The sequence below is a fragment of the Coregonus clupeaformis genome, chromosome 18, assembly GCF_020615455.1.
Source record: "Coregonus clupeaformis isolate EN_2021a chromosome 18, ASM2061545v1, whole genome shotgun sequence".
In the NCBI taxonomy this organism is placed as follows: domain Eukaryota; kingdom Metazoa; phylum Chordata; class Actinopteri; order Salmoniformes; family Salmonidae; genus Coregonus; species Coregonus clupeaformis.
Window position 1 is genome coordinate 11892334 of NC_059209.1, and position 72089 is coordinate 11964422.

The 72089-nt window shown below is 44.0% G+C and overlaps 1 protein-coding gene and 1 pseudogene across 1 annotated transcript; both read left to right on the forward strand.

The window, feature by feature from the left end:
- The first annotated feature begins 1022 nt into the window (after positions 1-1022).
- Positions 1023-32865, forward strand: ak5l (adenylate kinase 5, like). Its single transcript, XM_041904160.2, has 8 exons — positions 1023-1172; positions 2695-2850; positions 5762-5948; positions 22988-23167; positions 23268-23440; positions 23959-24072; positions 29551-29742; positions 32198-32865. Exons 2-8 carry the CDS (start codon positions 2791-2793, stop codon positions 32300-32302), a joined length of 1011 nt encoding a protein of 336 aa, XP_041760094.2. The 5' UTR covers positions 1023-1172; positions 2695-2790; the 3' UTR covers positions 32303-32865.
- Positions 32866-43607: 10742 nt separating this feature from the next.
- Positions 43608-44449, forward strand: LOC121587172 (annotated as a pseudogene).
- The last annotated feature ends 27640 nt before the right edge of the window (positions 44450-72089 follow it).

The window sequence follows — 72089 nt, forward strand, 5'->3', positions numbered from 1 at the left end:
TATAGCATTTCCTTCACATGACCCATCAATTTAGACAAGTGTGTCGGGTAAGCGTCATCTAATAACGATAAAATATTTTTACAATATTTTTATCTGGACACTTTGTGTTTTTGATATTGCTACTATGCAAGTATGCAAGTACTATCACTCTACCATTTACACCTTCAGTATCCTGTGCATGTGACAAATAAACTTAGATTGTATTTGATATAACATGTGTTTACCATATGGCCTCATGTGAATCCTTAAAGAGATGGGTGGGACTAAGTCTTAAGAGGGTGTGAACGATGCTGAATGGGGGTAGACAAAGAAGAGCTCTCCAGTATGTTCCAAAACATTAAAGTGCCATTTGCTCAAAAGTGTGGTTACAAGTTTATCAACTTTCAAAGCAGAATTATTTTCCCATTATTCCTCAACTGCAGTGTATGATATACCAGTCTTTACTTTTATCCGATGTAAAAAAAAAACATTTCTAATTTTGCTACATAAGACCGAATCGAGGCAGGCGGTCACATTTATTAAAAATAAAAAACAGATACTTTATTTACATAAATATTCAGAAATTTTTCTATGAGACTCAAAATTGAGCTCAGGTGCATCCTGTTTCCATTGATAATCTTTGAGATGTTTCTACGACGTGATAGGAGTCCACTTGGGGACATTTGGGACCTTCAATGCTGCAGAAATGTTTTGGTACCCTTCCCCAGATCTGTGCCTCGACACAATCCTTTCTCTGAGCTCTACGGACAATTCCTTTGACCTCATGGCTTGTTTTTTTGCTCTGAAATGCAATGTCAACTGTGGGACTTTATATAGACAATCACTTTACAGACACAGCTCGACCTATTCATGACTGAGCTTGTGAACAATATAGCCAGAATCTGACAATACAGTACGTTCATTACATTCTCTCTCTAGTCGGAAAGTGTCTATGCCATGATCAGGATAGCGCAGAGCCGGCGGATTTGACAACACTTCCGGTAGCCACTCATCCAAAAACTAGGCATCACATGTTCATGGAATCCAATCGGCTGCTATAGCATTAGCTAGCCTAGCATGCTGATGACAACTAGCAGTCATTAACAACTAGCAGTATTTCAATGTTCTTGATTTGTCAGTTGGGATAATGGGATAATTCGGAGTACACTGCCATCTCTCATCCCTGGTTTGAGGTACGTTTTCCATTCCATATCTCATGCCGGCTCCGAGCTGTCCTGATCGTGGTATAGCCGTGTTCTGACTAAAAATACAATTTTATGAACGTATAGTCGGATTCTGGCTAATGATCAATACTGTAAGGAGACTTTTAAATATGTTATGAACATCTGATATCACCTAATATGATTTCCTCATAGCACTGCAACGTATTGGCAATATCAGACTTTTGTTTAAAGTTATTTTGTTTTTCGGACAATGTTTTTTTCCGACATAATTATCTGACTGTTTATTCACGGGAGTGTTACAACAGAGTTTATGTATGTTATATTAACAAATGTAATGCATCTGTGGATGGTTATGGATTGCAAATCAAGATCTTTTTTGGAAACTCAATTTAAACAAAGGCGTATGTAGTTTAGGTCTACCTTTACATTGTAGATCTATCAATTCATTCTATAAAATAAATGCAATAATAAGCACTAGTTCTGAATAAGCACAGTAGTTCTGAATAAGCACTATCTGAATAAGACTGATGATCAAAAGTTTGGTTATTCCACTTATCAACAGAGAATAGAATTACACTTGGTCTTATTGCACTGTCCTTCTTGTGAGGTGAGAAACTTGAATAGAGGTGTGCAGAGCAAGTTACACCACTCTAGCTTGTATAGCTATTGAGTGTTACACATCCCTGGTCTCCGCTACTCACATAGTTGCTACGAAACCAATAACTAGCCTACGGATATTGTTGCACTCACTTTGTCTAGGGGTCCTATGCCTAGTTACATGGTCTGTAACCTGAATGAATGTGTGCATTTATGTGAGAAATCAGTATTTGAGGACCATATATATATATATATATATGCCATTTAGCAGACGCTTTTATCCAAAGCGACTTACAGTCATGCGTGCATACATCTTTGTGTATGGGTGGACCCGGGGATCGAACCCACTACCTTGGCGTTACAAGCGCCGTGCTCTACCAGCTGAGCTACAGAGGACCACGATGTTGGACACACGTGTGCCCAGGGAGACAGCAACATTGCCTTAGGTCCAGGGCCAGCTCTGTCTTGACTCCTTTGTGATGGCGAACCCAACCAGATTGTTATGTTCAGATGGTGACGGAAATAAATATATACAAAAAGGACACCTACAAACAGGCATGCCTAAAACTAAAGATTCAAAATCAAACAAAAGGCCTCTTGACCACCAAACCAACCAGCAGCCTCACAGCTTGCAAGCTAGGACACTGACTGACAATCACCTTAATTGGCAGCACCTGATGTGCTTATCAACCAGGCTCAGCACTTGGACAATGTTGCTACTGCCCCCTGGGGGAATGGAGTATGGAAGTGGTAGTGAGTTGTAGTGTGCTGTCTAAACTACCTAACCTATTCCCTAACATAATTGTTGCCTGTTTTTTCATGTGTACTTACTTGACATTTGATTTGTTTGTGTGATTTAGAATATACAAAAACATATATTTACAAAATACATTCTTACCGACACTTTTGTTACATCTGTCAATCATTGCTACAGTGCCCTGGAGCCGGCGCGGCATCCAGTGGACAGCGTGCAAGCCTGCGAGGAGAGGACAGGATAATACAGGCTCCAGTCTGGACAGGAATATAAAGAATGAACACCAATGACGCCAAAGAATACCTTTCGAAACATCAGATCCAACAACTATGTGAGGTATGGTAGACTTGCTGGTTTTGATAGAGATAAGGCATTTCGGTTCATTACAGGTCATGCAAAAATCCTTGTGAATGTATTTATATTTGACCAATGAATTAGTGAGTCTGAAAAGCTATCAAAATATTGATAATAATCAGGGGGTCTGTCTTTGTGTTCTGCTCTGTGAATAAAACATGTTCTAGTAGCATATTCTAGATACTCTGGTACACTTCTGGTAAACTAAAAGTTCATTACAAATAAGAGATACCACGTCATCATAAACTTGGAAGAATTGTGATTAATATAACAATAAGAAGTGCTGATAGCTGTTAAAACAAATTTACAAGTCATTTGTGTCTCAGGCTGTTAGGTATAGCTAATAATCCAAAGATGGATGGATAGATAGATAGATAGATTGATTGAGAGTGTGAGAGAGAGAGGGGGGAGAGAGAGACTGCGAGAGGGGAGAGTACATTGTGCACATTACCTTCTTGAATAAACATCAAATGAAACATCTCTACCCATAACAAGCTTCACGATAGACCTGATTCATAGTAGAATTTTAAGCAAATTGTAAATTGCTCATTCATGTTCTAACCACAAAAACTCATTCAACATGGTTTGCCTAATCAGCTCTTTTGTTTAAGATTGATACATTTGATTTGAGAGCGCGGACGTTTTAGCATGTACATGCTAGACTGACTGTCACCAAGACAACTAGAGTCCTGTTACTGCATCTGATGCATCATACACATTCATAGCAGGCAATGGAGACCTTGAGAGAGAGAGAAGAGAAAGGGAGAGAGAGAAACATCACAATGGCAAACACAGAGCAAATAAAACCAGCAGTAGGCTGAACGAGCAGTGATTAGTAATAGTGTTTGTCTGTGTACATTCTAACCTACTGTATTCCTCAATTTTTGTTTTAAACATATGCTGAATTTACACCACTATCTAGAAACAGTACTTTTAAAGGAATATAATAAAGTTGTCCCTCAGTTCTCCATGGCGGCAAAAAGGAAATATCTGCAACATACAGTACCAGTCAAAGGTTTGGACACACCTACTCATTCCAGGGTTTTTCTTTATTTTTACTATTTTCTACATTGTAACTATGAAATAACACATATGGAATCATGTAGTAACCAAAAACGTGTTAAACAAATCAAAATATATTTTATATTTGAGATTCTTCAAATAGCCACCCTTTGCCTTGATGACAGCTTTGCACACTTTTGGTATTCTCTCAACCGGCTTCACCTGGAATGCTTTTCCAACAGTCTTGAAGGAGTTCCCACATATGCTGAGCACTTGTTGGCTGCTTTTCCTTCACTCTGCCGTCCGACTCATCCCAAACCATCTCAATTCTGGAGGCCAGGTCATCTGATGCAGTGACTCCATCACTCTCCGTCTTGGTAAAATAGCCCTTATACAGCCTGGAGGTGTGTTGGGTCATTGTTAGTCCCACTAAGCCCAAACCAGATGGGATGGCGTATCGCTGCAGAATGCTGTGGTAGCCATGCTGGCTAAGTGTGCCTTGAATTCTAAATAAATCACAGACAGTGTCAACAGCAAAGCACCCCCACACCATAACACCTCCTCCTCCATGCTTTACAGTGGGAACTACACATGCGGAGATCATCCGTTCACCCACACCGCGTCTCATAAAGCCACGGCGGTTGGAACCAAAAATCTCAAATTTGGAGACCAGACCAAAGGACAAATTTCCACCGGTCTAATGTCCATTGCTCGTGTTTCTTGGCTCAAGCAAGTCTCTTCTTCTTATTGGTGTCCTTTAGTAGTGGTTTCTTTGCAGCAATTCGACCATGAAGGCCTGATTCACACAGTCCCCTCTGCACAGTTGATGTTGAGATATATCTGTGACTTGAACTCTGTGAAGCATTTATTTGGGCTGCAATTTCTGTGAGTAATGATGTAATGATGGACTGTTGTTTCTCTTTGCTTATTTGAGCTGTTCTTGACATAATATGGACTTGGTATCTTACCAAACAGGGCTATCTTCTGTATAACCCCCCTACCCTGTCACAACACAACTGATTGGCTCAAACGCATTAAGAAGGAAATAAATTCCAGGTGACGATCTCATGAAGCTGGTTGAGAGACTGCCAAGTGTGCAAAGCTGTCATCAAGGCAAAGGGTGGCTATTTGTTTAACAGTTTTGTGGTTACTACATGATTCCATTTGTGTTATTTCATAGTTTTAATGTCTTCACTATTATTCTATAGTAAAAGTACAAATAAAGAAAAACCCTTGAATGAGTAGGTGTGCCCAAACTTTTGACTGGTAGTGTATGTCTACAGATCACCTTGAAATCCGAAGCCTGGATCTGTGCCAATGAATGAGATTTGAAAATGAGATTCTGAATAATTGAATCATGACATTCTGTTTCTTTCCACTACGTAGCACACTGCAGCTGTGTTTTTTTCGCACCGATAATTTATTCACGTTTATCCCAGAGATATGCTACCCTTGATGATTGACATGTAAATATCCAGTCACACAACGCTCTAAATGAATTTGCATCACAAACAGAGAAGTTCTGAGGAGGGAAAGGGGATATATTTATTTTTATTCAAGTCCATCTCTCTGAGAGGCCTTAAACGAATAGGGCAAGCATATTGAATCAATTTGCAATTATCATTTCTTTCCAGCTTCATTATGTCTTCAGAATGAATTGTTTTAGTGTTTTACATGTCTAGATGGGTTTTAGACAGATACAAATCTACAGGGATACATTTTTCATTGGGATTATTTGGTTGTTGAACTGTTTCTACTGGCTCACCTTATCAATCTGTTGTTGTTGTGTAAATGGCAGGAACCTTTGAATTCACAAAAACAATAAAAAAGTTATTGTCATATTCCTTGAACTGTATCTCCTGTTGAATTGGCTTTTTTCTCTCCCTAATAGAGTATGCTGACTGGACTGATGTACCATCGCCCTGAGGACCCCGTAGGCTTCCTGGAGAACTGCCTGCAGAAGGTGCGCGAGCTTGGAGGGCCTGAATGTGTGTCCTGGGACACCTTTATGTCCCCTGAGCGAAAGCCACTACCCCCAATAAGCATGGGACATGGGAAGAAAGCTAGCTGCAAATTGGGTAGGTTGACCTGATTGATAACAAAATAAATGTAATTTCTATCCCATAGTAATTGATTTCCATTCTCTGAATCTGAGCGGTACAATTACCTCAATTCCCTAGTTGTTATTCTTAGAGTAAATACTAGGGCTGTCAAACAATTAAAAAGTATAGTTAATCGTATGGTTTTCTGTGTGATTAACTGGATATTTTTGTTGTTTTTAAAATTGTTAAAATTTAACCCACATTTTTTTTTAAACTCACATTGGGGCCAAGGTATAATGGGTCCATACTTGCGAACTTAAGCAACCATATCAATTTAAAACAGGTTTTTCGGCACGAAATGGATATCAGCCAATTAAAATAGTCGATTTACTTGCATGTGACAGAAAGCTAAATTGTAGCTGACAGAAAGCTAAATTGTAGCTGGTGCCATCAGATAACATGGCACATGTTAGCCCTATGCTAACCTCAACAGGTGGCACTGATTTTATCCTGGCATAAAGTCTTCATCAGCCTATCAAATATCTTAGACTTCATATCCACCAACCAATGGCATTTTTTAAAATAGGTGAACCTTGGCTTACTAGAGGGATATTTTAAACCTACAAATACAAGGTTTACTTTTGTTCCGTTGGTCTGTAACAAAATGTTGTGTGCCAATATTGCATTGATTCATCAAACATTTTAATGTTTTGGCACAAAATCCCACATTTTTGTTTATCTGTTTCACACACATCCATATGCTTTTATGAAGAAGAGAAAAATGAGGTCCTTACAACATTTATCATATATAAAAACAAAAATAAAAACCTAATTTTTTTGTCAAATAGCAGTCATGTAGGCTATAGTTATCATAATTGCTTCTAGGTGGCACACACTGCTAAAGCGGTTGACTGAAAATCAGTAGTGCACTTGAACTGTGGGTTCGAGCCACCCTCATGTTAAGCTTTTTTTGTTGTTGAGGAAAGAACTGTTCACTACCGGTCCTTGATGCTCGATTCAAAACACGTGTCGAAGTGGATGATTATAATAATGCATAGCTTATAAAACGTTGTAGGCATACATGTAAGTGTAGCCTACATAACAATAAACTAATGACAGCCAAGTGTCTTCCTACATTGACTGTCGATTTAAAATACTTATTTAAAAGAACTGTGATACTGCAATCTGTAGGATGATAATTACAATCATACTGTACACTTTGCAATGCTCGTCCTTCTTGAGTCAAATAATGCATATGTGACAAAAAAAAGCTTATTCTAAAATTGCATATAAAATGTTGTAGGCCTCCATTTAGGTGTACACGTCCATGTAATATAGCCTATGCAATATGATTATTGGGCAATAGCAGTGTGTTATGTGAAAGGCACAAGAAAGAGGTAGCTCGTTATAAAATTAATTCATAATCTTCATTTTCAAGCTGTTGGCTGTAGGAGTACCATTTCAACACACTAACAGAAGTAAATCTACATTTCAAAGGGGGGGGGGGTCTCATGTGAGATTCGAACCCTTGCCACAATATGCGACAATTACGTGGACTAGGCACTTTACACAGAGAGCAATTTGACCAGTCAGTCAAATACACATGATAGTTGATTTGATGATCAGAACATGCTGTAAGTACAGAAATCGTTTGCTCAGTGGGACATAATATCCAACTAGTCAGTGACAACCGTGTGGAGATTGGAATTTGTGACAGCAACTATGTGAATCTTATTACAGTTATGTGAGCTTATTAATAGTTTGTAGCTCAAACCATTTGGACTCTACAGCCATTTCTGTAAAAAGACCCGGCCCGGGCCCCTTCGGGATCCGCACCTGTCTCACAAACACAGCTATAGCGCCGCCCCGATAATCACTAATGGTTGCTACCAACGGATGCAGAAGAAATAGAATAATCCAATGGTACAATCCACTGAACAAAACTATAAACGCAACACATAAAGTGTTGGTCCCATGTTTCAATAGCCAAAATAAAATATCCCAGAAATTTGTCATATGCACAAAAAGCTTATTTCTCTCAAATTTTGTGCACACATTTGTTTACATCCCTGTTAATGAGCATTTCTCATTTGCCAAGATAATCAAATCACATTTATTTATAAAGCCTTTTTACATCAGCAGATGTCACAAAGTGCTTATACAGAAACCCAGCCTAAAACCCCAAACAGCAAGCAATGCAGATGTAGAAGCATGGTGACTAGGAAAAACTCCCTAGAAAGGCAGGAACCTAGGAAGAAACCTAGTGAGGTACCAGGATCTGAGGGGTGACCAGTCCTATACAGTGTATACCATCTACACTCGCCAGTTTTAGCCTCAGCCAGCACCATCTTCAGATTAGCCTTTACGTCAGTAGCACTGCCCCCTGGTAAACAATGTAATGTATGATTGCTGGATGATTCTTTTTAAGTCTAATATTGCAGGTAATAGAGTCGCCAATGACTAGGGTTTTCAATTTGTCAGAGCTAATGGTGCGAGACTTCGGCGGCTCAGACCCCGTAACTGGTGGAGAAGAGACCTGAGAAGGCTCGTGATCTGACTCCGACTCGTTGCTTAGTGGGGAAAACCAGTTAAGCGACTGCAATAAGAAGGCATAATGTTACTTAGCTTTTTTTTCAACCGGAGGAGGACCTGCAGATCTATGTACAGATAAAGTGTCCAGGGTGAAAAAGTTGAATAAAAAAAAAGTGTGAGGACAAAATTAAGACCTTGGTAAACTTGTTAAATACAGAGTTTGATTAAATAGTTATTAAGAGTAAAAAGCGAAAATGTTTGGCAGGTAGCCAAGTAGCAACAAACAGTACAGCAGTACGGAGACAATGCGGTGTGGCATATCAAGAAGCTGATTACACAGCATGATCATTACAGAGGTGCACCTTGTGCTGGGGACAATAAAAGACCACCCTAATATGTGCAGTTTTGTTACACAACACAATGCCACAAGTTCTGAGGGCGTGTGCAATTGCCATGCTGACTGCAGGAATGTCCACCAGAGCTTTTGCAAGAGAATTGAATGTTCATTTCTCTACCATAAGCTGCCTCTAATGTCCAATTTGGCAGTACGTCCAACCGGCTTCACAACCGCAGGCCACATGTAACCACGCCAGACCAGGACCTCTACATCCGGCTTTTTCACCTGCGGGATTGTCTGAGACCAGCCACCCGGACAGCTGATGAAACTGTGGGTTTGCACAACCAAATAATTTCTGCATAAACTGTCAGAAACCGTCTCAGGGAAGCTCATCTGAGTGCTCGTCATCCTCACCAGGGTCTTGACCTGACTGCAGTTTGATGGCGACTGGCACGCTGGAGAAGTGTGCTCTTCACGGATTAATCCCGGTTTCAACTGTACCGGGCAGATGGCAGACTTGCGGTCAATGTTGTGAACAGAGTTCCCCATGGTGGCGGTGGGGTTATGGTATGGGCAGGCATAAGCTATGGACAACGAACACAATTGCATTTTATCGATGGCAATTTTAATGCACAGAGATACCGTGACGAGATCCTGAGGCCCATTGTTGTGCCATTCATCTGCCGCCATCACCTCATGTTTGGGCATGATAATGCAGAGCCCCATGTCGCAAGGATCTGTACACAATTCCTGGAAGCTGAAAATGTTCCTCCATGGCCTGCAAACTCACCAGACATGTCACCCATTGAGCATGTTTGGGATGCTCTGGATCGACGTGTACGACAGCATGTTTCAGTTTCCGCCAATCAGCAACTTCGCACAGCCATAGAAGAGTGGGACAACATTTTACAGGTCACAATCAACAGCCTGATCAACTCTATGCGAAGAAGATGTGTCACGCTGCATGAGGCAAAAGATGGTCACACCAGATTCTGACTGGCTTTCTGATCCACACCCCTACCTTTTTTTAAGGTATCTGTGACCAACAGATGCATATCTGTATTCCCAGACATGTGAAATCTATAGATTAGGGCCTAATTAATTTATTTCAATTGACATTTCCTTATATGAACTGTAACTCAGAAAAATATTTTAAATTGTTGCATCTTGCATTTATATTATTGTTATGTGTAGATCTAGCCTAGGCTATTTATCCATGTTGTTCAACATGAACTCACAAGCTGTTACTACTAGAATTGAGATCATTTGCTTAAATCTTTTGACCTGAGAACTAATAAAAAAAACAGTAGCTAAATGGAATGCATGTCCTGTTCAGATTAAAATCATTGTGAGAAATTAGATTTGAATCAAAAGAGGCATTCAGCCATGGCATTGTAAACATTCTCGTTTGCGTTAGCATAACTCATTTATGCTGTTATCTAAAGAAACGGCTGGGAATGTGTTTATGGTTGAACTTTCTGTAAGATTTCCTTCGAAATTGTTGCTCAAAGCTGCATGGATGTTTAAGCACCAAGAGAGACAGACACCTATACAGCAGCTGCTAGCTGCCAAGACCGAGAGTAGGGACATCAAAGGTTCAGGCTGCTGCACAGGTACTATGGAAGCTCTAGTCTAGAGCACACAGTTATCATTATTGTAAAAAAAAAACTGTGAGTGTGCTTCCTTTACTAAATAAAAATATTGAATTATTTGGTCATATTTAATTATTTTATATTACGCAAATTTCTCCTATGTGGACAGTATGTGTTACTACGTTACACAAGCTCGAATTTTCACCGCATAAAATTGAGTGGAATTACACATCCTTTTTGCTTCAGATTGGTGATGTTAATATACACATTTACAGTCATCACAAATACATTAAATCGATTGCTTTAAACAGATTCATATATTTGGTTTGGTACCTTTTGATTTTGTTATACGCGCCTGTCCATCACAGGACTTAGAACGCTGTTATCATTTTTTAACTCAAATGGCACAGCACACATACACTTTAAACTTTAGCCCCCTGTTCTATTGATAATAACTTGATATCATTGGAAGTGATTCACAAAAATTGTCGTTACACTTCAATCAAAATGTGACACCTCAAAATGTAGCTACGGTGCCTTCAGAAAGTATTCACACCCCTTGAATTTTTCCACATTTTGTTGTGTTACAGCCTGAATTTAAAATGGATTGAATGTAAAAAAAAATGTCACTGGCCTACACACAATACCCCATAATGTCAAAGTGGAATTATGTTTTTCAAATTTTTTACTAATGAATAAGAAATGAAAAGCTGAAATGTCTTGAGTCAATAAGAATTCAACCCCTTTGTTATACCAAGCCTAAATAAGTTCAGGAGTAAAAATGTGCTAAACAAGTCACATAATAAGTTGCATGGACTCTCTGTGCAATAATAGTGTTTAACAATTTTGTTATGACTACCTCTGAACCCCACACACACAATTATCCTCTGTCATGCTTGAATTTAACACAGATTCAACCACAAAGATCAGGGAAATGTTCCAATGCCTTGCGAAGAAGGGCACCTATTAAAAAATTAAGCAGACATTGAATATCCCTTTGAGCATGGTGAAGTTATTAATTAGACTTTGGAGGGTGTATCAATACACCCAGTCACTAAAAAGATACAGGCGTCCTTCCCTATTCAGTTGCTGGGAAGAGAGGATAACACTCAGGGATTTCACCATGAGGCCAATGGTGACTTCAAAACAGTTACAGAGTTTAATGGCTGTGATAGGAGAAAACTGAGGATGGATCAACAACATTGTAGTTACTCCACAATACTAACCTAAGTGTGAAAAGAAGGAAGCCTGTACAGAATACAAATATTCCAATACATGTATCCTGTTTGCGATAAGGCACTAAAGTAAAACTGCACAAAATGTGCCAAAGAAATGAACTTTATGTCCTGAATACAAAGTGTTATGTTTGGGCAAATCCTACACAACACATCACTGTGTCACGGTTTACTAAGCCAGAACCAAGAAGCAGACCAGGACAAGGTAAGTGGTGTCAAAGGTGAGTGTTTATTTAACTGATCCACGAGTGCTGCTGAATAATCCAGGGAACAGAGCGGGCGGCGTGGATGAGTTGTTGAGGGTGCAGTAGTTGGTCCAATGATGGCTCGGCAGTCGCCGACCATCAGGCAGAGGTTGGGTGAAGGTTCCGGACGAGTGACTGCAGGGAGAACAAAACGGAGGTAAGCATACAACAAGCAAACAAGGTGCAAAACAACAAAACTAATGCTCTAAGCTCTAAGACTGATCCGCTGATAAACATACTGTTCATGGCTAACGATCCGGCAGGGAATGGATGTTAGGCCAGAGCCTAAGAAGGGTGATGATCAGGACCAGGTGTGCAGATTGCTGATGGGATGCAGGTGCGGAAATCAAGAGAGCTCCCGCCTAGCAACGTTGCCCGGCAACCAGGCAGGGAGCGTTCCAGAGCCCTCGGGAAACTGGAGATCACGAGCAGAAAAACTAGTACACAGACAGGACCCGACTCAGACTGCCGGGATCGTTACAGTACCCCCCCTCCGACGAACGCCACCGGGCGGACTCCCGGAGCGCCAGGATGGAGGCGGTAGAAGTCACGAATGAGGTCAGCATCTAGGATCTGTCGCCGCGGAATCCAACTCCTCTCTTCAGGACCATACCCCTCCCAGTCCACGAGATACTGGAAACCCCGGCCCCGCCGTCTGGAATCCATGATGCGTCGCACCGTGTAGGCAGGACCACCTCCGATCATCCGAGGAGGAGGAGGAGGAGGCGGAGGAGGCAACAGAGGACTGAGGAAAACAGGCTTGAGGCAGGAGACATGAAAGGTGGGATGGACTCTGAGCGTCCTCGGTAGTTTGAGTCGAACTGCCACCGGATTGATCACCTTCTCCACCACAAACGGACCAATGAACTTCGGTAACAACTTCCTAGACTCAGTCCGTAAAGGAAGATCCCGTGTGGCCAACCAGACCCTATCTCCGATGGTATAGGTGGGAGCGGGGATCCGGCGACGATTCGCCTGGAGCTGATACCGGTCCGAAACTCTAAGGAGTGCCTTTCTGGCCCGATGCCAGGTCCGGTGGCAACGACGAATATGGGCCTGAACAGAAGGCACTGAGAGCTCCTTCTCCTGAGAAGGGAACAAGGGAGGTTGGTAGCCATACAGGCACTGGAAGGGAGACATCCCAGTGGCAGATGTAGGGAGAGTATTGTGGGCATACTCAACCCAAGGCAACTGAGAGACCCAGGAGGTGGGGTTGGAAGAGACCAGGCAGCGTAGCGTGGATTCCATCTTCTGGTTGGCTCTCTCCGCCTGACCATTAGATTGGGGGTGAAAACCAGATGTGAGACTGACTGTAGCTCCAATGGCCAAACAGAAGGACTTCCAGACAGCAGAGGTAAACTGAGGGCCACGGTCGGAAACGATATCACTGGGCAACCCGTGGACCCTGAAAACCTCCCTAACCAGGATCTCGGACGTCTCCGAGGCAGAGGGAAGCTTGGCAATTGGCACAAAGTGGGCGAACTTGCTGAATCTGTCCACGATAGTCAGAACGACCGTGTTCCCCTCAGAAGCGGGCAACCCAGTGACAAAGTCCAGGGCCAGATGCGACCATGGTCGCCGGGGAATAGGAAGGGGGTGAAGTAGTCCAGAGCTGGGCCGATTGGTACTCTTATTCTGCGCACACACTGGACAGGCAGCAACATAACCCCGAGTATCCTCGGCCATGGCAGGCCACCAAAACGTCTGCGAAGAAACGCCATCGTCCGAGCCACGCCAGGGTGACAAGCCATCTTGCTGGCGTGGGACCATTTGAGGACAGCAGGACGAACCGACTCAGGCACAAACAACCGACCGGGTGGACCGTTACCGGGACCGGGCTGCGTCCGAAGGGCCGCCATCACCTCCTCCTCAATCTTCCACCTAACAGCTCCCACGACGCAGTTCCGGGGGAGAATTGTCTCGGTCTTGGACCCACTCTCCTCCGTCTTGGAGAACATCCGGGACAAGGCATCCGCCTTGCCGTTCTTAGATCCAGGTCGGAACGTCAGGGAAAAATTGAATCGTCCGAAAAACAACGCCCACCTGGCCTGACGGGAGTTGAGACGTCTAGCCGATTGCACGTAAGCAAGATTCTTGTGGTCAGTCCAGACAATAAACGGTTGCTCCGCCCCCTCCAACCAGTGGCGCCACTCCTCCAAGGCAAGTTTCACCGCGAGAAGCTCCCGGTTACCCACATCGTAATTCCTCTCCGCAGGCGAAAGGCGACGAGAGTAGTAGGCGCAGGGATGGAGTTTACTGTCCGTGGAGCATCGCTGCGACAGGATGGCGCCAACTCCCACATCATACGCGTCCACTTCAACGACGAACTGACGGGCCGTGTCCGGTTGAGAGAGAATCGGTGCGTTGGTGAATCGCCTCTTCAAATCCAGAAACGCTCGATCCGCCTCCGGATTCCACTTGAAGGTCCTGATACTGGAAGTCAAGGCAGTTAACGGAGCGGCCACACGGCTGTAATCCCGGATGAATCTGCGGTAGAAATTCGCAAACCCCAAAAAATCTCTGGAGCTGCAATCTCGTACCGGGCTGGGCCCATTCCAGAACCGCTCTAACCTTCTCCTGGTCCATCCTAATCTCTCCCCTGGAGATGATGTACCCGAGAAAGGATGTCGTGTGGGCGTGAAACTCGCACTTCTCGGCCTTCACGAACAGGCGATTCTCCAACAATCGCTGCAGAACCTGCCGGACATGCTGGACGTGGGTCGGAAGGTTCCTTCGAGAAGATCAGAATGTCATCCAGGTAAACAAACACAAAGAGACCGATCATATCTCTCAGGACGTCGTTCACCATACTCTGGAATACCGCTGGAGCATTGGTCAGTCCAAACGGCATCACCTGATACTCGAAGTGACCCATCGGTGTATTGAAACCCGTCAACCACTCGTCCCCCTCTCTGATCCGGACCATGTGATACGCATTGCGTAGGTCTAGCTTGGTGAACACCGTAGCACCCTGTAAGGAGTCGAAGGCAGAACTCATCAAGGGCAGGGGATACTTGTTCTTGACCGTGATGTCATTCAACCCCCGATAATCAATACACGGTCGAAGAGAGCCATCCTTCTTACCCACAAAGAAGAATCCTGCCCCCAGGGGTGATGACGAGGGACGAACGAGACCAGCAGCTAGGGCCTCCTTGATGTAGGTCTCCAAAGCCTCACGTTCAGGTCGGGAGATACTGTATAACCTTCCCTTGGGGTAGACAGCTCCAGGGAACAGGTTGATGGCACAATCATATGGTCGGTGGGGAGGGGAGTGACAGAGCCTTCTGCTTACTGAACACTTCCCCCAAATCGTGATATGTCTCGGGAACCAGGGACAAATCTGGGGGTTTAGCCTCAATCACCTGACTGGGAACCGAATGGGGACAGGCAGTCTTGAGACAGTTAGCATGACAATCAAGGCTCCAACTCGTTACCTTGCCCGTCACCCAATCGAACGTGGGATTGTGTTCCTTCAGCCAGGGGTATCCAAGGACCAGAGGAACATGGGAAGACGGCAGAATGAAGAATGAAATCATCTCCGAATGATTCCCCGACAACAGCATCTTAACCGGTTCAGTCCTCATCGTGATACGTGCCAGACTACTGCCGTCCAGAGTGGTAGCTTCAATGGCTTCCGGCAATTGCTCCTTGGAAAGCCCCAGCTGTTCCACCAACTTCGGCATCAAGAAAGCTTCCATCGGCACCTGAATCGATAAAAGCGTTAATCGCTAAGCTCTGATTCCTGTTCATAAGGGTAGCCGGGAAACGGGTCTGACAGAGGTATTGAGAGGTCGAAACTGGCTCGCTAAAAGTCCTCCCAACTTTAGCGAGCCGCGCAGTTTGACGACCGCCGGGAACCAGTGGCGAGGTAATGTCCCGAACCACCACAGTAGAGGCAACAGTTAGTCCTACGTCTGTGTTGGCGCTCCTCCTTGGTTAACCCGTGCCGCCCCACTTGCATGGGTTCAGAATCGGGAGACCGGACCTCTCCACTAATCCTGTGTGGTGGACGATGATCGACGTATTCTGGTCCAATCCCCGACCCGACTGGAACCTGAGAAGCTGATCGGTTGGACGGGACCCATTGCTTCTCCCCTCCTTCGCTCTCGGACTCGATTATCCACCCGAATAGACAAGGCTACCAAGCTGTCCAGGTCACTAGGCTCCGGATAGGAGATCAACTCATCCTTGAGCTGCTCCGACAGACCCTGGTAAAAGGCCGCTTGCAGAGACTCCTCATTCCACCCACTCTCCACAGCCAACGTCTTGAACTCGATCACGAAGTCGGCCACGCTGCGAGTTCCTTGGCGAAGCGAAAACAGGCGCCTAGCTGCGTCCCTCCCTCGGACGGAATGGTCGAAGAGCTTCCTCATCTCGGCCGTGAACCCCTGGTATGAAGCCATGCAGGGATCCTGTCGTTCCCAAACGGCTGAAGCCCACTCCAGCGCTCGACCACGCAGCAACTCAATCACAAAGGCTATCCTAGCTTTGTCTGTGGCATAAGAGTAGGGCTGTAGATCGAACACTAATCCACACTGCATAAGGAAGGAACGGCATCTTCCCAGCTCCCCCTCATATTTATCCGAGCGCCGGAACCTTGGGCTCACGGAAGGACGCAGCTCCAGAAGCGGCAGGCGAGATGGGTGAAACCGGTAGTGGATCCTCCACCGGAAACTTGCGCTGGTTCTGGACCTCCGTCAGACCGGTAGAAAGGTTCCGAACTGACAACGCGATCTCCTGTAGTACCGTGCTATGATGGCCCAACATCTTCTCCTGATGGGTAATGGCATGGCGAACAGAGTCCAGGTCCGCTGGGTTCATTACTGGCCGGATCGTTCTGTCACGGTTTACTAAGCCAGAACCCAGAAGCAGACCAGGACAAGGTAAGTGGTGTCAAAGGTGAGTGTTTATTTAACTGATCCACGAGTGCTGCTGAATAATCCAGGGAACAGAGCGGGCGGCGTGGATGAGTTGTTGAGGGTGCAGTAGTTGGTCCAATGATGGCTCGGCAGTCGCCGACCATCAGGCAGAGGTTGGGTGAAGGTTCCGGACGAGTGACTGCAGGGAGAACAAAACGGAGGTAAGCATACAACAAGCAAACAAGGTGCAAAACAACAAAACTAATGCTCTAAGCTCTAAGACTGATCCGCTGATAAACATACTGTTCATGGCTAACGATCCGGCAGGGAATGGATGTTAGGCCAGAGCCTAAGAAGGGTGATGATCAGGACCAGGTGTGCAGATTGCTGATGGGATGCAGGTGCGGAAATCAAGAGAGCTCCCGCCTAGCAACGTTGCCCGGCAACCAGGCAGGGAGCGTTCCAGAGCCCTCGGGAAACTGGAGATCACGAGCAGAAAAACTAGTACACAGACAGGACCCGACTCAGACTGCCGGGATCGTTACACACTGAGTATGTTTACATGCACAGTAATAATTTGATGTTAAACTGATTATGGCAGTAGGCCGAGTATGGCATTAGTCATGTAAACACCTTACTCTGCTTATCTTAAGCACTTTGAAATGCATCCTCTGTAAGAAATGTGCTATATAAATAAAGTTTGATTGATTGATAGGTGCATCCCCCTTGTGATTAAATGCTGGAAAATTTCAGCAAAGGATTCTATTGTGTAAAAACAGAATTTAGGTTGCCATTAAGCAAAACGTTTTTTGCACAGTAATCTATGTAAATGACATTTACAACAGTTTTAAGGCCCAAATCATGTAGCCATCACTTGCCTTCAGAAAGTATTCCTACCCCTTGACTTATTCCACATTGTTGTTACAGACTGAATTCAAAGTGGATTGATTATTTAAAAAAGAATAATGGGCAAATATTTTACAATCCAGGTGTGCAAAGCTCTTAGAGACTTACCCAAAAAGACGAATAGCTGTAATCGCTGACAAAGGTGCTTCTACGAAGTATTGATCAGGGGTGTGACTACTTATGTAAATTAGATATTTCTGTATTTCCTTTTCAATAAATTTGCAAAAATTTCTAAAAACATGTTTTCACTTTGTCATTATGGGGTATTGTGTGTAGGCCAGTGACGTAAAATCTATTTAATCCATTTTGAATTCAGGCTGTAACACAACAACATTTGGAATAGGTCAAGGGGTATGAATACTTTCTGTAGGCACTGTAATTGTATGTATGGGGTAAAGAGATTAGGTAGTTATTCAAAAATCACGTTAAACACTATGATTGCACACAGAGTGAGTCCATGCAACATATTATGTGACTTGTTAAGCAAATGTTTACTCCTGAACTTATTTATGCTTGCCATAACAAGGGGTTGAATACTTATTGACTCAAGACATTTCAGCTTTTCATTTTGAATTGATTTGTGAAAATGTTTAAAAACGTAATTCCACTTTGACATTATGGGATATTGTGTGTAGGCCAGTGACATAAAATCTAAATGTAATACATTTTAAATTAATGCTGTTAAACCATTATGTGGAAAAAGTCAAGGGGTGTGAATACTTTCTGAAGGAACTTTATCAATCAAATCTAGCGGTTCATTAAATCTCCTTATTGACAAAGATGTAACTGTTTTTTAATCTCAGTCAAAACATTTATCCTATCACCTTGTTTGGCATTGTAGCCTGGAGTCTGACTTGCAGAATGAAAAAAAAAGAGTTTTAATAGTAGTGAGCTAGCTTTTAATTTATTTTATTGTTTTTTTCACTGCCTGAAGATGCAAAAATGACTGTTAACATGAGTTTAGCTAACCGTTTAAGCTTGTATTTAGGAATGTATATATGATGCCCGGGGTGAAACTCTGTGGATTTGGAAACTAGAAGTGCTCCTGAGTAAAATGGACCCTCTTTTACTGCGACACAATGTACAGAAAATTGTGTACGGTGCAATATGTACGCCCAATATTACCAAAAAGGGTGCCGCTGTAAATTACATGCATCTTATAAAGGCTTCATAAAGCCTTCATAAAGCCTTCATAAACACTACATAAATGTGTTAAATATAATCTATAACCGTATGTCATGCTTTATAAAGGGTTCATAAATGTGGCATGACTGCCCACTTGTGGTGCCACTGGACAGTGAAAAACAAGTAAGTTAACCTTTATTTATTGTAATTTAAATTAGTTTGTAGTAGTTAAGTGTTGAGTTAGATTACATACTGTAGCTACCTCAATCGTTATTTCAAAATGTTGCTAGCCATAGGCTCAGCTAAATAAAAATCCAGCCATGTCTCAGTCACATCATGAGATTTGTAAATGAAAGAGGAATATAATAATATAAATCAAATGGAGTTTGCCATCTCCCCATTGAGAGTATTTCTGGCACAGCACAGAAATGTCCTTATCCAGATAGTGAGACAAAGGCATTTCCTAACAGACCTGCTAACTTTATTTGTTGTAACTTTTAAGGTTGGAACCAACATGCAGTACCTCCAGCAGGCAGAGAGGCATGAACCATTCATTCTGCCAGCTCAGGAACAAGCTACACTATTCACAGCCATGTGTAATATTCAATGTAATTGCATTGCTGGACTTCTTGAAACGTAACATATTTGTATTGTTTTAAAAATGTACAAATAAAAGGAAATGTATGGTTTAAATGTTTATTTGATACAAAGCCTTTATGTATGTGTTATAGATGACCAAAGGGATCTGACTTTAAAGTAAGTACAGCGTCATGCGATATAGTGTCTTTATGGATGTGTTATGAATGACCAAAGGTGTCTCACTTCAAACTAAGTATTACAGGACACTACATAAAGTGTCAATACATAATTGATTAATGTTCTGCTGATTTATGAAGGTGTTGGGTGTGAGGTATTTAAATGATCTGATGGACCTGCAAAGCTTGTGTGTGTGTGTGTGTGTGTGTGTGTGTGTGGTCCAACCTGAGACTACCGCACCAGTTATTCCTCTTCTGTTCCAATGCTGGAGACCAGGGCTTGATTACAACCTGTTACAATGATGCCAACATTCTGTGGCTGATCTTTCAGCGGGGGAGTGGGTGAATGTGTCAAAGACCTGACTGGGGCCAGCACCGTACAGTATGGCTCGTTATATTGTTGTGTGTGGGTATGTGTTCTGAGGAACTTGGTTCCAGAAGAAAGCCACTTTCCATTTCCTATATTGGGGGCTTTCATCAAGGTAAGTGTTTCTTGGTGTAACATCGTCCCCTGGCTATTGCTCACACAACGCATACAGCATAAGCCTGGGATATCAACTATTCAAAGTTGGCCTTAGTGGGAGTGACCATAACAAAAACATTCCCCCTGGTCGTCACTAGTTAACACAGTCACAAAGTCATAATTATGGCTACAACACTGCCCATTTCCAAAAATTATCTTCTTAAAATGTGTTTTTAAACCTATCCCTAACTAATGAAGGCCAAGTTTGATGTGTTGGTCCACCAGATCTTCCATGCATTTGGGTGAAAGTGTCTAGGAGCGAGATTAGGTGTAATGTGACTAACATGATTTCGCCTTAGAGCGTATGCCATCCTTCAGCACAACATGTCACCCTTCATAAAGCACTAATTTACACTACCAGTCAAAAGTTTGGACACACCTACTCATTCAAAAAAATTTTTTTAAATTTTTACTATTTTCTATATTGTAGAATAATAGTGAAGACATCAAAACTATGAAATAACACATATGGAATCATGTACTAACAAATAAGTGTTAAACAAATCAAAATATTTTATATTTGAGATTCTTCAAATAGCCACCCTTTGCCTTGATGACAGCTTTGCACACTCCTGGCATTCTCTCAATGTCACGGTTTCGGCCGAGGCTGCTCCCTCTCCTTGTTCGGGCAGGCTTCGGCGGTCGTCGTCTCCGGAGTACTAGCTGCCACCGTTCTATGTTTCTATGTTTGATTGGTTTTGTCTGTTTGTTACACCTGTTCATTGTTAAGTGTTCATTATGCGTCCTATTTAGTTCTCTTGTGTTTGGTCAGGTGTTGTGTGTAATTGTTCGATGTCACGTGTAGTAGTTGGTTCGCTGTTCTGTGCTCTCTGTATTTCGTTTTGTTTGAGAGAGTCCTGCACGTTGTGCGCATTTACTTTGGTTCTTACCAGTGTGCGTATGTTTCGCCTGTGGCCTGTTGCCGTGTTTGGCTTGTATTTTCGGACTTCACTAAAGACATCTGTTTCGAATCTCTGTGTGTCCTGCGTGTGATTCCACGTTACCTCTACACTCAACCCTGACACTCAACCAGCTTCAAATAACAGGTGTGTCTTCTTAAAAGTTAATTTGTGGAATTTTGAGCCAATCAGTTGTGTTGTGACAAGGTAAGGGGGTATACAGAAGATGGCCCTACTTGGTAAAAGACCAAGTCCATATTATGGCAAGAACAGCTCAAATAAGCAAAGAGATACGACAGTCCATCATTGCTTTAAGACATGAAGGTCAGTCAAATAGGAAAATTCCAAGAACTATGAAAGTTTCTTCAAGTGCAGTCGCAAAAAACATCAAGCGCTATGATGAAACTGGCTCTCATGAGGACCACCACAGGAATGGAAGACCCAGAGTTACCTTTGCTGCAGAGGATAAGTTCATTAGAGTTACCAGCCTCAGAAATTGCAGCCCAAATAAATGCTTCACAGAGTTCAAGTCACAGACACATCTCAATATACACTGTTCAGAGGGGACTGTGTGAATCAGGCCTTCATGGTCGAATTGCTGCAAAGAAACCACTAATAAAGGACACCAATAAGAAGAAGAGACCTGCTTGGGCCAAGAAACACGAGCGATGGACATTAGACCAGAGGAAATTTGTATTTTGGTCTGGAGTCCAAATTTGAGATTTTTGGTTCCAACCGCCGTGTCCTTGTGAGACGCGGTGTGGGTGAACGGATGATCTCCGCATGTGTACTTCCCACCGTAAAGCATGGAGGAGGTGGTGTTATCGTGTGGGGGTGCTTTGCTGGTGACACTGTCTGTGATTTATTTAGAATTCAAGGCACACTTAGCCAGCATGGCTACCACAGCATTCTGCAGTGATACACCATCCCATCTGTTTTGGGCTTAGTGGGACTATCATTTGTTTTTCAACAGGACAATGACCCAACACACCTCCAGGCGGTGTAAGGGCTATTTTACCAAGACGGAGAGTGATGGAGTCACTGCATCAGATGACCTGGTCTCCACAATTGAGATGGTTTGGGATGAGTCGGACGGCAGAGTGAAGGAAAAGCAGCCAACAAGTGCTCAGCACATGTGGTAACTCCTTCAAGAGTGTTGGAAAAGCATTCCAGGTGAAGCTGGTTGAGAGAATGCCAAGAGTGTGAAAAGCTGTCATCAAGGCAAAGGGTGGCTACTTTGAAGAATCTAAAATCTTAAATATATTTTAATTTGTTTAACACTTTTTTGGTTACTACATGATTCCATATGTGTTATTTCATAGTGTTGATGTCTTCACTAATATTCTACAATGTAGAAAATAGTAAAATTAAAGAAAAACCCTTGAATGAGTAGGTGTCCAAACTTTTGACTGGTACTGTATATCATATTCAACAGTGGGTTATGTCACATTTGACATTGGTGATTATGTCACACAGCAATGGCACATTTATGAACCCTTTATAAAGCATGACATGCGGTTATAGATACTTTAACATATTTATATAGTGCTTATGAAGGCATTATGAAGGCTTTAAGAAGCCTTTATAAGCTGAACGTCATTTAAAGCGTCACCAACTTTTAAGTTTCTCTGTAGAAAATATACATGATAGTAACAACTTTGTGTGGGCTTACAGTATTTCAGGCGAATTGAGGGCTGCCCTTGGGGCCACCTGCCTTGGGTCCAATGTGGTGCTGATGATCCCACAACATTCCAATGTTGGGCCCACATCCTACCAATGTGGGCAAGTTTGCTGGGGAAAAATTGGCTTATTTCAGGCAAAGTGAGGGCTGCCCTCACTAGATATGGGCTGCTCAAACTGGGTCAATGCCTTGCATGCCAATGTGGAGCCAATGAGCAAAGGCGCATTGGCCCAATGTGGGCAGCCTATGTGGGGACAATATTTTAGCCCACATTGGGCCCACATCATGCCAGTGTGAACATGTTTGCTGGGGAGTTTCAAACAAGGGACTACTATGGTTGCTTTGTTTGACAGTTATTTGACGTTCCTTTGACTTCTTTGTGGCAGACACCGGGCCTGTACCCGGACCCGGTCCCGGACCTTACCGTCGGTATGACCGCCTCACTCCCATTCAGGCCCAGTTCTCCATCGAGAGCGACTCAGATATGACTGAGTCCACTGGACTTATTCAGGAGTATGACGTTTTTGACCCCTCTAAGCCCCGACCTCACATAATTTTTGTCATTGGTAAGCTCGTGGCAACAAAGAAAAATAGTAATGATTCACCTTTTGGTTCCCTGTATTGTGTAAGCATAAAAATAACTTTTTAACATGTATTTTTGTCTAGGGGGACCAGGAAGCGGAAAGGGCACCCAAACTGCCAAAATTGCAAGCCATTATCGTTTTGAGTGTGTGTCTGTGGGAGAGATCCTGCGGAACCAGCTCCTGCACCATGCCTCTAGTGACAGAAAGTGGGAGCTCATCGCTAAGATCATCGCCAACGGGGAACTGGCACCTCAGGTAGGATGCCGGCTGTCACTACCTGGCCAAGCAGCAAAGACGGAAGTTCTACAATTTCTCTTCTAAAAATATTATTTTAAGACTAGCCCTAACGTTAACCTTAACCTAAATACCTAACCCTAACATTTTCAAGACTCAACTTTGCAGCATGGCCATATTGTGGGAACCAAGGATGCCATTGTTAGATAACGTGTTCAGGTTCAAGGTGCCCTGTGGGATTATTTAAGATACTCTTTGAAGAGATAGGGTTTCATTTGTTTTCAGGAATATGGGCAGGGACTCTGCTGTCCTAGCTTCAGGGAGAAGCTGGTTCCACCATTGGGGTGCTTGGACTGGGCTGAGCGTTAGCTGCCCTCCCGTAGGAGTGGGAGGGCCAAGAGACCAGAGGTGGCAGAACGGAGTACTCTTGTTGGGGTGTAGGGTTTGAGCAAAGCCTGAAGTTAGGGAGGAGCAGTTCCTCTTGCTGCTCCGTAGGCAAGTACCATGGTCTTGTAGTGCTCACTGTCCTTATTCTTCAGGAGACGACAATTGAGGAGCTGAAGCAGCAGTTCATCAAGCAGCAAGGTGCCAAGGGTTTTATTGTGGATGGGTTCCCACGGGAGATTGCCCAGGCATTTACCTTTGAGGAGCAGGTGAATGACATCTACCCTATTTCATCCATACTCTAAAAGTTTTGGTTTATCACCAGGGCAGCACCCTTTTTTGCTGCCATGTAGAACCCTTTTATGAATGTTCAATGTTGTCACTAAAGATCCCATGGCACTTATCATAAGAGTAGGGGTGTTTACGCCTGGTGTCCTGGCTAAATTCCCAATCTGGCCCTCATACCATCATGGCCACCTAATCATCCTCAGTTTCCAGTTGGCTCATTCATCCCCCTCCTCTCCCCTGTAACTATTCCCCAGGTCATTGCTGTAAATGAGATTGTGTTCTCAGTCAATGTACCTGGTAAAAAAAAGTAACATTCATTAGATGGTTCTGAATAGCACCATAAATATTTTTCACTGTGTAATATATCCTGGTAATTGGTGAATGATAAGTATGATTAAGTTTATCTCCTTTTGTATTTATTATTGTAATGCAAACATGTTTTGGAATGTGGGTGATAGTAATGTAATTACCTAACAACTCTCAACCTGAATCAACAACCCATTCAACCACCTTAAATGGAGGAGTTAGTCAAAAACGTACACGTTCATATACTTGTAGACACTGACTGTATTGGACTAGCCGTTTTTACTAACTGTTAGCAATTGAACAGCTTGATTAGTCACTCAGGCATGCTGGTGATACATTCCTTACTAAACCTATGACAAAACTGGTCTAATACCTTAAGCCTTAGGGCTCTATTCAATCCATATCGCATTAGCTCAGCGTTACAGAGTGATTTAAATTTCAAGTCTATGTCATTTCAGATTTAGATATGATAATTTATCACAAAGTAGTTTGGAAGTAGTGAGCTACCTTTTCAAAGTAACTATATTTTTCTTAATGGTAGCTTTAGTGTAGCTTAACTTCTTCCAGTGTGAAGTAATTTGTAGCTTGGTAAACTATATTTTCAGAGTAGCTTCACCAACACTGTGTATACACATGTATTATCGAACACTGCAAATTCTCCAGTGTTAAATTAACACTGAAAGTGTGGACCGGGTGCAAATAGTCCGGGTAGCCATGATTAGCTGTTCAGGAGTCTTATAGCTTGGGGGTAGAAGCTGTTGAGAAGTCTTTTGGACCTAGACTTGGCACTCCGGTACCGCTTGCCATGCGGTAGCAGAGAGAACAGTCTATGACTAGGGTGGCTGGAGTCTTTGACAATTTTGAGGGCCTTCCTCTGACACAGCCTGGTATAGAGGTCTTGGATGGCAGGAAGCTTGGCCCCAGTGATGTACTGGGCCGTACGCGCTACCCTCTGTAGTGCCTTGCGGTCGGAGGCCAAGCAGTTGCCATATCAGGCGGTGATGCAACCAGTCAGGATGCTCTCGATGGTGCAGCTGTAGAATTTTTTGAGGATCTGAGGACCCATGCCAAATCTTTTCAGTCTCCTGAGGGGGAATAGGCTTTGTCGTGCCCTCTTCACGACTGTCTTGGTGTGTTTGGACCATGATAGTTCGTTGGTGATGTGGACACCAAGGAACTTGAAGCTCTCAACCTGTTCCACTACAGCCCCATCGATGAGAATGGGGGCGTGCTCAGTCCTCTTTTTTTTTTCTGTAGTCCACAATCATCTCCTTTGTCTTGGTCACGTTGAGGGAGAGGTTGTTATCCTGGCACCACACGGCCAGGTCTCTGACCTCCTCCCTATAGGCTGTCTCGTCGTTGTCAGTGATCAGGCCGACCACTGTTGTGTCGTCGGCAAACTTAATGATGGTGTTGGAGTCGTGCCTGGCCATGCAGTAATGGGTGAACAGGGAGTACAGGAGGGGACTGAGCACGCACCCCTGAGGGGCCCCTGTGTTGAGGATCAGTGTGGCAGATGTGTTGTTACCTACCCTTACCACCTGGGGGCGGCCCGTCAGGAAGTCCAGGATCCAGTTGCAGAGGGAGGTGTTTAGTCCCAGGATCCTTAGCTTAGTGAAGAGCTTTGAGGGCAATATGGTGTTGAATGCTGAGCTGTAGTCAATGAATAGCATTCTCACGTAGGTGTTCCTCTTGTCCAGGTGGGAAAGGGCAGTGTGGAGTGCAATAGAGATTGCATCATCTGTGGATCTGTTGGGGCGGTATGCAAATTGGAGTGGGTCTAGGGTTTCTGGGATAATGGTGTTGATGTGAGCCATGACCAGCCTTTCAAAGTACTTCATGGCTGAAGACGTCAGTGCTACGGGTCGGTAGTCATTTAGGCAGGTTATCTTAGTGTCCTTGGGCACGGGGACTATGGTGGTCTGCTTGAAACATGTTGGTATTACAGACTCAGTCAGGGACATGTTGAAAATGTCAGTGAAGACACTTGCCAGTTGGTCAGCACATGCTCGGACTACACGTCCTGGTAATCCGTCTGGCCCTGCGGCCTTGTGAATGTTGACCTGCTTAAAAGTCTTACTCACATCGGCTATGGAGAGCGTGATCACATAGTCATCCGGAACAGCTGGTGCTCTCATGCATGCTTCAGTGTTGCTTGCCTCGAAGCGAGCATAGAAGTGGTTTAGCTCGTCTGGAAGTATTGTGTCACTGGGCAGCTCGCGGCTGTACTTCTCTTTGTAGTCTGTAATAGTTTCCAAGCCCTGCCACATCCGACGAGCGTCAGAGCCGGTGTAGTACGATTCAATCTTAGTCCTGTATTGACTCTTTGCCTGTTTGATGGTTCATCGGAGGACATAGTGGGATTTCTTATAAGCGTCCGGGTTAGAGTCCCGCTCCTTGAAAGCGGCAGCTCTACCCTTTAGCTCAGTGCGGATGTTTCCTGTAATCCATGGCTTCTGGTTGGGGTATGTACGTACGGTCACTGTGGGGACGACATCATCGATGCGCTTATTGATGAAGCCAGTGACTGATGTGGTGTACTCCTCAATGCTAGCTGAAGAATCCCGGAACATGTTCCAGTCTGTGCTAGCAAAACAGTCCTGTAGCTTAGCATCTGCGTCATCTGACCACTTTTTTATTAACCGAGTCACTGGTGCTTCCTGCTTTAGTTTTTGCTTATAAGCAGGAATCAGGAGGATAGAGTTATGGTCAGATTTGCCAAATGGAGGGCGAGGGAGAGCTTTGTATGCGTCTCTGTGTGTGGAGTAAAGGTGGTCTAGAGTTTTTTTTCCTCTGGTTGCACATTTAACATGCTGGTAGAAATTAGGTAGAACGGATTTAAGTTTCCCTGCATTAAAGTCCCCGGCCACTAGAAGAGCTGCCTCTGGGTGAGCGTTTTCCTGTTGACTTATGGCCTTATACAGCTCATTCAGTGCAATCTTAATGCCAGCATTGGTTTGTGGTGGTAAATAGACAGCTATGAAAAATATAGATGAAAACTCTCTTGGTAAATAGTGTGGTCTACAGCTTATCATAAGATACTCTACCTCAGGCGAGCAAAACCTTGAGACTTCCTTAGTATTTGATTTTGTGCACCAGCTGTTGTTTACAAATATACACAGACCGCCACCCCTTGTCTTACCGGAGTCAGCCGTTCTATCCTGCCGATGTAGCTTATAGCCCGCTAGCTGTATGTTGTCCATGTCGTCATTCAGCCACAACTCGGTGAAACATAAGATATTACAGTTTTTAATGTCCCGTTGGTAGGATAACCATAATCTTAGGTCATCCCATTTATTCTCAAATGATTGATCGGAGAGGCAGTTTACTCGCTCGCCTTCGGATCCTTACAAGGCACCCCGACCTATGTCCACGATATCTCCGTCTCTTCCTCATGCGAATGACAGGGATTTGGGCCTTGTCGGGTGTCTGTAGGATATCCTTCGCGGCCGCCTCGTTGAAGAAAAAATCTTCATCCAATACGAGGTGAGTAATCGCTGTCCTGATATCCAGAAGCTCTTTTTGGTTATAAGAGACGATGGCAGAAACATTATGTACAAAATAAATTACAAAAAACGCGGAAAAACACACATAATAGTACAATTGGTTAGAGGGCTGTAAAACGGCAGCCATCTTCTCCGGCGCCACTAACATAGACTTTCAATATCTATGTTTTTGCATGTACATTGATTGACTAATTAATCTTATGCTTCTCAAATATAAAATGACATACATTTTCTAAACTAATCCAACATGTTACCTGGACTTATTGCACCCATTAATGAAATAGTTGTTCCAGTTTAGATGCTTTAGGTAGTCTCATATTTCAGTCTTCCACAACCTGGCAGTTATTCTAAATGCAGGTTGAGGATGATAAAAATGTCAGGTTGGATATTCCCACTATGGCTGGATTTCAATAGGAATTACATATCACTTTGCAAGTCAGCATAATGTGACAAGTTGCATAGATAACCCAATGTGTTGGGTTGTTCGGATTACCCAAACATTGGTTAATATAAAAACAAAATGTACATCCATAAATTATTTTCAGGAGGTGTGGCTTATTAGGGGCTTGGCTTGTATAATAGTTATTTTTGGACACCTGTGAGAGTAAATGTTAATCATGTTAAGTTTGTACACTGCAATGTAAAACTCACACTGGGGCAACCGTTAAAGATATTTGGAACTCACGGGTGAAAAGGTTAAAGAACTTCTACACTTCTGTAAGCTTAATTAAAGCTAAAAACATGTTGGAATGACATTTACTCTCACGGGTTGCCAAAAATATACACATCCATCTAATCATGTGCACAACAGAAGAACGTATCAGAGAAAAAAGTAATCTTCGTCAGGTCAAGATCCAACTCGGATCAAAACGTTGTCCTTGTTGTTCGTCTGATTAAATCACTATGGGAGCATACCAGAGTTGCGGACATTACGTTTCTCTCACATATCTCAATAACCCATCAACAACAAATCAACCTTGCGCTTTTAAAAAAACAACCCGACTAAGTGATCCAATGCCTGCAACCCAGCAGTTGGGTCATCCAAACAACCCAGTATTTTTTTGTATAAGCCCTCAAAATAAGGCCTTATGAAATACATATTGTATTGTGTTAAATAATTACATTTTTATGATAATATTGACTTAGGATCTCAATTGGTGAAGTCCAAGGTCTTAAAAGGAATGAATGCAACAAAAATGTCTCTATCACTAACAAATTCAGTTATGGGTGGTAACTCTACAATTCACTTGAAAGGCAAGGCATCTGGGAAATATGCAAATAAAGCATTACACTAAGCAGTGTGTTAATTCAACACTGTTCAGTATCTATACGGGTCCACACTTTCAGTGTTAAGTTAACACTGGGGAATTTGCTGTGAAGATACATTTTTTGCACACGTAGAGTTTTGAGTGTAGTGGGCGATTCTGTTAAATAATCCAATGAAATTCAAATTGAATTGAGTTAACGTTGAGTTCTGAGTGTTGTGTGTGTAGTAGGCAATTCTATGAAGAAATATGATAATGAAAACAGTAAATGATTAAAATTATGTTTATCATTGTTTTGATCTCTTATTACAGCCTTACATTTTTTACTCAATTTTATGTATTATTCATTATATTTACCATATCCCAACTCTCATGCATACAGATTGGCTCGCCGGACCTAGTGATTCTACTGGCCTGCTCCAATCAGCAACTTCGCCAGCGTCTTGAGCAGAGAGCCGCTCAGCAGGGTCGCCCTGACGATAACACCCACGCCATCGAGAAACGCCTGGAAACGTTTAAGCACAACATCCCTCCAATAGCCAAGTACTACCAGGAGAGGGCACTTATTGTCAGGGTAGGTCCACCCTATTCCCCCCCACACCTTGTTGAGCACCTTTGTCGTTAGTTCCTGTAACCGCCAATGTAATTCTCCTTTGTTGTTACGGAGCAACAAGCAATCTTGTCTCAGAGAAAGACGTTTAATATGATATGTCCTCCAAGACATATGATAAACTACATCATCCAATGCATATGCTATTGTACGACCGGGTAAGCATATGATACTATACGTCCTATTATTAATATGATATTGTATTACCGCTATTCCATTCATAATGTAAGCTAACCTAACTTAATATATAAGACTAAATGGAGTGTCATAAATGTACACACAGAATAATACAAAATTGCCCTGAGGTGGTCACAGCCTCCATTCAATGCCCTATTCAGGCTTGTTCAGCCGTTAGGTCGTTATTGGCTTTCAGTGTGCACATGTTTGTTTTGTAAGATGATTCACTCCACAGGCACTCCATTTTGATGATATCTACTTTATTGGATTTCTTTCAGATGAAAATGTCACACAGATTCTTGTAACATTGGATTACAGTAGTAGTTAGACAGGCATAACAATGACAAAAACAATTTGGTTCTGTATCCAACATGATAATAATAGAGAATCCAATATCCAACACAATATCACACAGCAAACAAGACAAAAAAAACCATAATGCTACACCACAGTCATTCCTATTAGTGCATCGCTGCTGTGTTTGACCGCCTCTCATTTTTTGGATCACATGTTTTTCAGGTTTATGATACGTATATACAGTGAGGGAAAAAAGTATTTGATCCCCTGCTGATTTTGTACGTTTGCCCACTGACAAAGACATGATCAGTCTATAATTTTAATGGTAGGTTTATTTGAACAGTGAGAGACAGAATAACAACAAAAAAATCCAGAAAAACGCATGTCAAAAATGTAATAAATTGATTTGCATTTTAATGAGGGAAATAAGTAATTGACCCCTCTGCAAAACATGACTTAGTACTTGGTGGCAAAACCCTTGTTGGCAATCACAGAGGTCAGATGTTGCTTGTAGTTGGCCACCAGGTTTGCACACATCTCAGGAGGGATTTTGTCCCACTCCTCTTTGCAGATCTTCTCCAAGTCATTAAGGTTTCGAGGCTGACGTTTGGCAACTCGAACCTTCAGCTCCCTCCACAGATTTTCTATGGGATTAAGGTCTGGAGACTGGCTAGGCCACTCCAGGACCTTAATGTGCTTCTTCTTGAGCCACTCCTTTGTTGCCTTGGCCGTGTGTTTTGGGTCATTGTCATGCTGGAATACCCATCCACGACCCATTTTCAATGCCCTGGCTAAGGGAAGGAGGTTCTCACCCAAGATTTGACGGTACATGGCCCCGTCCATTGTCCCTTTGATGCGGTGAAGTTGTCCTGTCCCCTTAGCGGAAAAACACCCCCAAAGGATAATGTTTCCACCTCCATGTTTGACGGTGGGGATGGTGTTCTTGGGATCATAGGCAGCATTCCTCCTCCTCCAAACACGGTGAGTTGAGTTTATGCCAAAGAGCTCGATTTTGGTCTCATCTGACCACAACACTTTCACCCAGTTCTCCTCTGAATCATTCAGATGTTCATTGGCAAACTTCAGACGGGCCTGTATATGTGCTTTCTTGAGCAGGGGGACCTTGCGGGCGCTGCAGGATTTCAGTCCTTCACGGCGTAGTGTGTTACCAATTGTTTTCTTGGTGACTATGGTCCCAGCTGCCTTGAGATCATTGACAAGATCCTCCCGTGTAGTTCTGGGCTGATTCCTCACCGTTCTCATGATCATTGTAACTCCACGAGGTGAGATCTTGCATGGAGCCCCAGACCGAGGGAGATTGACAGTTATTTAGTTTTTCTTCCATTTGCGAATAATCGCACCAACTGTTGTCACCTTCTCACCAAGCTGCTTGGTGATGGTCTTGTAGCCCATTCCAGCCTTGTGTAGGTCTACAATCTTGTCCCTGACATCCTTGGAGAGCTCTTTGGTCTTGGCCATGGTGGAGAGTTTGGAATCTGATTGATTGATGGCTTCTGTGGACAGGTGTCTTTTATACAGGTAACAAGCTGAGATTAGGAGCACTCCCCTTTAAGAGTGTGCTCTAATCTCAGCTCGTTACCTGTATAAAAGACACCTGGGAGTCAGAAATCTTTCTGATTGAGAGGGGGTCAAATACTTATTTCCCTCATTAAAATGCAAATCAATCTATAACATTTTTGACATGCGTTTCTCTGGATTTTTTTGTTGTTATTCTGTCTCTCACTGTTCAAATAAACCTACCATTACAATTATAGACTGATCATTTCTTTGTCAGTGGGCAAACGTACAAAATCAGCAGGGGATCAAATACTTTTTTCCCTCACTGTATTTATTTTGGTCTTCATCAAAATACAATTTCCTACCAGCCATGCTAATGAAAAGTTAGAGTGTAGTACACTAACCTTTTGTATTTGACTATTTCTAGATTGATGCCAATCGCGAAGAAGATGATATATTCACAGACATAAGTGCCATTGTGAAGGAGAGACTGTTTCCAAACTGGGTGGAGGAGGAGGCAGAGGCAAAGTAGTGTACTGACATGAGTTGTTGTGGCAGGGTGGGTGGTGAAACCAGCCGTCATGCCTGTTGATTGAGCTCTCATCCACTTGGATCAGACTACGGGCCTATGGGCCCTGGTCAAAAATAGTACACTACACACTAAACAAATGAGGGTCCCTCAACGGTTCTTTGGGAAGGGTGATGGTTCTATGTGGAAACATACTGACCCAAAGAACCCTTTGAGCCCTTCAATGGTTCTTTGCAGTTCAAAAAAGGGTTATTTCCTCTTTTAGTGATAATTAAAATGTAGGGGTGGTGGCTCATTCAAATATTTTTGGGGGCAACCGTGAGTGAGTGTCATTTCAGTTTATCTAATCTGTTGTGTTATGCTATTTGATGTTATACTGTATATGAATATGGCAAGTGATGGTGTTTTGTGAAATACTCACATATGGCCTTGTGTCAATTGAGAACAGTTGACTAAATCAGTCAGTGGTTCTCAATTCTTTCCTCAGGGACCCCCAGCCATTCCAGAGCTAGCACACCTGATTCAATTTGTTAATAAAGACAAAAATACAACCTATGGAATTTTAACAATATAATATGGCTATTAAACCAGAATTTAAAAAACTCTGCATGGTTCTACAAAGAACCTTTGAGATTGAGAAAGGTTCTTTATGGAATCATTCTATATAAAAGTTCTATAATGAAAAATAACAAATGAAAGTATTCATACCCCTTGACTCATTCCACATTTTGTTGTGTTACAGCCTGAATTCAAAATTGATTAATATATATATATATATATATATATATATATTGATAATAATAATACCTCATCCATTACACACAATACCACATAATGACAAAGTGAAAACATGTTTTTAGAAATTTTTGCAAATGTTTTGAAAATTAAATAAAGAAATATCTAATTTATGTACACTACCATTGAAAAGTTTGGGGTCACTTAGAAGTGTGTCACGATCGTCGTTAATAGAGGAGGACCAAGGCGCAGCGTGTTGAGCGAACATACTTTAATTAGTTAAAGTGCACACACGATACAAAACAACAAAACGACTCGTAACGTCCTAGGTAACAATGACCAACTGGAACAAAAACCCACAAACACCAAGGGAACACAGCCAGTTTAAATATGGCTCCCAATCAGAGACAACCAGCCACAGCTGACACTCGTTGCCTCTGATTGGGAGTCACTCAGGCCAACAAAGAAACAGAAGAACTAGAACCCCCAACATAGAAATATACCACATAGAATGAACACACCCTGGCTCAACATATAGAGTCCCAGAGCCAGGGTGTGACAAAGTGTCCTTGTTTTCGAAAGAAAAGCAATTTTTTTGTCCATTAAAATAACATCAAATTGATCAGAAATACAGTGTAGACATTGTTAATGTTGTAAATAGCTATTGTAGCTGGAAAATGCTGATTTTCAATGGAATATCTACATAGGCGTACAGAGGTCCATTATCAGCAACCATCAGTACTGTGTTCCAATGGCACGTTGTGTTTGCTAATCCAAGTTTATCATTTTAAAAGGCTAATTGATCATTAGAAAACCGTTTTGCAATTATGTTAGCACAGCTGAAAACTGTTTTTGCTGATTAAAGAAGCAATAAAACTGGCCTTCTTGAGACTAATTGAGTATCTGGAGCATCAGCAATTGTGGGTTCGATTACAGGATCAAAATGGCCTGAAACAAAGAACTTTCTTCTGAAATTCGTCAGTCTGTTCTTGTTCTGAGAAATGAAGGCTATTCCATGCGAGAAATTGCCAAGAAACTGAAGAGCTCGTACAGCACTGTGTACTACTCCCTTCACAGAACAGCAGAAACTGTAGTAGCTGTTACAGTGAAAAAATACCATGCTATTGTTTGAGGAGAGTGCACAACAACAAAAAACGTAACACGCCAACTGGTTTGATACATTAATCTCTGAAGATAAATAATGTACTTACATTCAGTAATCTTGCTCTGATTTGTCATCCTAAGGGTCCCAGAGATACAATTTAGCATAGTTTTGTTTGACAAAATCAATTTTTATATTCAAATGTAGGAACTGGGTTCTACAGTTTCAACCCCTGCTGTGTCTGGCTCCACACCCACCCCGCCCGGCCATCTACAGTGGGGAGAACAAGTATTTGATACACTGCCGATTTTGCAGGTTTTCCTACTTACAAATCATGTAGAGGTCTGTAATTTTTATCATAGCTACACGTCAACTGTGAGAGATGGAATCTAAAACAAAAATCCAGAAAATCACATTGTATGATTTCTAAGTAATTAATTTGCATTTTATTGCATGACATAAGTATTTGATCACCTACCAACCAGTAAGAATTCCGGCTCTCACTGACCTGTTAGTTTTTCTTTAAGAAGCCCTCCTGTTCTCCACTCATTACCTGTATTAACTGCACCTGTTTGAACTCGTTACCTGTATAAAAGACACCTGTCCACACACTCAATCAAACAGACTCCAACCTCTCCACAATGGCCAAGAGCAGAGAGCTGTGTAAGGACATCAGGGTTAAAATTGTATACCTGCACAAGGCTGGGATGGGCTACAGGACAATAGGCAAGCAGCTTGGTGAGAAGGCAACAACTGTTGGCGCAATTATTAGAAAATGGAAGAAGTTCAAGATGACGGTCAATCACCCTCAGTCTGGGGCTCCATGCAAGATCTCACCTCGTGGGGCATCAATGATCATGAGGAAGGTGAGGGATCAGCCCAGAACTACACGGCAGGACCTGGTCAATGACCTGAAGAGAGTTGGTACCACAGTCTCAAAGAAAACCATTAGTAACACACTACGCTGTCATGGATTAAAATCCTGCAGCGCACGCAAGGTCCCCCTGCTCAAGCCAGCGCATGTCCAGGCCCATCTGAAGTTTGCCAATGACCATCTGGATGATCCAGAGGAGGAATGGGAGAAGGTCATGTGGTCTGATGAGACAAAAAAAGAGCTTTTTGGTCTAAACTCCACTTGCCATGTTTGGAGGAAGAAGAAGGATGAGTACAACCCCAAGAACACCATCAAAACCGTGAAGCATGGAGGTGGAAACATCATTCTTTGGGGATGCTTTTCTGCAAAGGGGACAGGACGACTGCACTGTATTGAGGGGAGGATGGATGGGGCCATGTATCGCGAGATCTTGGCCAACAACCTCCTTCCCTCAGTAAGAGCATTGAAGATGGGTCGTGGCTGGGTCTTCCAGCATGACAACGACCCGAAACACACAGCCAGGGCAACTAAGGAGTGGCTCCGTAAGAAGCATCTCAAGGTCCTGGAGTGGCCTAGCCAGTCTCCAGACCTGAACCCAATAGAACATCTTTGGAGGGAGCGAAAGTCCGTATTGCCCAGCGACAGCCCCGAAACCTGAAGGATCTGGAGAAGGTCTGTATGGAGGAGTGGGCCAAAATCCCTGCTGCAGTGTGTGCAAACCTGGTAAAGACCTACAGGAAACGTATGATCTCTGTAATTGCAAACAAAGGTTTCTGTACCAAATATTAAGTTCTGCTTTTCTGATGTATCAAATACTTATGTCATGCAATAAAATGCAAATTAATTACTTAAAAATCATACAAGGAAAACCTGTAAAATCGGCAGTGTATCAAATACTTGTTCTCCCCCTGTAGATGTGTATAAGCTAATGATCCATCATGTATGACATGTAAACTTACATTTTGTATTTCCATATCATTTTTGTATGTTCTCTATAGTTATGTCCTTGAAAATGAATCAATTGACCAATTTGACAGATTTGGGCAGACTTGATACAAAATAGTCCAGTATTGCAATGCTTCACTGGATCAATCTGAAACTTTGCACACAAACTGCCTCCATCGAGTGGCCAAAATCTAAATTGCGCCTAAACTGCAATATTATATTGTGGCCTTTCTCTTGCATTTCAAAGATGATGGAACAAAAAAATAAATAGAAAATGCATGTTTTTTTGTTAGTATTATCTTTTATCAGATCTAATGTGTTATATTATCCTACATTAATTTCACATTTCCACAAACTTCAAAGTGTTTCCTTTCAAATGGTATCAAGAATATGCCTATCCTTGCTTCAGGTCATGAGCTACAGGCAGTCAGATTTAGGTATGTCATTTTAGGCGAAAATTGAAAAAAAGGGTCCAATCCTTAAGAGGTTAAACACTATTATTGCACACAGAGTGAGTCCATGCAACTTATTATGTGACTTGTTAAGCAAATGTTTACTCCTGAACTTATTTAGGCTTGCCATAACAAAGGGGTTGAATACTACCTGAGTGCCACTAGAGATCCTGGTTCGATTCAAACTGTGCCACTAGAGATCCTGGTTCGAATCCAGGCTCTGTCGCAGCCGGCCGCGACCGGGAGACTCATGGGCGGCGCACAATTGGCCCAGCGTCGTCCAGGGTAGGGGAGGGAATGGCCGGCAGGGATGTAGCTCAGTTGATAGAGCATGGCGTTTGCAACGCCAGGGTTGTGGGTTTGATTCCCACGGGGGGCCAGTATATAAAAAAAAAATAAATATATATATATATATATATATATATGTATATATATATATATATATATATGTATTCACTAACTGTAAGTTGCTCTGGATAAGAGCGTCTGCTAAATGACTAAAATGTAAATGTAAATACTTATTGACATTTAAGCTTGACATTTGTACTTAATTTGTAAACATTTCGAAAAGCATCATTCCACTTTAACATTATGTGTGTTGTGTGTAGGCCAGTGATAAAAAAAACTCAATTTAATCAATTTAAATTTAGGCTGTAACAATAAAATGTGGAAAAAGGGGTGTGAATACTTTCTGAAGGCACTGTAGCCCCAAAAAGGGTTTTAACCATAGCATAACCTTTTTTCGGTTCTATAAATAACCTTTTTTAATGTTTCTTTATAGAACCTTTGGAAAGGGTTCTTTATAGCACTACACAGGTTCTATTTAGAACCTTATGAGAATGGTTCTTTATAGAACCCTCAAAAAAAGCTTCCATATAGCGCCAAAAAGGGTTCCGCTATGGCTACAAGTCAAATAACCCTTATTTGGCATTATATAGAACCATTTGTTTTAATGGTGTGTATATAGGGAATAGGGTGCCATTTGGGATGCAGACACAGTTGTATTTGTTTATCTGAACTCCACTGAAAATCATAGTGGGATTACAACTATCAACAAGAAACATCTCTCTCCCTCTCATTGTAAAATTACTTTCCTCTCATAAGGTACAGTGGGGGAAAAAAGTATTTAGTCAGCCACCAATTGTGCAAGTTCTCCCCCTTAAAAAGATGAGATAGGCCTGTAATTTTCATCATAGGTACATGTCAACTATGACAGACAAAATGAGAAAGAAAAATCCAGAAAATCACATTGTAGGATTTTTAATGAAATAAGTATTTGGTCAATAACAAAAGTTTCTCAATACCTTGTTATATACCCTTTGTTGGCAATGACACAGGTCAAACGTTTTCTGAAAGTCTTCGAGGTTTTCACACACTGTTGCTGGTATTTTGGCCCATTCCTCCATGCAGATCTCATCTAGAGCAGTGATGTTTTGGGGCTGTCGCTGGGCAACACAGACTTTCAACTCCCTCCAAAGATGTTCTATGGGGTTGAGATCTGGAGACTGGCTAGGCCACTCCAGGACCTTGAAATGCTTCTTACGAAGCCAGTCCTTCGTTGCCCGGGCGGTGTGTTTGGGATCAGTGTCATGCTGAAAGACCCAGCCACGTTTCATCTTCAATGCCCTTGCTGATGGAAGGAGGTTTTCACTCAAAATCTCACGATACATGGCCCCATTCATTCTTTCCTTTACATGGATCAGTCGTCCTGGTCCCTTTGCAGAAAAACAGCCCCAAAGCATGATGTTTCCACCCCCATGCTTCACAGTAGGTATGGTGTTCTTTGGATGCAACTCAGCATTCTTTGTCCTCCAAACACGACGAGTTGAGTTTTTACCAAAAGTTCTATTTTGGTTTCATCTGACCATATGACATTCTCCCAATCCTCTTCTGGATCATCCAAATGCACTCTAGCAAACTTCAGACGGGCCTGGACATGTACTGGCTTAAGCAGGGGGACACGTCTTGCACTGCAGGATTTGAGTCCCTGGCGGTAGTGTGTTACTGATGGTAGGCTTTGTTACTTTGGTCCCAGCTCTCTGCAGGTCATTCACTAGGTCCCCCCGTGTGGTTCTGGGATTTTTGCTCACCGTTCTTGTGATCATTTTGACCCCACGGGGTGAGATCTTGCGTGGAGCCCCAGATCGAGGGAGATTATCAGTGGTCTTGTATGTCTTCCATTTCCTAATAATTGCTCCCACAGTTGATTTCTTCAAACCAAGCTGCTTACCTATTGCAGATTCATTCTTCCCAGCCTGGTGCAGGTCTATAATTTTGTTTCTGGTGTCCTTTGACAGCTCTTTGGTCTTGGCCATAGTGGAGTTTGACTGTTTGAGGTTGTGGACAGGTGTCTTTTATACTGATAACAAGTTCAAACAGGTGCCATTAATACAGGTAACGAGTGGAGGACAGAGGAGCCTCTTAAAGAAGAAGTTACAGGTCTGTGAGAGCCAGAAATCTTGCTTGTTTGTAGGTGACCAAATACTTATTTTCCACCATAATTTGCAAATAAATTCATTACAAATCCTACAATGTGATTTTCTGGAGAAAAAAATTCTCAATTTGTCTGTCATAGTTGACGTGTACCTATGATGAAAATTACAGTCCTCTCTCATCTTTTTAAGTGGGAGAACTTGCACAGTTGGTGGCTGACTAAATAATTTTTTCCCCACTGTATACCATACATATCTTATGATTTTTTTTTTTTTACTACAGTACCTCTTGTAAAAAAAATAAAGTACTGTAAATATACCTGTGCATAATGTTTGCCCATACATATTCTTGCGATGCGTGTTAACAGAGGTGCTACGGTAAAGTTGTTGACAAAATTCCAATGACTTACTTTTGTTTTTCAAAGTTTCAACTGACTGGTTAAACCTTGTTAACTGTCATGCGTCAGTGTGTAGCGGTAGGACGGAGTCAGGCGCAGGACACAGAACTTGGTCAACAACGTACTTTAGTTATCACAAGTAAATAAACATATCCTTCACGCAGGGAAGAAAATACCGACTCACAAAGCAAATGACAACAAGACAATGAACAATCACACACAACACCATGAGAGAACCAGAGGGTAAAATAGGGAAACAAATGAATGTACATTGGAACCAGGTGTGTGCAATCAAGACAAAACAAGTAGAAAACAGAAACATAGATCCCTCAACAGGGAGGGATCGAGGATGTCCCTCCTAGGAACCCAGCACCGTTCCTCCGGACCGTACCCCTCCCACTCCATGAGATACTGCAGGCCCCCCACCCGACGCCTCGAATCCAGGATGGAACGGACCGAGTACGCCGGAGCCCCCTCGATGTTCAGTGGGGGCGGAGGGACCTCCTGCACCTCAGACTCCTGGAGCGGACCAGCTACCACCGGCCTGAGGAGAGACACATGGAACGAGGGGTTAATACGGTAATCAGGAGGGAGCTGTAACCTATAACAAACCTTGTTCAATCTCCCCAGGACTTTAAATGGCCCCACAAACCGCCGACCCAGCTTCCGGCAGGGCTGGCGAAGGGGCAGGTTTCGGGTCGAGAGCCAGACCCGGTCCCCCGGTGCATACTTCAGGGCCTCACTGCCGTGGCGGTCGGCTGATAACCTAGTACACACTAAAATGGAGACAGGTCAGTAGAGGAGTGGCAGAGGGAGTTTTGGGCTATCTCTGCTCATGGGGATGTACACCAACCAATCCCCCGGCCGGTCCTGGCAATAGGACCTCAGAAACCTACCCACATCCTGGTTTACTCTCTCCACCTTCCCATTACTCTCGGGGTGAAACCCTGAGGTCAGGCTGATCGAGACCCCCAGATGGTCCATGAACGCCCTCCAGACCCTTGATGTGAACTGGGGACACTATATCCTCAGGTACCCCGTAGTGCCGGAAGACGTGAGTAAACAGGGCCTCCGCAGTCTGTAGGGCCATAGGGAGACCGGGCAAAGGAATGAGACGGCAGGACTTAGAAAACCGATCCACAACGACTAAGATCGTAGTATTCCCTTGTGACGGGAGGAGGTCCGTAACAAAATCCACGATAGATGTGACCACGGCCATTGTGGAACGGGTAGGGGTTGTAATTTCCCTCTGAGCAGGTGTCTAGGTGCCTTGCACTGGGCACACACCGAGCAGGAGGAAACATAAACCCTCACGTCCTTCGCTAAAGTAGGCCACCAGTACTTCCCACTAAGACAGCGCACTGTCCGACCGATGCCAGGATGACCAGAAGAGGGTGACATATGAGCCCAATAGATCAATCGATCGTGAACATCAGACGGAACGTACACACAACCCACTGGACACTGGGGGGGAGTGGGCTCCGTGCGTAACGCCCGCTCGATGTCCGCGTCAACCTCCCATACCACCGGTGCCACCAGACAAGAAGCCGGAAGACGGGAGCCGAGGTGAAGAAGTGCGCCCCGTGCAATGACTCCGTCATACTAGCAATGAGAGGTAGTGGATAACTGTACTTCACCGTTATCTGATTGAGACCTTGATAGTCAATGCACGGGCGTAAACCTCCATCCTTCTTCTTCACAAAAAAGAAACTCGAGGAGGCAGGGGAAGTGGAAGGCCGAATGTATCCCTGTCCCAGAGATTCGGAGACATATGTTTCCATAGCCGCCGTCTCTTCCTGTGACAGAGGATACACGTGACTCCGAGGAAGTGCAGCGCCCTCCCGGAGATTTATCGCACAATCCCCCTGTCGATGGGGTGGTAATTGAGTCGCCTTCCTTTTACAGAAGGCGAGAGCCAAATCGGCATATTCGGGAGGAATGTGCAGAGTGGAGACCTGGTTTGGACTCGCCACCATAGTTGCACCTACACACCTCCCCGAGCACTGACGAGACCATCCTTTGAGAGCCCTCTGTTGCCACGAAATATTGGGGTAATGAGAGACTAACCAGGGAAGCCCCAACACCGCAGGAGAATCGATCAGGAAGAGACTAATTCTCTCCTCATGACCCTCCTGCGTTTTTCATCCAGAGTGGAGCTGTGACCTCCCTAATCAGGCCTGACCCTAAAGGGTGACTATCTAAGGCATGTGCAGGGAAGGGCACATCAACAGGCACAATAGGGATCCCTAATCTATGAGCAAATAGACGGTCCATAAAATTCCCAGCTGCGCCTGAATCTACGAGCGCCTTATGCTGCCAAGGTCCTGAAGTCCAGTGCGAAGTCCTGTGCGCTCCTCTTCCCCTGTCTGAGGTGGAACAACCTTTCCCCCGCCGCTCTCCCCTCCGGTGGATGATCAAATACCGCCCGGAAACGGCGGGTGAAATCATCATAGCGCACCGATGCCGCGTCTATACTTCTCCACTCAGCGTTGGCCCACTCGAGCGCTTTCCCCGACAGACAGGAGATGAGGGCGGACACGCTCTCGTATCCCGAGGGAGCCGGGTGGATGGTTGCCAGGTAGAGCTCCACCTGGAGCAGAAACCCCTGGCACCCGGCAGCTGTTCCATCATATGCCCTCGGGAGCGAGAGACGAATCCCACTGGATCCAGGTGGTGAAGGGGTGGACAGCGATGTGGGGGGATTTGTAGTGGGAGGAGGTGTAGGAAAACCCCCCCTCTCCCATCGCTCCATAGTCTGTACCACTCTATCCATGGCTGTGCCAAGAGTCTGTAGCATGGTCGAGTGCTGCTGGATGCGTTCCTCCACCGATCCTGGAGGAATGGACGTACCTGCTGACTCCATAACGGGTGCGTGATTCTGTCATGCGTCAGTGTGTAGCGGTAGGACGGAGTCACGCGCAGGACACAGAACTTGGTCAACAACGTACTTTACTTATCACAAGTAAATAAACATACCCTCCACGCAGGGAAGAAAATACCGACTTACAAAGCAAATGAGAACAAGACAACGAACAATCACGCACAACACCATGAGAGAACCAGAGGGTAAAATAGGGAAACAAATTAACGTACATTGGAACCTGGTGTGTGCAATCAAGACAAAACAAAATAGAAAACAGAAACATGGATCGGTGGCAGCTAGTACTCCAGTAACGACGAACGCCGAAGCCTGCCCGAGCAAGGAGTAGGAGCAGCCTCGGCTGAGTTCGTGACATTAACTGAAGCATGTTTTTGACATGGGTTAGTGATTCAAAAGGCACCATGGGAAATATACAAAATAGGCATTACACCATACAGTGTTAAAACAACACCCAACATGACTTACTGTGACAGTGTTTTTGTTCAACACTAATAGGAGTTTACTCTAGATCAACTTTAGTGTTGAATATAATTAACATTGTGAGTGTTAATTACCCCATAGTGTTAAATTTGAGTAACACTGGCAAGTGTAATGCAGTGGTCATTTTTTACACTACGGAGTGTTACATTAACACATCAAATGTAACACTATAATCAGAGTACTTTTTACATTCTGTAGAGTGGGACCATACATACTCTGAGAGTGTTGGTTTAACACTGCAAAATGTACTGTGATGTGTAACCGGCATCACTGTGCAGCTAACAGTATCACTGACTTCACTATACCTGTCCATACCACAGCTCAAACTATTTGATCCTTTGCTCGTAAACACACATGACCACATATGCATTATATATTTTATGGTCACAATAAACAAACAGTAACTTATGAACGTTTAATGAAGCCTTCATAAGCCCTTTAAAGGCCTGAAACATTTATAGGAAAATACTAAACTATATAAAGGGTAATATACTGTAAGCTATATGCCATTTTGGCAAAGCAAAATATGCAAATACCTATTTTATTACCCTTATGGTCGACATTAGCTTCAAAATTAGCTTCATTAAGCTTTATAACTTTGTTTGAAGTGTAACCTTTTTTAAATAAATAAATACAATCAACTGTAAATTGATGTCAATCTTGGAGAAAAAAATTGCACCAGCAAGCTTGAAAGACTTTGAAGGAAATATTGAAAGGTTTAGTGTGTGGTTTCGATTTCTCTAAATACTGTTGAAATGTTTATGAAAAGTAAATATGTTTTGTTTATAAGAATAGCCAGTCCAGCTGGAGATAGGCATTCCATTGGAATGCAGTGTACCTTTAAAAACAAAATCAATATTGATTGAGCAAGTTGAATTAAGATGTCACTTTGGAAATTATATGTTAGAGCCAACATCCAAAATCCTAATTTAACCCCTAGATATAGGATTGTCGAGGGCTTGACAGCTGCTGGAAATGTTCCATTGTGAAGTGAACGGTAAGTTGTTCAATGTACTGGTTTGGCTAACCCTTATCTCATATACAGTATGCACTAATAACCCTTATCTCATATATGCACTAAGGGCAGTATAAAAGCTCTAGAGGCTTGCACAGTGTGCCCTGTATCACCGGCTTGCTCACTCTCTCCTCACATCCACACACACTCCTGTCGTGGCAGTAGGTACTGTCACCATGGCCCTGAAAAAGTGGAACCCAAGAATGTCGAGCATAAGAAACCACAGAAGAAAGAAAAGACCAAGGCAGATCCAGGAAAGGCCCCTGAGCCTGAGCCTCCCAGGGAGCCTGAGGTGGACCTCAAGATCATCATTCTAGATTTCACACAGGACCAGATTGAGGAGTTCAAGGAGACGTTCACCTTGTTTGACGAGACCCCAACGGGCGAGATGAAGATCAGGTACGCCTGTGCGGAGACCTGATGCGGCCTTGGGTCATAACCCCACCAATGCTGATGTGCTGAAGCTGCTGGGCAAGCCCAAGACTGAGAAGATGAACGCCAAGCGTGTGGACTTTGAGACCTTCCTGCCCATGCTGCAGCACATCTCCTGCACCAAGGAGACAGGGACCTTTGAGGACTTTGTGGAGGGCTTGAGAGCCTTCGACAAAGAGGGCAACGGCACGATGATGGGGGCCGAGCTCAGGCACATTCTGGTTACCCTTGGGGAGAAGCTGATGGAGAGTGAAGTGGACCAACTCATGGTCTGACAAGAGGACTCAAGTGGCCACATCAACTACACAGAATTTGTCAAACACTGCTCTTTCTTGAGTCACATCCCTAGTTTCATTTTCCTCATTACAAACTCTGCTTTACCATTGCCTGGCTCAAAGAACTGAATGGAACAGGTATTGCCCTTTCTATCTGTATCCTGAACAATGTTGATTGCTAAATAAAGTCATGCCCATCATTCTAGTTGTGTTGAGTCATTTTAGGAGATATACTGTATAAAAAGCAATGGCAGCAGTAGACACAAGTCTCCATATTGGGCTAGATTTGGTGATATAAGGTCATTTCTGGCATTAAATCGGCTATTGCTAAGTCGGTTAACATACTGTCAGAATGTTCCTCCGGTAAAGTCGAGCTGTTGAAAACAAAATTAGCTTCTGATTCAAAACAAAACAAAATAAAAACACAGTGCATTTGGAAAGTATTCAGACCCCTTTATTTTTTCCACATTGTGTACGTTACAGCCTTATTCTAAAATGGATTAAAGAAAAAAAATGTCCTCAATCTACACACAATACCCCATGATGACAAAGCGAAAACAGGTTTTTAGAAATGTTAGCAAATTTATAAAAAATAAGAAACAGAAATACCTTATTTGCATGAGTATTCAGACCCTTTGCTATAAGACTTGAAATTGAACTCAGGTGCATCCTGTTTCCATTGATCATCCTTGAGATGTTTCTACAACTTGATTGGAGTCCACCTGTGGTAAATTCAATTGATTGGACATGATTTGGAAAGGCACACACCTGTCTAAATAAGGTCCCACAGTTGATAGTGCATGTCAGAGCAAAAACCAAGCCATGAGGTCGAAGGAATTGTCCGTAGAGCTCCGAGACAGGAGGCACAGATCTGAGGAAGGGTACCAAAACATTAATACAGCATTGAAGGTCCCCAAGAACATAGTGGCCTCCATCATTCTTAAATGGATGAGGTTTGTAATCACCAAGACTCTTCCTAGAGCTGTCCGCCTGGCCAAACTGAGCAATTGGGGGAGAAGGGCCTTGGTCAGGGAGGTGACCAACAACCCAATGGTCACCCTGACAGAACTCCATAGTTCCTCTGTGGGGATGGGAGAACCTTCCAGAAGGACAACCATCTTTGCAGCACTCCACCAATCAGGCCTTCATGGTAGAGTGGCCAGACGGAAGCCACTCCTGAGTAAAGGCACGAAAGCCCACTTGGAGTTTTCCAAAAGGCACCTAAAGGACTCAGACCATGAGAAACAAGATTCTGTGGTCTGATGAAACCAAGATTGAACTCTTTGGCCTGAATGCAAAGCTTCACGTCTGGAGGAAACCTAGCACCATCCATATGGTGAAGCATGGTGGTGGCAGCATCATGCTGTGGGGATGTTTTTCAGCGGCAGGGACTGGGAGACTAGTCAGGATCGAGGGAAAGATGAATGGAGCAAAGTACAGAGATCCTTGATGAAAACCTGCTCCAGAGCGCTCAGGACCTCAGACTGGGGCAAAGGTTCACCTTCCAACAGGACAATGACCCTAAGTTCACAGCCAAGACAACACAGGAGTGGCTTCGGGATAAGTCTCTGAATGGTCCTCTGTAGCTCAGCTGGTAGAGCACGGCGCTTGTAACGCCAAGGTAGTGGGTTCGATCCTCGGGACCACCCATACACAAAAATGTATGCACGCATGACTGTAAGTCGCTTTGGATAAAAGCGTCTGCTAAATGGCATATATATATATATATATATATATACAAAATGCTTTTCATAAGCATTTTAGTTCTGTATAGAGCAAGTTTTTACATAAACAACTTACAAGTGCAATTTAAACATGCATTAGTTCAAGAAATCGTGTGTTGAAAAGGGAGAAGCAAGGGTGCGTCCCAATAATATCTTCTTTCTGCCGAAGTGTGCACTTGTTCAATTTCCTTCATGGATTTGAAAAGGAAATGACTGGTATATGGAAACTACCTTTAGCCCATGCCAACACCAATCGAAATCTTTAAAATTTGTGGGGAGTAGTGAACGAGTGCACACTTCATGAGGATGAAGAGATCATTGTGATGCGCACCCCATGAGTGCACCACCACAGCAATATTGTGCAAAGCTGTCATCAAGGCAACGGTTGGGTATTTGAAGAATCTCAAATATAAAATATATTTTGATTTGTGTAACACTTTTTTGGTTACTACATGATTCCATATGTGTTATTTCATAGTTTTGATGTCTTCACTATCATTCTAAAATGTAGAAAATAGTAAAAAATAAATAAAAACCCTTGAATGAGTAGGTGTGTCCAAATTTTAGACTGGTAGTATATACTACACGGCAGGACCTGGTCAATGACCTGAAGAGAGCTGGGACCACAGTCTCAAAGAAAACCATTAGTAACACACTACGCCGTCATGGATTAAAATCCTGCAGCACACGCAAGGTCCCCCTGCTCAAGCCAGCGCATGTCCAGGCCCGTCTGAAGTTTGCCATTGACCATCTGGATGATCCAGAGGAGGAATGGGAGAAGGTCATGTGGTCTGATGAGACAAAAATAGAGTTTTTTGGTCTAAACGCCACTCGCCGTGTTTGGAGGAAGAAGAAGGATGAGTACAACCCCAAGAACACCATCCCAACCGTGAAGCATGGATGTGGAAACATCATTCTTTGGGGATGCTTTTCTGCAAAGGGGACAGGACGACTGCACCGTATTGAGGGGAGGATGGAGGGGGCCATGTATCGCGAGATCTTGGCCAACAACCTCCTTCCCTCAGTAAGAGCATTGAAGATGGGTCGTGGCTGGGTCTTCCAGCATGACAACGACCCGAAACACACAGCCAGGGCAACTAAGGAGTGGCTCCGTAAGAAGCATCTCAAGGTCCTGGAGTGGCCTAGCCAGTCTCCAGACCTGAACCCAATAGAAAATCTTTGGAGGGAGCTGAAAGTCCGTATTGCCCAGAGACAGCCCCGAAATCTGAAGGATCTGGAGAAGGTCTGTATGGAGGAGTGGGCCAAAATCCCTGCTGCAGTGTGTGCAAACCTGGTCAAGACCTACAGGAAACGTATGATCTCTGTAATTGCAAACAAAGGTTTCTGTACCAAATATTAAGTTCTGCTTTTCTGATGTATCAAATACTTATGTCACGCAATAAAATGCAAATTAATTACTTAAAAATCATACAATGTGATTTTCTGGATTTTTGTTTTAGATTCCGTCTCTCACAGTTGAAGTGTACCTATGATAAAAATTACAGACCTCTACATGCTTTGTAAGTAGGAAAACCTGCAAAATTGGCAGGCTATTTACAGGAATCCAAGATGGCGTAGTAGTGCAGTTCTGTTTTTGTCGTGTGTCGGTAAATAGCCTGTAAATACCCTGTTTTTTTTGTATTTTTCGTACATATTTCCCTATCAGACTTTTCATCCTTCTTCAAAATATACTTTCCTGCAACCCGCCTCACTCAATGTGGAACGGATTCTATTATTGACTTACCTTTTATCTAGAATCTCCAGTTGAAACTAGCTAGCCAGCTAACTAGCTACTTGCTATTAGCCACAGTTAGCGGTATTTCACCCAGAACATTGGATAATTTTTTCTGCGGGATTAATTTAATCACTGGACATTAATCACCGGATCGCAACTAGCTAGCCGCAACCGAATGGATGTTGCTGTCTGGCTAATCACCACTGCCCCCGATGCAAGCACCAGTTAGCCTCGAGCTAGCCTAGATCCAGGCTCATATCTACCTCTAGGTCTACCGGACGGGAGTAGCCAGCTAACTAGCTACTTGCTATCAGCTACCGTTAGTGAATTTTCACCATTGTCCGTGGCCTGCACCACTCACCAGCCAGCTCTAGTCTGGACTATTATTCGGCCAGTCTGCACAGCGCGTTATCGACCCAGAACATATCAGTTTTTCTGCCGGAATCACTGAATCACTGGACCTTTAACTCCGGATTCATCGCTACCAGCTAGCTGCAACAAAATGGACGCTGTGGTCTGGCTAATCATCCTGAGCTAGGCCCATCTCCCGGCTATCTACCTCTCTGTCAACCGGACGGGACCACCTAGTGTTGACACGGACCCCCGCCGATCCTACACGACTGGTCTGCCGACGAAATCGTCTGATGTGGTTACGACGTCGACCACGAAGATTCCATCTGCTAGCCCCGGCCCACTAGCACACGCTAGCCGTGGCCTCTTACTCGCTAGTGCTTTAGCAGCCTCCGAACTATCCTATTGCTGTTCACCGGACCTTATGATAACTCAGCTATACAGCTGATGTCTGCTGGACTGTTCCTTTTTACGGTACTACATCCTGTTTATGTTTAGCCTCAGCCCAAACATGGTTAGCTTATTGTTGTTTCGGGTTATTTCTAATTGTACTATTTCACTGTAGATCCCCCAGCCCAGCTAAACCTGCCTTAGATAGCTCCTTTGTCCCACCCCCCATACACGCGGAGACCGACTCAATTGGTGCCTCCAGTGATGCTATCTCTTTCATTGTTACCCAACGCTTAGGTTTACCTCCACTTTACTCATATCCTTCCATATCCTTGTCTGTACATAATGCCCTGAATCTTTTCTACAACACCCGGAAATCTGCCCCCTTTATTCTATGTACCCAACGCACTAGAAGACCAGTTCTTAAAGCCTTTAGCCGTATCCTTATTCTAGTCCTCCTCTGTTCCTCTGGTGATGTAGAGGCTAACCCAGGCCCTGCAGCCCTCAGTATCACTCCTACTCCCCAGGCGCTATCATTTGCTGACTTCTGTAATCGCAAAAGTCTTGGTTTCTTGCACGTAAATATCTGAAGTCTACTTCCTAAGTTTGAGTTATTCACTGCGTTAGCACACTCCGCCAACCCTGATGTTCTAGCAGTGTCTGAATCCTGGCTCAGGAAGGCCACCAAAAATTCTGAAATTTCCATCCCCAACTATAACATTTTCCGTCTAGATAGAACTGCCAAAGGGGTTGGAGTTGTAATCTACTGTAGAGATAGCCTGCAGAGCTCTATCATACTATCCAGGTCTGTGCCCAAACAGTTTGAGCTTCTACTTCTAAAAATCCACCTTTCCAGAAATAAGTCTCTCACTGTTGCCGCTTGCTACAGACCCCCCTCAGCCCCCAGCTGTGCCCTGGACACCATATGTGAATTGATTGCCCCCCATTTATCCTCAGAGTTCGTACTGCTTGGTGACCTAAATTGGGATATGCTTAATACCCCGGCCATCCTACAATCCAAACTAGATGCCCTCAATCTCACGCAAATTATCAACGAACCTACCAGGTACAACCCTAAATCCGTAAACATGGGTACCCTCATAGATATCATCCTGACTAACATACCCTCTAAATACACCTCAGCTGTCTTCAACCAGGATCTCAGCGATCACTGCCTTATTGCCTGCGTCCGTAACGGGTCCGCTGTCAAACGACCACCCCTCATCACTGTCAAACGCTCCCTAAAACACTTTAGCGAGCAGGCCTTCCTAATTGGTATCCTGGATGGATATAGATCTCATTCCGTCAGTAGAGGATGCCTGGTTGTTCCTTAAAAGTAATTTCCTCTCAATCTTAAATAAACATGCCCCATTCAAAAAATACAGAACTAAGAACCGATATAGCCCCTGGTTCTCCTCAGACTTGACTGCCCTTGACCAGCACAAAAACATCCTGTGGCGTACTGCATTAGCATCAAATAGCCCCCGCGATATGCATCTTTTCAGGGAAGTTAGGAACCAATATACACAAGCAGTCAGGAAAGCAAAGGCTAACTTTTTCAAACAGAAATTTGCATCCTGTAGCACTAACTCCAAAAAGTTTTGGGACACTGTAAAGTCCATGGAGAATAAGAGCACTTCCTCCCAGTTGCCCACTGCACTGAGGCTAGGAAACACTATCACCACCGATAAATCTACAATAATCGAGAATTTCAACAAGCATTTTGCTACGGCTGGCCATGCTTTCCATCTGGCTACCACTACCCCGGCCACCAACTCTGCACCCTCCGCTGCAACTTGCCCATGCCCCCCCCGCTTCTCCTTCACACAAATTCAGACAGCTGATGTTCTGAAAGAGCTGCAAAATCTGGACCCCTACAAATCAGCTGGGCTAGACAATCTGGACCCTTTCTTTCTAAAACTAGCCACCGAAATTGTCGCAACCCCTATTACTAGTCTGTTCAACCTCTCTTTCATAACGTCTGAGATCCCCAGAGATTGGAAAGCTGCCGCGGTCATCCCCCTCTTCAAAGGGGGTGACACTCTAGATCCAAACTGCTACAGACCTATATCCATCCTGCCCTGCCAAGTTAACAAACAGATCACCGACCATTTCGAATACCACCATACCTTCTCCGCTATGCAATCCGGTTTCCGAGCTGGTCATGGGTGCACTTCAGCCACGCTCAAGGTCCTAAACGATATTATAACCGCGATTGATAATAGACAGTACTGTGCAGCCGTCTTCATCGACCTGGCCAAGGCTTTCGACTCTGTCAACCACCGCATTCTTATTGGCAGACTAAATAGCCTTGGTTTCTCAAATGACTGCCTCGCCTGGTTCACCAACTACTACTCAGATAGAGTTCAGTGTGTCAAATCGGAGGGCCTGTTGTCTGGACCTATGGCAGTCTCTATGGGGGTGCCACAGGGTTCAATTCTTAGGCCGACACTTTTCTCCGTGTATATCAATGATGTCGCTCTTGCTGCTGGTGACTCTCAGATCCACCTCTACGCAGACGACACCATTTTGTATACATCTGGCCCTTCATTGGACACTGTGTTAACAAACCTCCAAACGAGCTTCAATGCCATACAACACTCCTTCAGTAGCCTCCAACTGCTCTTAAACACTAGTAAAACTAAATGCATGCTTTTCAATCGAATGCTGCTGGCACCCGCCCACCCGACTAGAATCACCACTCTCGACGGGTCTGACCTAGAGTATGTGGACAACTACAAATACCTAGGTGTCTGGTTAGACTGTAAACTCTCCTTCCAGACTCACATAAAGAATCTCCAATCCAAAGTTAAATCTAGAATCGGCTTCCTATTTCGCAACAAAGCCTCCTTCACTCATGCTGCCAAACATGCCCTCGTAAAACTGACTATCCTACCGATCCTTGACTTCGGCGATGTCATTTACAAAATAGCCTCCAACACTCTACTCAGCAAATTGGATGTAGTCTATCACAGTGCCATCCGTTTTGTCTCCAAAGCCCCATACACTACCCACCACTGTGACCTGTACGCTCTTGTTGGCTGGTCCTCACTACATGTTCGTCGTCAAACCCACTGGCTCCAGGCCATCTATAAATCACTGCTAGGCAAATCCCCGCCTTATCTTAGCTCATTGGTCACCATAGCAGCACCCACCTGTAGTCTGCGCTCCAGCAGGTATATCTCACTGGTCATTCCCAAAGCCAACACCTCCTTTGGCCGCCATTCCTTCCAGTTTTCTGCTGCCAATGACTGGAACGAATTGCAAAAATCTCTGAAGCTGGAGACTCTTATCTCCCTCACTAACTTTAAGCATCAGTTGTCAGAGCACCTTACCGATCACTGCACCTGTACACAGCCCATCTGAAATTAGCCCACCCAACTACCTCATCCCTATATTGTTATTTATTTTGCTCTTTTGCACCCCAGTATCTCTATTTGCACATAATCTCTTGCACATCTAGCATTCCAGTGTTAATACTATTGTAATTATTTTGCACTATAGCCTATTTATTGCCTTACCTCCATAACTTGCTACATTTGCACACACTGTATATATATTTTCTGTTGTATTTTTGACTTTATGTTTTTTTACCCCATATGTAACTCTGTGTTGTTTTTATCGCACTGCTTTGCTTTATCTTGGCCAGGTCGCAGTTGTAAATGAGAACTTGTTCTCAACTGGCTTACCTGGTTAAAATAAAGGTGAAATAAATACAAATAAATAAAAGTATCAAAGACTTGTTCTCCCCACTGTATATATTTATAGATATGTGTTGTGTATTTGATGTATTGATGCAGTACTCACCCCCTCCTAAAATAAAGGTGGAATAAAATAAGTAATAGTAAACAAGGGTTCTAACAGATTTTATTTATTCCTCAATAGTGGTAGAGTAACATGACCTGTGGGAGCCCACATTTAAGTCCTCCATCCCCCACTCATTCAAATGTAGGAACTGGGTTCTACAGTTTGACCCCACTGCTGTCTCTGGCTCCACACCCACCCCGCCCGGCCATCTAGATCTGTGAAGTTATTGTATTTTCTGTAGGGAAGCTAATGATCCATCACGTATGACATTCCTGGGAGTGTGTAAACTTTAATTTTTTATTACAATAGCATTTTTGTATGTTCTCTATAGTTATGTACTTGAAAATGCATCAATTGACCAATTTGGCCACTTGGGTACATTTGGGCAAACTCGTGAGGGAGACTTCATAAAAAAATATGTAGTTTTGTCATTCTTCAATGTATCAGTCTGAAACTTTGCACAGACACTGCTTCCATCTTGTGGACAACATTTAAATTACATATCATGTCCTACATCACTGTTTGGCCTTTCCTTTGCATTTCAAAGATGATGAAGAAAAAATTATAATTTGAAAACGCATGTTTTTTTGTTTGTTTTATCTTTTACCAGATCTAATGTGTTATATTCTCCTAAATTAACATTCCACAAACTTCACATTTCCACAAACTTCAAATAGTATCAAGAATATGCATATCCTTGCTTCAGGTCCTGAGCTACAGGCAGTTAGATTTAGGTATGTCATTTTAGGCAGAAATTGAGATGAAGGGTCAGATCTTTAAGAGGATAACTACAGTGACTATAGTTCTACATACGGAGGAGGGTATTGCGAAACAGTACAAAACGTCAACCTTGCTCATGGCCAAACAGGATGGGCCATGTCAATTAAAATTACTGTACAAAAATACAAAGGGATTTTTTGGCTCCGGTTCAAACATTTGGCCTGAGGTCTTAATAGAGTTTCAGATTGCTATAAATAAAATTAAGCTATTGAGGTGAGATTTTAGGCATGTCGACCTGTTATGGATCTGCTATTTCTTGTCCTGGAATCCCGCTTAACTGTTAGGTTAAAGTCTGCTTGAAAGAGCCGCTAACCTAGCTAAGCTGCTAACGTTAGCCATCAAGCTAACAAAGTTAGTCCCAGATTAGTTTTCCAATGGAGCCTTCTTTGTCTGGAGAAGTAAATTAACTGTTCCAGCGCTGTAGGACCTGTATCTATTACGCTTTGTTTCGGGACAAACTGGATCACTCAGAGTTCCAATGCGGCAATTGTTTGCTTGCTGAGGATTATAGGCTTGAGGTGGCTTCCTTGATCATGCAGGTAACCAGCCTACGTAAGAAAGTGGGTAAAATGCAGTGTGGAATGTTTACCTTTTTTACGCCGGTGGCTGGACGGCGTTTGCGCATGTTGGATGCATCTCCGTCTTGTCGTTTGTCGTTATCCGACTGGCCAGTGTTGCCCGGAGTTTGTTTGCCAGGGGAGCCATCTCCTGCCTCTCCTCCACCATCTGATAGCGGAGTCGAAGGAGCACAGCAAGAGGAGCAAGGCAATCAACGATGGTCGCATGTCACGAGCCATGGAAGCTGAAAACAGCGGCCTCCCTCAAAGCAGTCTACACTCCCAACGATAGGACCGGAGTGGATAAAAACAACCAATAGTTTCGCTGCCCTGGAGCCTGACCTTCCTGCACCTTCGTCGCTGGGGGTACCTGTGTCTGTGGCCGCTGTGCCTACTCCTACTCCTTCCCTTACGATTTCGAAGTCAACGTCGGCAACCTTCCGTCCCTGCTCTGGATCGAGCAGGGCCTCTCCATCTGTTGGAGGCCTGCACCATTCTTTGAAGCTTGGGAGTGGGCGGATTTCCTCATCCTTCTCGTAAGCCGTGATTTTGGGCAGCTCCATGGTAAGAAAAATTACTGTTCCTGGTGCAAAAACAATGCCCTATCCCGGAGCTTCGCCAGGACATGGACATTGATTCTATCGTAGTCCATGTGGGTTTTAATGACATTATGAAGGTTAGCTCTGAACAGTTGAAACTGGATTTAAAGAGATGATTGACTCTCTGCTAGACGCTAATAAAATACCCATCATATCTGGCCCTGTGCCCTCTCTGAATCGTGGCATTGAATGCACAATTCTTTCTCTTCACAACTGGCTACGTGATTATTGCAGCTCAATGGGTGTAACTTTTGTTGACAATTTCGATACCTTTTGGAAACAAAACACATTTTATACAGAGGATGGGATACACCCAAATCATTTGGGTTCCTGGATCCTTTCACAGAATTATAAGGCTGCGTTGAGACAATGACTTATCAATGACCCAAGCCCAGCTCAGCTAATCCCTACCATTGTGTTGCGGAGTCATCATAATGCTTTAGAAAATGTACATTATACCAGGGGCATTGGTAGACACAATGTAAGTAACCTAATTTATGTCCCCCTAACTGCCCTGAATGTCTCTGCTGATCCTACATCTATTGTATGCAGCAATCATGTGCCTATGAACCAGATTTATGCTGTTGGCACTGAGGCAGTGTGCCTTAGTAGGAAGTCCATGGTGTGCAGCTCACCCTGCACAAACATAAATAACATGGGAATATCTACTTCTGCTAAGCTTCCCAGTAAAGCAATGAAAACAAGCAAGCATCGCAGAAAAGTGCTCAAAATAGCCCACATTAACATACAGTGGGGAAAAAAAGTATTTAGTCAGCCACCAATTGTGCAAGTTCTCCCTCTTAAAAAGATGAGAGAGGCCTGTAATTTTCATCATAGGTACACGTCAACTATGACAGACAAAATGAGAAAAGAAAATCCAGAAAATCACATTGTAGGATTTTTAATGAATTTATTTGCAAATTATGGTGGAAAATAAGTATTTGGTCAATAACAAAAGTTTCTCAATACTTTGTTATACACCCTTTGTTGGCAATGACACAGGTCAAACGTTTTCTGTAAGTCTTCACAAGGTTTTCACACACTGTTGCTGGTATTTTGGCCCATTCCTCCATGCAGATTTCCTCTAGAGCAGTGATGTTTTGGGGCTGTCGCTGGGCAACACGGACTTTCAACTCCCTCCAAAGATTTTCTATGGGGTTGAGATCTGGAGACTGGCTAGGCCACTCCAGGACCTTGAAATGCTTCTTACGAAGCCACTCCTTCGTTGCCCGGGCGGTGTGTTTGGGATCATTGTCATGCTGAAAGACCCAGCTACGTTTCATCTTCAATGCCCTTGCTGGTTTTCACTCAAAATCTCACGATACATGGCCCCATTCATTCTTTCCTTTACACGGATCAGTCGTCCTGGTCCCTTTGCAGAAAAAACAGCCCCAAAGCATGATGTTTCCACCCCCATGCTTCACAGTAGGTATGGTGTTCTTTTGATGCAACTCAGCATTCTTTGTCCTCCAAACACGACGAGTTGAGTTTTTACCAAAAAGTTCTATTTTAGTTTCATCTGACCATATGACATTCTCCCAATCCTCTTCTGGATCATCCAAATGCACTCAAGCAAACTTCAGACGGGCCTGGACATATACTGGCTTAAGCAGGGGGACACGTCTGGCACTGCAGGATTTTAGTCCCTGGCGGCGTAGTGTGTTACTGATGGTAGGCTTTGTTACTTTGGTCCCAGCTCTCTGCAGGTCATTCACTAGGTCCCCCCCGTGTGGTTCTGGGATTTTTGCTCACTGTTCTTGTGATCATTTTGACCCCACAGGGTGAGATCTTGCGTGGAGCCCCAGATCGAGGGAGATTATCAGTGGTCTTGTATGTCTTCCATTTCCTAATAATTGCTCCCACAGTTGATTTCTTCAAACCAAGCTGCTTACCTATTGCAGATTCAGTCTTCCCAGCCTGGTGCAGGTCTACAATTTTGTTTCTGGTGTCCTTTGACAGCTCTTTGGTCTTGGCCATAGTGTAGTTTGGAATGTGACTGTTTGAGGTTGTGGACAGGTGTCTTTTATACTGATAACAAGTTCAAACAGGTGCCATTAATACAGGTAACGAGTGGAGGACAGAGGAGCCTCTTAAAGAAGAAGTTACAGGTCTGTGAGAGCCAGAAATCTTGCTTGTTTGTAGGTGACCAAATACTTATTTTCCACCATAATTTGCAAATAAATTCATAAAAAATCCTACAATGTGATTTTCTGGATTTCTTTTCCTCATTTTGTCTGTCATAGTTGGCGTGTACCTATGATTAAAATTACAGGCCTCTCCCATCTTTTTAAGTGGGAGAACTTGCACAATTGGTGGCTGACTAAATACTTTTTTTCCCCACTGTATGTAGCTTAAGAAACAAGGTTCATTAAATCAATAATTTGCTAGTAACATATGACATTCATCTCTGAAACTCACTTAGATAATACCTTTGAGGATACAGTGGTAGCAATACAAGGTTATAACATTTACAGAAAAGATAGAAATGCCAATGGTGGAGGTGTTGCTGTTTATATTCAGAACCACATTCCTGTGAAGATTAGAGAGGATCTCATGTTAAATACTGTTGAAGTAATATGGCTACAGGTTAATCTGCCTCACATAAAGCCCATTCTTGTGGGAAGCTGCTATAGTCAACCAAGTGCTAACAGTCAGTATCTGGATAACGTGTGAAATGCTTGATAATGTATGTGATATCAATAGAGAGGTATATTTTCTGGGTGATTGAATTATTGACTGGCTTTCATCAAGCTGCCCACTCAAGAAAAAGCTTCAAACTGTAACCAGTGCCTGCAACCTGGTTCAGGTTATCAGTCAACCTACCAGCGTAGTTACAAACTGCACAGGAATGATATCATCAACATGTATTGACCACATCTTTACTAATGCTGCACAAATGTGCTTGAAAGCAGTATCAAGATCCATCGGATGTAGTGAACACAATATAGTACCCATATCTAGGAAAACCAAAGTTCCAAAGGTTGGGCTTAATATAGTGTATAAGAGGTCATACAATACGTTTTGTAGTGATTCCTATGTTGTTGATGTAAAGAATAATTGTTGGTCCGTGGTGTGTAATGAGGAGCAAACAGACGTTGCACTTGACACATTTATGAAATTGCTTATCCCAGTTACTAATAAGCATGCACCCATTAAGAAAATGACTGTAAAAACAGTTAAATCCCCGTGGACTGATGAGGAATTGAAAAATTGTATGGTTGAGAGGGATGACGCAAAAAGAATGGCAAATAAGTCTGACTGCACAACTGATTGGCAAACATACTGCACATTTAGAAATCATGTGACTAATCTGAATAACAAGAAGAAGAAAACTACACTATGAAACAAAGAAACATGACAAAGAATGATAGTAAAAAGCTTTGGAGCACCTTCAATGACATTTTGGGGAAAAAAGGCAAACTCGGCTCCAGCATTCATTGAATCAGATGGCTTATTCATCACAAGACCCACTGATATTGCCAACTACTTTAATAATTTCTTCCTTGGCAAGATTAGCAAACTTAGGCATGACATGCAAGCAACAAACGCTGACACTACATATCCAAGTATATCTGACCAAATTATGAAAGACAAGAATTGTAATTTTGAATTCTGTAAAGTGAGTGTGGAAGAGGTGAAAAAGTATTGTTTTCTATCAACAATGACAAGCCACCGGGGGTCTGAGAACTTGGATGGAAAATTACTGAGGATAATAGCAGACGATACTGCCACTCCTATTTGCCATATCTTCAATTTAAGCCTACTAAAAAGTGTGTGCCCTCAGGCCTGGAGGGAAGCAAAAGTCATTCCGCTACCTAAGAATAGTAAAGCCTCTTTAGTGGCTCAAATAGCCGACCAATCAGCCTGTTACCAACCCATAGTAAAGTTTTGGAAAAAATGGTGTTTGACCAGATACAATGCTATTTTACAGTAAACAAATTGACAACAGACTTTCAGCATGCTCATAGGGAAGGACATTCAACAAGCACAGCACTTACACAAATGACTGATGATTGGCTAAGATAAATTGATGATAAAAAGATGGTGGGGGCTGTTTTGTTAGACTTTAGTGCACCTTTTGACATTATCGATCATAGTCTGCTGTTGGGAAAACGTATGTGTTATGGCTTTACACCCCCTGCTATATTGTGGATAAAGAGTTACCTGTTTAACAGAACACAGAGGGTGTTCTTTAATGGAAGCCTCTCCAACATAATCCAGGTAGAATCAGGTATTCCCCAGGGCAGCTGTCTAGGCCCCTTACTTTATTCAATCATTACTAACGACATGCCACTGGCTTTGAGTAAAGCCAGTGTGTCTATGTATGCGGATGACTCAACACTACACACGTCAGCTACTACAGCGACTGAAATAACTGGAACACTTAACAAAGAGCTGCAGTTAGTTTCAGAATGGGTGGCAAGGAATAGGTTAGTCCTAAATATTCCAAAAACTAAAAGCATTGTATTTGGGACAGATCATTCACTAAACCCTAAACCTTAACTAAATATTGTAATAATATGGAAATTGAGCAAGTTGAGGTGACTAAACTGCTTGGAGTAACCCTGGATTGTAAACTGTCATGGTCAAAACATATTGATTAAACAGTAGCTAAGATGGGAAGAAGTCTGTCCATAAGAAAGCGCAACTCTACCTTCTTAACAGCACTATCAAGAAGGCAGGTCCTACAGGCTATAGTTTTGTCGCACCTGGACTACTGTTCAGTCGTGTGGTCAGGTGCAACAAAGAGGGACTTAGGAAAATTGCAATTGGCTCAGAACAGGGCAGCATGGCGGGCCCTTGGATGTACACAGAGAGCAAACAATAATGTGCATGTCAATCTCTCCTGGCTTAAAGTGGAGGAGAGATTTACTTCATCACTACTTGTATTTGTGAGAGGTATTGACATGTTGAAAGCACCAAGATGTCTGTTTAAATGACTAGCACACAGCTCAGACACCCATGCATACCCCAAAAGACATGCCACTAGAGGTCTCTTCATAGTCCCCAAGTCCAGAACAGACTATGGGAGGCGCATAGTACTACATAGATCTATGACTACATGGAACTGTATTCCACATCAGGTAACTGATGCAAGCAGTAGAATCAGATTATTATTTTTTAAATAAAAAATGACACCTTATGGAACAGTGGGGACTGTGAAGCAACACAAACATAGGCACAGACACATGATAACATATGCACTATACACACACACGTACACATGGATTTTGTGTTGTAGATATGTGGTAGTGAAGTAGGGGCCTGTTATGAATGTATTGTAATGTTTTAAAAATTGTATAACTGCCCTAATTTTGCCGGACCCCAGGAAGAGTAGCTGCTGCCTTGGCAACAGCTAACGGGGATCCATAATAAATACAAATACAAATTGTTGGTGTCCATTGTTGTTCCATTTGTCCAGTGAGCACAGAGATACCTCTCCCACTCTGTCTGGGCAAGGTGACAGGAAGTTGTAGGGTTATTTTATGCTAATTTATGCAACTTGATATAGTCATAGTTGATACAAGTTTTGAAATAATGTTTTATTAGGACAGCCCGAACATGAGATATTTGGTTTGGTGTCTCTAGCTTGAAATGTTCAAGAGTTATTGTTGGTACCGTTATATTATGCAAATGTATGGACATTTATATAGTTATAACATAAAAAATATATCATATGAAGTTAGGATAGCCTGAATATGTTAATGTTGGTTTGGTGTCTCTAGCTTAAACAGTTGAAAAGTTACTGTTGGTGAGTTATTTATGCAAATGTATATAATTAAAGTTGATAACCATTTTAAATAATTTTCATTTAGGATAACCTGAACATCAGAAAGTTGGTTTGGTGTCTCTAGCTGGAATGGTTCAAGAGTTACTGTTTGTGAGTTGTATTATGCAAATTATAGTTGTTACAAGTTTTTAGGAATTTGAAGTTAGGATAGTATGAACATGTGAAAGTTTGTTTGGTGTCTCTAGCTTGAATGGTTCAAGAGTTACTGTTGGTGAGTTACACTACCGTTCAAAAGTTTGGGGTCACTTAGAAATGTACTTTTTTTCGAAAGAAAAGCAATTTTTTTATCCATTAAAATAACATAAAATTGATCAGAAATACAGTGCAGACATTGTTAATGTTGTAAATGGCTATTGTTGCTGGAAACGGCAGATTTTTTTATGGAATATCTACATAGGTGTACAGAGGCCCATTGTCAGCAACCATCAGTCCTGTGTTCCAATGGCACGTTGTGTTTGCTAATCCAAGTTTATCATTTTAAAAGGCTAATTGATTATTAGAAAACCATTTTGCAATTATGTTAGCACAGCTGAAAACTGTTGTGCTGATTAAAGAAGCAATCAAACTGCCATTTTTTTGACTAATTGAGTAGTGTCACGGTTTCGGCCGAGGCTGCCTCTCTTCCTTGCTCGGCCAGGCTTCGGCGTTCGTTGTCTCCGGAATACTAGCTGCCACCGTTGCATGTTTCTATGTTCGTTTGCTTTTGTCTAATTGTTGTCACACCTGTTTTCGTTTAGTGAATTAGTGTCCTATAAGTTCTCCTTGGGTTTGTGTTAGTGTTGTGTGTGATTGTTTTCACTGTCGTGCTTTGTTGCTGGATGTTTTGACTATTTGCTCGGTAGAGCTGTCCTCCATAGTTTGGAGAGTTTTGTCGCACCTGTCTGTGCGCCCGTTTTGTTTCGCCTGCGCGCGGAGTTTCGCCTTCGGGCTATTTTATGCTTGCACGGTTAGAGATTGCACTAAAGTCTTTGGAACTATACTTCTGCGTCCTGCGCCTGATTCCACCACCACACCCACTTACAACATCCTTGACAGAATCACACACCCTTAAATGGAATCAGCAGGAGCCGAAGCAGCGCAGGCGACGCTGGAGGACAGGGTCCGCCAGCTAGATGACCAGATCCTGCGGATGGGGTCCGCATTGCAGGAGGTGATCACCACCATCAGAGGCTGGGAGACCCGAGGGACACCTCCACTACCATCGTCCCTGCCCGCGCCATCGGCAAGTCAGCCTCTTCCCGCTCCGGAACCCAGAGGAGTTCGACTCTCGCTCCCGAGGGCCTACGATGGGACCGCTGCCGGGTGTCAGGGATTCCTTCTCCAGGTGGAGCTTTACCTGGCCACCGTGCACCCGGCGCCCTCGGGGCACGAGAGCGTGTCCGCCCTGATCTCCTGCCTTTCCGGTAAAGCGTTGGAATGGGCCAACGCAGAGTGGAGGAGAATAGACGCTAACACCATCACCTACGACGAGTTCTCCCGCCGCTTCAGGGCGGTGTTTGACCATCCCCCGGAGGGGAAAGCGGCGGGGGAGCGTCTGTTCGGCCTCCGGCAGGGGAGGAGGAGTGCCCAGGAGTTCGCCTTAGAATTCCGCACTCTAGCGGCGGATGCAGGGTGGAATGAGCGGGCCCTCATCGATCACTATCGATGTAGTCTACGTGAGGACGTCCGTAGGGAGCTGGCCTGTAGGGACACCAGTCTCTCATTCGACCAGTTGGTCGACATGTCCATCAGGCTGGATACCCTGCTAGCTACCCGCGGACGTCCCGAGGGGGGTCCGTCCATTTCACCCTCCAGCGCTTCCGAGCCGTGCCCCATGGAGCTCGGTGGCGCTGGCGCTAGAGAGAGGAGGGGTCGGAATACGAGGGGGTCCATCTCCTGCACCAACTGTGGTCGGGGAGGACACACCGCGGCTAGGTGCTGGGGATGGCCTCCTAGGGGGGAGGATGACAGGTCCCGCACTGGGGAGTCCTTCCAGGTGAGTAGGCGCCCCACTCACCCAGAGCTCTCTGTTGCACACTTTTGTATACCTGTGCGTTTTCCACAGGTAGCACCTCATTCCCAGCATAAGGCGCTGGTAGATTCAGGCGCGGCTGGGAATTTTGTTGATAAGCAATTTTGTTTAGCCTTAGGGATTCCCCTTCTACCTGTTGACGTTCCTTTCCCCGTTCATGCCCTAGATAGCCGTCCGTTGGGTGCGGGCTTGATCAGGGAGGTTACAGCGCCACTTAGGATGTGTGCGCAGGGGGGGTCATCAGGAGATGATCCAGCTATTTCTGATCGACTCGCCTGCGTATCCGGTGGTGCTGGGCATGCCCTGGTTGAGTACCCATAACCCATCTATTTCGTGGCAGGAGAGAGCTCTGATGGAGTGGTCTGCTCAGTGTGTGGGTCGATGTTTGGGCGTTTCCGTAGGGGCTACCTCGGTGGAGAGTCCAAACCAGGTGCCCGCATTGCACGTTCCCCCTGAGTATGGGGATTTGGCTATTGCGTTTAGTAAGTTGAGGGTGACGCAGTTGCCGCCCCATAGGCAGGGAGATTGTGCGATAGACCTCCAGGCAGGAGCTGCGCTCCCACGGAGCCATGTGTATCCTCTGTCTCAGGAGGAGAAGAAAGCTATGGAGACTTACATAGACGAATCTCTGAGACAAGGATACATACGGCCTTCCACTTCCCCTGCGTCCTCGAGTTTCTTTTTTTGTGAAGAAAAAGGATGGTGGGTTACGCCCGTACATCGATTACCGTGGTCTCAATCAGATCACGGTGAAGTACAGTTATCCACTCCCGCTGATTGCGACCATGACTGAGTCATTGCATGGGGCGCGTTTCTTCACTAAATTAGATCTCAGGAGCGCGTACAACTTGGTGCGTATCAGGGGGGCGATGAATGGAAGACAGCCTTTAGTACCACCTCGGGCCATTACGAGTATCTTGTCATGCCATACGGGTTGATGAACGCTCCGTCAGTTTTCCAATCATTCGTGGATGAGATCTTCAGGGACATGCAGGGGCAGGGGGTGGTTGTGTACATAGATGACATTCTCGTGTACTCGCCTACCCGAGTCGAGCATGTGGCCCTGGTGCGCAGAGTGTTGCGGAGGCTGGTGGAGCACGACCTGTATGTCAAGGCAGAGAAGTGTCTGTTTTTCCAGGAGTCGGTCTCCTTTTTGGGGTATCAGTTGTCTGCGTCAGGGGTGAAGATGGAGGTAGATCGGGTGTCAGCCGTGCGTAATTGGCAAACACCAACCACTGTGAAGGAGGTGCAGCAGTTTTTGGGGTTTGCGAATTACTACCGGAGGTTTATCCGGGGTTTTGGACAGGTGGCAGCTCCCATCACGTCTCTTTTGAAGGGGGTTCGGTGCGTCTGCAGTGGTCTGCCGAGGCGGACAGGGCGTTTGGGAGGCTGAAGGACCTGTTTACCTCGGCCCGGTGCTGGCGCATCCGGATCCCTCTTTGCCATTTCAGGTAGAGGTGGACGCGTCAGAGGCCGGTATAGGAGCCGTGCTTTCGCAACGGTCCGGCGCGCCACCTAAACTCCGCCCCTGTGCTTTTTATTCCAAGAAGCTCAGTCCGGCAGAGCGAAACTATGACGTAGGGGACAGGGAGCTGTTAGCCGTGGTACAGGCCCTAAAGGTGTGGAGGCACTGGCTTGAGGGGGCTCAACACCCTTTCCTCATTTTGACGGACCACCGTAACCTGGAGTACATCCGGGCAGCGAGGAGGCTGAACCCTCGCCAGGCGAGTTGGAATATGTTTTTGACCCGGTTCACATTCAAGATCACGTACATCCCTGGGTCACAGAATGGTAAGGCAGACGCGCTGTCTCGGCGGTTTGACACGGAGGAGAGGTCCGTGGAGCCCACTCCCATACTGCCGGAGTCGTGTCTGGTGGCACCGGTAGTGTGGGAGGTCGATGCTGAACTCGAGCGAGCGTTACGCACCGACCCTAGTCCACCTCAATGCCCGGAGGGTCGGAAGTACGTTCCGCTCGAGGTTCGGGATCGATTGATCTATTGGGCTCACACGTCACCCTCCTCTGGACATCCTGGTATCGGCCGGACAGTGCACTGTCTTAGTGCCAAGTACTGGTGGCCCACGTTGGCGAGGATGTGAGGGTTTATGTTTCCTCCTGCTCGGTGTGCGCCCAGTGTAAGGCGCCTAGACATCTGCCTAGGGGTAAGTTACTACCCCTGCCCGTTCCACAACGACCATGGTCTCACCTCTCGGTGGATTTCCTAACTGACCTTCCTCCTTCACAGGGGAATACCACTATACTGGTCGTTGTGGACCGGTTTTCTAAGGCCTGTCGTTTGCTCCCCATGCCGGGCCTTCCTACTGCCCTGCAAACCGCCGAAGCACTATTCACCCATGTGTTCCGGCACTACGGGGTACCCGAGGATAATGTGTCTGATCGAGGTCCCCAATTTACCTCCAGAGTCTGGAGAGCTTTTATGGAGCGATTGGGGGTCTCGGTGAGCCTCACCTCGGGTTACCACCCGGAGAGTAATGGGCAGGTGGAACGTGTGAACCAGGATGTGGGTAGGTTTCTTAGAACATACTGCCAGGACCGGCCAGAGGAGTGGGCAAGGTACGTTCCCTGGGCCGAAATGGCCCAGAATTCCCTACGCCATTCCTCCACTAACCTAACCCCTTTCCAATGTGTGTTAGGTTACCAGCCGGTTCTGGCACCTTGGCAGCAGAGCCAGATCGAGGCTCCTGCGGTGGATGAGTGGGTGCGGCGCTCGGAGGAGACATGGAACGCTGCACACGTCCACCTGCAGCGGGCCCTCCGGCGTCATAAGGCGAGCGCCGATCTCCACCGCAGTGAGGACCGGTGTACGCACCTGGTGATCGAGTCTGGCTCTCTACCAGAAACCTGCCCCTCCGCCTGCCCTGTCGGAAACTGGGTCGGCGGTTTGTAGGGCCATTTAAAGTCCTGAGAAGGTTGAACGAGGTGTGTTACAAATTACAACTACCTGTTGAATATAAAAGTATTAACCCCTCGTTCCATGTGTCTCTTCTCAGGCCGGTGGTAGCTGGCCCACTCCAAGAAAGTGAGATCAGGGAGACTCCTCCGCCCCCATTGGACATCGAGGGGGCACCGGCGTACTCCGTGCGGTCCATCTTGGATTCGAGACGTCGGATGGGGGGTCTCCAATATCTAGTGGAGTGGGAGGGGTACGGCCCGGAGGAGCGGTGCTGGGTGCCAAGGAGGGACATTTTGGACCCGTCTCTCCTGACGGAATTCCATCGTGGGCACCCGACGCATCCTGCTCCGCGTCCTCCTGGTCGTCCCCGAGGCCGGAGTCGGCGCACGTCTGGAGCCGCGCGTCAAGGGGGGGGTACTGTCACGGTTTCGGCCGAGGCTGCCTCTCTTCCTTGCTCGGCCAGGCTTCGGCGTTCGTTGTCTCCGGAATACTAGCTGCCACCGTTGCATGTTTCTATGTTCGTTTGCTTTTGTCTAATTGTTGTCACACCTGTTTTCGTTTAGTGAATTAGTGTCCTATAAGTTCTCCTTGGGTTTGTGTTAGTGTTGTGTGTGATTGTTTTCACTGTCGTGCTTTGTTGCTGGATGTTTTGACTATTGGCTCGGTAGAGCTGTCCTCCATAGTTTGGAGAGTTTTGTCGCACCTGTCTGTGCGCCCGTTTTGTTTCGCCTGCGCGCGGAGTTTCGCCTTCGGGCTATTTTATGCTTGCACGGTTAGAGATTGCACTAAAGTCTTTGGAACTATACTTCTGCGTCCTGCGCCTGATTCCACCACCACACCCACTTACAACATCCTTGACAAGTAGCTGGAACATCAGCAATTGTGGGTTCGATTACAGGCTCAAAATGGCCATAAACAAAGAACTTTCTTCTGAAACTCGTCAGTCTATTCTTGTTCTGAGAAATGAAGGCTATTCCATGCGAGAAATTGCCAAGAAACTGAAGATCTCGTACAATGCTGTGTACTACCCCCTTCACAGAACATTGCAAACTGTCTCGAACCACAATAGAAAGAGGAGTGGGAGGCCCCGGTGCACAACTGAGCAAGAGGACAAATACATTAGTGTCTAGTTTGAGAAACAGGTCCTCAACTGGCAGTTTCATTAAATAGTACCCGCAAAACACCAGTCTCAACGTCAACAGTGAAGAGGCGACTTCAGGATGCTTACCTTCTAGGCAGAGTTGCAAAGAAAAAGCAATTTCTCAGACTGGCCAATAAAAAGAAAATATTAAGATGGGCAAAAGAACACAGACACTGGACAGAGGAAGATTGGAAAAAAGTTTTATGGACAGACGAATCGAAGTTTGAGGTGTTCGGATCACAAAGAAGAACATTTGTGAGACGCAGACCAAATGAAAAGATGCTGGAGGAGTGCTTGATGCCATCTGTCAAGCATGGTGGAGGCAATGTGAGGGTCTGGGGGTGCTTTGGTGGTGGTAAAGTGGGAGATTTGTACAGGGTAAAAGGGATCTTGAAGAAGGAAGGCTATCACTCTATTTTGCAATGCCATGCCATACCCTGTGGACGGCGTTTGAGTGGAGCCAATTTCCTCCTACAACAGGACAATGACCCAATGCACAGCTCCAAACTATGCAATAACTATTTAGGGAAGAAGCAGTCAGCTGGTATTCTGTCTATAATGGAGTGGCCAGCACAGTCACCGGATCTCAACCCTATTGAGCTGTTGTTGGAGCAGCTTGACCGTATGGTACGTAAGAAGTGCCCATCAAGCCAATCCAACTTGAGGGAGGTGCTTCAGGAAGCATAGGGTGAAATCTCTTCAGATTACCTCAACAAATTGACAACTAGAATGCCAAAGGTCTGCAAGGCTGTAATTGCTGCAAATTGAGGATTCTTTAACGAAAGCAAAGTTTGAAGGACACAATTATTATTTCAATAAAAAATCATTATGTTTAACCTTGTCAATGACTACATTTCCTATGCCTTTTGCTATATTTCCTATTCAAACTCATTTCATGTATGTTTTCATGGAAAACAAGGAAATGTCTAAGTGACCCCAAACTTTTGAATGGTAGTGTATATTATGCCAATTAAGCAAATGTTAAGTTGGTGTTATAGCTTAGTTGGCCAAGGAAAATGACCATTTTAAAAAGCTACAGCTGTATTAATGTGGTTCCAATTCAAACCCATGTTAATTTATCCAAATATAAAATGGTTATAATTCTAAAAGTATGAAAATCAGTAGATGTGGTCAGTAGTTGTGGTCTGTAGTGGTCAGTAGTTGTGGTCAGTAATTTTGTGGTTGTGGTCAGTAATTTTGTGGTTGTGGTCAGTGGTTGTGTGGTTATGGTCATTAGTTGTGTGGTTCAGTAGTTGTGTGGTCAGTAGTTGTGGTCAGTACTTGTGTGGTTGTGGTCAATAGTCGTGGTCAGTTGTTGTGGTCAGTAATTGAGTGGTTGTGGTCAGTAGTTGTGTGGTTGTTGTCAATAGTTATCAGTAGCTGTGGTCAGTAGTTATTCTGGTTGTGGTCAGTAATTGTGTGGTTGAGTAGTTGTGTGGTCAGTATTTTAGTGGTTGTGGTCAGTAGTTGTGGTCAGTATTTGTGTTGTTGTAGCAGTAGTTGTGGTCTTTTTTCGGTAAGTAGTTGTGGTCAGTAGTTGTGGTCAGTAGTGGTGATTAGTTGTGTGGTTCAGTAGTTTTATGGTTCAGTAGTTGTTGTCAATAGTTGTGTGGTTGTAGTCAGTAGTTGTGGTCAGTAGTGGTCAGTAGTTTTGTGGTCAGTAGTTGTGGTCAATTGTTGTGTGGTTGTGGTCAGTAGTTATGGTCAGCTGTTGTTTGGTCAATAGTTGTGTGGTTGTGGTCAGTAGTTTTGGTCAGTAGTTGTGTTGTTCAGTAGTTGTGTTGTTAATAGTTGTGTGGTTGTGGTAGTAGTTATGTGCTTCAGTAGTTGTGTTGTAAATAGTTGTGTTGTTGTGGTCAGTAGTTGGCTGCACTCCAACTAGTATGATATGTTACGCTTCTCATGGTATTAATTTGTGGATGTCCATCAGCCATTTCGTATGATAAGTTATGAATTACAATTCATTTGAAATGTGCTGAATTTGCAAAGCGTACGATATAATACGAATTTGAAAAACTTACAATATGTTATGAATTCCAATTTGTTGTGGCTAATGTTAGCTAGTTGGCTAACGTTAGCTAGGCTAGGGTTTAGGGTTAAGGTTAGGAGTTAGGGGAAGGGTTAGCTGACATGCTAAATAGTTGCAAAGTAGCTAAAAAGTAGTAAGTAGTTGAACAGTTGCTAATTAGCTAAAAAGGTAAAGTTGTCCCTAATGAGATTCGAACACCCAACCGTTTGGTTTCTAGGCGTTTGCTTTATATACATACCCATGCACCCTGACCAACCACTGTCGTTTTTGCCTTAAATAACCTTATGTCTTATGTAACCATACTAGACATAACATATCATACCAATTTCAGTGTTTTGTATTTACATTTACTATGTTACGTCTAGTCTATGAAACCAGGCTGCCTATCCAGGCCAGATTGCTTCTGCCAAATTTAAGGCCCTCCCCAAACCCCGAAATCAGAAATAACTTCCTCCGTTGGTAAATCCATTAGCAGATCCTCTGTGTCTGTCACTCGATTGCTTCCTGCACGCAGGCAGCTCGCTCTTTATACACTCTGATCATGCCGGCTCTGATTGTGTGAGTTTCCATAGCAACGGTTTCGCTTGGGCTGTTCTGCTCAATAAAGAGATATGAGAGAGCAGTTTGCTGCTAGCTACTTTTCATCACTCTAAACTCAGACAAAACCCAAGGAACATTATTATTGTCTGTGAAATAATCTCTCCTGTTTTATATTTGACGAGGTTGAAGCACTTCTAACACCATGTTATGATCTTAGTCAGATATGACTGTACTGCGCAGCAGAGCACGAGCAAATGGCTCAGCTATAAAATGCTAGCGATCTATTTAGTGATAGCCGAGCCCTACCTGTACCCTAGTTATTGATGAGAAAACAGGCCCTATCCAGCCCTAACCCGATGTATAATGTTGAGGCCCGACGGGCTTGGGTCGGGTAGCAGAGCTCTACTAGTGAGCATTATAAATCTTCAGTGTATCATTCCAGGTCATCCAGACCAGGGAAGCATTGGTGCAGCTGGCTTCTGGGTTAAGCTGGCGGGTGTTAAGAAGCACGGTTTAGCAGGTCATGTTTCGGAGGACGCATGACTTGACCTTCGCCTCTCCCGAGCCCGTTGGGGAGATGCAGCGATGAGACAAGATCATAATTGAAATTGGGAGAAAAAGGGGGTACAATTATTTATTTTTATGTGTGGCTATCAGTAGTTGTGGTCAGCAGTTAGGTGGTCATCAGTTGTTTGGTCAGAAGTAGTGTGGTTGTGGTCAGAAGTTGTGTGGTTGTTGTCATTAGTTGTGGTCAGAAGTTGTGGTTGTGGTCAGCAGTTGTGTGATTGTTGTCAGTAGTTGTGGTCAGTAGTTGTGTGGTCAGAAGTTGTGTGGTTATGGTCAGTTGTTGTATGGTTGTGGTCAGTAGTTGTGTGATTGTGGTCACTAGATGTTGTCAGCAGTTGTGTCATTGTGGTCAGAAGTTGTGAGGTTGTGGTCAGTTGTTATTCGGTTGTGGTGACTAGATGTGCTCAGAAGTTGTGTGGTTGTGGTCAGTAGTTGTTGTCAGCAGTTATGTGGTTGTGGGCAGTTGAGTGGTCAGTAGTTGTGTTTTCAGAAGGTGTGTGGTTGTGGTCAGTAGTTTTGTGGTTTTTGTCAGACATTTTGTGGTTGTGGTCAGCAGTTGTGTGGTTCAGGTCACTAGATGTGGTCAGCAGTTGTGTGGTTGTGGTCAGAAGTTGTGTGGCTGTTGTCAGTAGTTGTGGTCAGTACTTGTGTGGTCAGACGTTTTGTGGTTGTGGTCAGTTGTTGTATGATTGTGGACAATCGTTGTGTGGTTGGGGTCACAGGTTGTGTGGTTATTGTCAGTAGTTCGATATGTGGTCAGTAGTTGTGTGGTCAGAAGTTATGTGGTTGTGGTCAGTACTTATGTGGTTGTGGTCACTAGATGTTGTCAGCAGTTGTGTGGTTGTGGTCAGAAGTTGTGTGGTTGCACAGAGCCCTGACCTCAACCCCATTGAACACTTTTGGGATGAATTGGAACGCTGACTGCGAGCCAGGCCTAATCGCCCAACATCATTGCCCAACCTCAGTAATGCTCTTGTGGCTGAATGGAAGCAAGTCCCTGCAGCAATGTTCCAACATCTATTGGAAAGCCTTCCCAGAAGAGTGAAGGCTGTTATAGAAGCAAAGAGGGGACCAACTCCATATTAATGCCCATGATCGGTCATTCGGTGCAAGAGGAGTAGCGTTTCAAGTGTTTTTCACAAAATTATAAATGGCTAAAATCCATGATGGCAGACCTATGGGTTCCTGAGACAAATTTGTTCCTTGTGAAGACAGGGAACTATGAGCCAATTTTAAGATTCCAGCTCACACGGGGTGAGGGGAGTGACCTTGCAAAGTTTGCATGTTAAATAAATTTTTATAGCGCCACCATGTGGCCAATTGGCATGACATTGCATGATATGGTGTGGCCCATGGCCTTTTTTACGATCATGCAAGGTTGCATACACCCTCCTAGGTCTCACCATCTCATGGAAATTTGCATTTTAATTTTGCCTTACAAAAGAAGAGGAATAATTAAAGCTGCAAGCAGTGTTGCCGGGGTTCAGCTGTGTGCCCACCGTGCTAGCATCAGGACAAATTGACACGAGTTACTTTTGTACTATTTACCACGCTCGCTAAATATCAGAACTCAAAATCAAACTGATCATGCAATATAATATGCTTTTGATGTATTTTGGACAATGATGCTGACTACTTTAAACATCTTCTCCAGAATCTCAAGGAGATGAACCTCCAACGTTCAAAAGCTTTTTTAGTACATGAGGTACATTTTTGTCATAACAGCCACAGGTTGTTTTTTTGAGTTTACAGGTTTTTGTTCCAGCCCTTCACTAACACCTCATTCAACTAATTGTGGTCTCAATTGTAGGGTAGCAGGTAGCCTAGTGGTTAGAAGCTTTGGGCCAGTTACAGAAAGGTCGCTGGTTTGAATCCTCCAGCTGAGTAGGTGAAAAATCTGTCTATGTGCCCTTGAGTAAGGCACTTAACGTGAAAATGTAGACCATTAATAGTTTAACAAGGTGTTTGTGCGGGGCAGGAATAGACATTTGCACACAATGCAGCACCCTGGGACAGAAATGACCCATTTTAGAATTAACTACATAAGTTACAATGAGGTGACAATTGTGCATGATAGAGAATAACATGTGTGGATCTACTTCTAACATAATGATGTTGCACACTGCTGTTGGCCGGGAGGTTCCCAAGTTCTTTACATCTGTCTGGGTGTTAGGGTGGGATGTGCTTGCTTCAACATGAGAAGAACAGAGCAGAAACATAAGGGGAGTGAAATTAACCTCATTGCTCAAATTCGAAGTTGCTGAGAACCACAAATACTTTTAATAATGTGCAATGGTGTGGTAAACATGTTTATCACGATGTCACAGATTTACTTTTAATTGATCATTTCAACACAAGAGGAGACGGGAAAGTGACATTAAGAAAGTTAGTTAAAGTTAGGTAAACAGACACTAGATGCATGTTTTGGCTGATTATCATGTAAGAATGCACACATACAGCTGAAGTCGGAAGTTTACATACACCTTAGCCAAATACATTTAAAATCAGTTTTTTTCACAATTCCTGACATTTAATCCTAGTAAAAATTCCCTGTCTTAGGTCAGTTAGGATCACCACTTTATTTTAAGAATGTGAAATGTCAGAATAATAGTAGAGAGAATGATTTATTCAGCTTTTATTTCTTTCATCACATTCCCAGAAGTTTACATACACTCAATTAGTATTTGGTAGCATTGCCTTTAAATTGTTTAACTTGGGTTAAACGTTTCGGGTAGCCTTCCACAAGCTTCCCACAATAAGTTGGGTGAATTTTGGCCCATTCCTCCTGACAGAGCTCGTGTAACTGAGTCAAGTTTGTAGGCCTCCTTGCTCG

Bases quoted from the DNA above. Each gene is read 5' to 3' on its own strand.
- ak5l (XM_041904160.2), top strand. From the start codon at position 2,791: ATGAACACCAATGACGCCAAAGAATACCTTTCGAAACATCAGATCCAA. The intron at 23,441-23,958 runs GTAGGATGCCGG...CTTATTCTTCAG, and splicing joins ACGGGGAACTGGCACCTCAG to GAGACGACAATTGAGGAGCT. The intron at 29,743-32,197 runs GTAGGTCCACCC...GACTATTTCTAG, and splicing joins AGAGGGCACTTATTGTCAGG to ATTGATGCCAATCGCGAAGA.